The sequence below is a fragment of the Ornithorhynchus anatinus genome, chromosome 10 (assembly GCF_004115215.2).
Source record: "Ornithorhynchus anatinus isolate Pmale09 chromosome 10, mOrnAna1.pri.v4, whole genome shotgun sequence".
NCBI classification, from domain to species: Eukaryota; Metazoa; Chordata; class Mammalia; order Monotremata; family Ornithorhynchidae; genus Ornithorhynchus; species Ornithorhynchus anatinus.
This window is the reverse complement of record NC_041737.1, coordinates 11,780,154-11,851,766: the sequence shown is the minus strand read 5'-3', so window position 1 is coordinate 11,851,766 and position 71,613 is coordinate 11,780,154. Positions and strand designations below refer to the sequence as shown.

Below are 71,613 nucleotides of genomic sequence, written 5' to 3'. Positions count from 1 at the left end.
TGTGCTTCCCTATAGTTCATGCTGCTTCTCAGAGAGCAAAGACCTGAATTCAGAAACAAAGAACATGTGCATTCTGAAGCTCCCAGACAACTTTGGCAAGCACATTATAACACCATAGCATCTTTTATTCCTACAATGGTAGTAATTAGAACAAAAATAAAAAATAATGAAAGACCCTTTGAACCATGGCAATACTGACTAAATCCTCTGGGACTGGATGGGGCAAGTCTATGAATGGTTCCAAATCTTAGGTCATCCACTTGGCTGGCAGCTGCAAGATGGCGGTCTGCAAGCGCCTCGTGGGCGGGGGATTGTGTCTACGAATCCTACTGCAGGGTACTCTCCTAAGTGCTTAGTACAGTGCTCTGCCCCCAGCAAGCGCTCAGTAAATATCATCGATGGATTGTCTGGCAGCCGGTTGAGGGAGCAGAAGGAGGGAGAGACAGAACAGTAACGAAGGCTTTCTGCCTTGAAAGCAGAGCCCTGTGGGGTGACGGAGCCGAGAGGATGACGAAGAGGCCCGTGGGGTTGGGAAAACCACAAAGGAGGATTCTGGGTATTGAGCAGAAAAATAGCTGAACAGGCACAGGAAACTGAGAAACAATATTTAATACACATATCTTTAGACTCGGTCGCTTCTCCCAATTGTAACTGATTTTAAATCCTGTCTCTCGGCCACCCCTGGATTGTAAACTCCTCAGCGGCAGAGATCGTATCTACTTTGTCTAACTCTTCTCTCCCTAGAGTTCAGTGCGGTGCTCCGCACGCAGTAAACACTAAATAAATACATTAGATCAACTGACTGATCCAACTGAGAAGGGTGAAAGACTCGAGAGTAGAGACGAGATGACTGGGAGTCCTTTCGCAGTTCTCTGCTCATTTCCACTACCCTAATGCGGAGTTCAGTTTGGGGAATTGAAAAATTAGACCTGTGGCCTTAGTATCGAGTGACGGGAGGGAGGATCAGGGAGGAGGCTGTGAGGGAATTACGGCGGGGGGTTTGGCCAGAGACAGACAATCAACCAATCAATCATCAATCACCCTGTGGTATTTCTTGCGCGCTTACTGTGTCCTATACAAAAGCGTTGGTAGACATGTTCCCTGTCCACAAGGCGCATGTGGTATTTAACGTGTACTTACTATGTAGAGGGCCCTGTACTAAGTGCCAGAGAATGGGTCTGTTACAATGTTGTATTGTACTCTGTGCCTCAGTTACCTCATCTGTAAAATGGGGATTAAGACTGCGAGCCCCACGTGGGACAACCTGACTCCCCTGTGTCTACCCCAGCGCTTAGAACAGTGCTCTGCACATAGTAAGCGCTCGTGGCTCTGTGGAAAGAGCAGGGGCTTTGGAGTCAGAGGTCGTGGGTTCAAATCCCGGCTCGGCCACTTGTCAGCTGTGTGGCTTTGGGCAAGTCACTAAACTTCTCGGTGCCTCAGTTCCCTCATCTGTAAAATGGGGATGAAGACTGTGAGCCCCACGTGGGACAACATGATTCCCCCGTGTCTACCCCAGGGCTTAGAACGGTGCTCGGCACATAGTAAGCGCTTAACAAATACCAACATTATTATCATTATTAACAAATACCGACATTATTATTATTATTATTACTCTCCCAGGCGCTTAGTACAGTGCTCTGCACACAGTGCAAGATCAGTAAATACATTTGACTGACTCAAGGAATTAACATATATGTTCCCTGCCCGAAATGAATTTACGGTCCAGAGAGGGAGAGAGACATTAAAATAAATTTTGGCTATAATCAGTCAACTGTACATAAAGCATTATTTTATGGGGGCCTAGACGCAGAGGGGAAGAATTATTTATATTAATGTCTGTCTCCCCCTCTAGACTGTAAGCTAGTTGTGAGCAGGGAATACGTCCGCTAATTCTGCTGTATTTTTACAAAATAGTACTCCTCCAAGCGCTTAGTACAGTGCTCCGCACGTAGTAACCGCTCAATAAACATCACTGATATAGTCTTAGCTGCCATTCTATTATACACTACTCGAGGGCAAGGGTTGCACTTTTTACTTCTATTATATGTTCATACCCTCTAGCGCAGTGCTCTGCACAAAGCAGGTGGTCAACACTGTGCTCTGTAAACAGTGGATATTCAACCAATATTGCTGATGATGATGATGATCGTGAGTTTGTTGTGGACAGGAGTGTGTCTCTTTGTTGCTATATTGCACTCTCCCAAGTGCTTAGTACGGTGCTTTGCACACAGTATGTGCTCAATAAATACGATTGATCGATTAATCCAACGGGTTCTGGCCCCGTTGAGAGGTTGTCTGGCACGTAGTCTGGCACTTGTCTGCTGCGGGAACTTGGGCAAGTCACTCGGCTTCTTTGTGCCTCAGTTACCTGATCTGTAAAATGGAGATTAAATCTTCCTCACTGGGCACCCCATGTGGGTCAGGGACTGTGTCCAAAGTGATTTTCTTGTATCTAGATGGGCACTTGGTACAGCGTCTAGCCTATAGTAAGTGCTTAACAAGTGCCATTCAGAAAAAAAAAACTCAGAACACGCTCCTCTTCCAAATTCTCCCTAGTGCTAAAACCCAAGGTTCGAGTCTCGGGACAAAGCGAGGCCTAGAGAAGTCAAGGAGCCGGGCCAGACCAGGGTTTGGAAGCCAGGCATGAGCCGAGCTGAACCCCGGGCTGGCTTGACCATTTCTCTGCTTGTAGAGCTGGGCTCCGGGCTGTCGATACACAAAAGCCCTGGCACCGTTGAACCGACAGCGCCTGACTTCCTTTCCAAGCTGGAGACATAAACCCGGCCCTTTCCCAGCATCACTGCAAAAAGGGCTCTCTCTGCCGCCTCAGTAAGTCACCCTGCAAATCTGAGGGGCCTTGGAAAATGTGCAAACCGATTCCGGAGAAGTGACTCAGCGTGGGATGGGAAGAAAGAGAGGAGGGAGAACCCTCCTCCCTCAGCCTCCGCCTCCGATGACCCTGACGAGCGGCAGGGATGGGGGTCAGTTCCAGTCGGTTCATGCTTTCTCAGGCTCAGTTATTGGGCAACCTGCTCACATGACCCACCCCTAGGCCCTCTGCCACCGGCCGGCTTGGAGGATTCTGCAAAATCCCTAAAGAATTTGGTGGGAGTTTGGCATTTTAAACAACCATGGGAAGATGCACTTATCATTCCCCAAGCCTGAGAGGTGAAATTAAAAATTCGGTATGCACTTTGGTTCTGTGAGAAATGGAAAGGTATTTCAACGAAAGAGAACATGCCCTAACCCCCTTTGAAAGAGATACATCAGGCAGCCTGCTGGTTTCCTCTGCCTTTTTCCAAAGAAACACTCTGCTTGGGGATGCATTTCCTTAGAGGTTTGCAGAGCAGATTGGAATGCGTATTTCAGACCGTCTTGAAGTGGCAGGAAAGAATCTAATTGATGTTATTTGTTGGTTCAGACGTGTTCTAACCCGTTTACTCCCAAGTTAGGCATTTGAAAATGCATTTTTTTCAGTGGTTTTGGAGACATAGGACCATTAACGAAAGAACATTAGATTGTTCTGTAAACAAACACGTCAATTTAAGGGAGTGGGGTGCCTATTTGTATAGGTCTTAATTAACCAGAAGAGTCACGTGTGAGAAACTATTAACTAATATTGCCCTGTGGGTAGGACACTAACTAGTTGCATCTCTATATCTAGCAACCTATACGTGAAACTTCTTTCAACCCCTTTAACCTCTAGACTTCAAGCTTGTTGTGGACAGGGAATGTCTATGGTATTATTGCATTTTATTCTCCCAAGCACTTAGTACAGTGTTCTCCGTACAGTAAGTACTCAACAAATATGATTAATTAATTGATTGATTCATATCATTGGAAATATTTGGACATTTTAAGAGACCCCCCCCCCCAGTCTGCTCTTGTCCCTGAAATTTAACCAAGAGCATATGCTTCATTTTAGTCCTTTCATGTAGGGGCACATTCTAGCAAGTCAATTTAAGACTAAATTCGAAGTTTCTATTCCAAATCCACTCATTTCCTATGGTCTACTAATACATATTTTGGGGTTCTCTTTGTGCTTGAACTGAGCACAGGTCAATCAAATCTATAAAACACATTTCAGCTCTAACCCTTGGGTCTGGGGAGAAGTACTTTTCTTCTCGGGTTTGAACTAACATTTTCTCACAGAACACAGGTGAAATTTACTAATTTAGCGCTCAGTAAGTAGGTGCTCAATAAATACGGTTGAATGAATAAATGAATGGAGTCAAGCGATTCCAGTAGTACCTTGGGATCACGCTGATAACTCTGGTAGTCAGAGGACCAGGGTTCTTATACCGGCTCTTCTACTTACCTGCTATCTGACCTTGGGCAAGTCACTTAACCTCTCTGCGCCTCAGTTTCCTCAACTGCAAAAAGTGGGGATTCCATATCTGTTCTCCTTCTTACGTAGACTGTGAGGCCCATGTATCCAGTCTGATTAAATTGTATCTACCCCCAGTGCTTAGAACAGTGCTTGACACCACACAGAGGGGTGGGGCAGAATGTCAACTGCATTTAAAGGAGAAAAATTCCTGCCTTCCAGGAAAGACAATAATAATAATAATAATAATTGTGGTATCTGTTAAGCACTTACTAAATGCCAGGCATGTACTAAGTGCTGGAGTAGATACAAGACAATCATGTCCCACATGAAGCTCGCAGTCTAAGTAGGAGGAAGAACAGGTATTGAATCCCCATTTTGCAGATGAGGGAACTGAGGCGCAGAGAAGTTAAATGACTCTTCCAAGTTCACACAGCAGACAGGGTGAAGGAAGGGGTATTGTACTGGTATTGGTATTAAGTGGTATTTAGGGAAGCAGCGTGGCTCAGTGGAAAGAGCCTGGGCTTCGGAGTCAGAGGTCATGGGTTCGACTCCCGGCTCTGCCGCTTGTCAGCTGTGTGGCTGTGGGCGAGTCACTTCACTTCTCTGTGCCTCAGTTACCTCATCTGTAAAATGGGGATTAACTGAGAGCCTCACGTGGGACAACCTGATTATCCTATATCTACCCTAGCGCTTAGAACAGTGCTCTGCACATAGTAAGCGCTTAACAGATACCAACATCATTATTATTATTATTATTATTGGAACCCGAGTCTTCTAACTTCCAGGCCCATGCTCTTTCCACTAGACCACGTTCCTTCTTCCAAAACTCCCTGCCTCCCACGTATCAGTACATTCCACATCCCAGAATCGTTGTGATATTTTTCCTGACAATCTAATACTTGTTTTGGTCAATATTTCTCTCCTTTTTCAGTATAAATTTTTAAAGCTTCAAGTAAGGGAACCCCGTCGCAGGACCGCACCTGGAGAGTTTCCAGTATTCTCCCGGCCTCGACTACGGGAGGCCTACCCATTCTATTCCTAGCTTGGCCAGTGGCTAGCAAGTGGAAGACCATCTGCTACGAGTCAAAACTCATCTGTGCTGGGCAGCAGCAGCATGGGAGAGAGAGTAGAGGGCGGAGACTCAAGTTTACTGCACGGAAGAAGGCGATGGTAAGCCACTTCTGTATTTTTACCAAGAAAACTCTATGGATACACCACCAGAACGATTGTAGACGGAGGTGGGGCCTTCTGGGAGAGATGGGTTGAAGGAGTCGCTATGGGTCAGAGACGACTCAACAGCAAAAGACAAGACAAGCAAGGGAAATGTCATGATAAGCACTGCACAGTCATCGGTCAACTATTTTCACATTTGAATCGGTGAAGAAACAGCTTAAATAAATAATCAAAAAATCCCTAAGGAAAATAACAAATTTCCAATTTAAATCTTTTTTTTTTTCCATTCTTTCCCAACTTCACATAAGCTTGCCAGAACTGAACAAAGAACATGTTTGAATTAAGCATTCTTTGTTGTGCTAATAGCTACAAATGGTACAAATCCACAACACAACCAAGTCCGGAATTTTTAGTCCTGATTTAACCTTTATATAACTATATATTTTGTAAACATACACGAACAATCTTTAAATAAATACAAATCCCTCAATTAATTTTGCTAAATTGAGTCCTGAGAAATATCAGATTTACTCTGACGGATACTAAATATGATATTCCCTACAAATTGCACTTTTTATACAACCCACTTCCCATGACCCCAACATTGGAGTGCTATTATTAGAGAAGCAAAATGGAAAAAACATTAGTGTCTAATACAACAGAGTTGGTAGACATAAGGTTGGTATTTGTTAAGCGCTTACTCTGTGCAGAGCACTGTTCTAAGCACTGGGGGAGATAGAGCATCATCAGGTGTCCCACGTGAGGCTCATAGTTAATCCCCATTTTACAGATGAGGTAACTGAGGCACAGAGAAGTGAAGTGACTTGCCCAGAGTCACACAGCTGACGAGTGTCAGAGTCGGGATTCGAACCCATGACGTCTGACTCCCAAGCCCGGGTTCTTGCCACTGAGCCCCGCTGCTTCTCCACGAGAAGCTCACAGTCTAGAGGCAGTCAATCAGTGGTATTTACCGAGCATTTACTCTGTGGAGGCCAGTCTACTAAGCGCTCGGGACAGTGCTTTATTCTCAACATCTAGCAAGCACTCAATAAGTATCATAGATTGACTAATCCTTTTCAATATATTGGAACTGGGATTAGAACCCACGACCTCTGGCTCCCAAGCCGGTGCTCTTTCCACTAAACCATGCTGCTTCTTCACTCTGTTCCAGTTTTTTCTCACCAAATCCTTCCTCAGACCAGGGAGGCTGAGGACCTGGGTCCTCATACAGGCTCCGCCACTTGTCTGCTGTGTGACCTTGAGCAAATCTCGTAATTTCTCTCCGTCTCAGTTACCTCATCTTAAAAATGGGGATGAAGACTTTGAGCCCACTGTGGGACAGGGACTCCATCCGACCCGATTATCTTGAATCTACCCCACTGCTTAGTATAGTGCCTGGCACATAGTAAGCACTTAACAAATACCATAATTATTATTATGATTAAGTAATTTCAACCATCTAGAAATACGTTATTCGTGAATTCATAAGTTTATTTACCAGCTTAAAAGAACAACGGACTGAAGGGAATTTAGGGGTATTTCTTCTGCAAAAGGATCAAATTTCTTGCTCCAATATATTGAAAACGATCAATTAATCTATAGGCATGGATCATGTCTACTTCCTAATGCATCGTAATCTCCCAAGCGCTTACTACAGTGCTAAGCACACAGTAAGCGCTCAATAAATATCCTGGGTTGACTGGTTGATTGACTACATCATCATCACATCATCACCTGCAGTTGCAGCAGAAACAGCAGAAAAATGAGTCGCGTTTATTGAGTGCATGGCACTAGACACCATCACTGTGCAGAGGACTGTACTAAGAGCTTGGGAGGGTACACTATAAGAGAATTAAAAAATAAAAAAATAAACTGTGGATCTGTTAAGCGCTTACTATGTGCAAAACACTGTTCTAAGCGCTGGGTGATACAAGGTGATCAGGCTGTCCCACGTGCGGCTCACAGTTTTAATCCCCATTTGACAGATGAGGCAACAGGCACAGAGAAGTTAAGTGACTTGTCCAAGGTCACACAGCTGACTAGTGGCGGAGCAGATTAGCAGATACGTTCCCTGTCCGTCTTAATGCTCCAGGAGAAGAGGATCCCGGATGTGGCAAGGAGAAGATTCTAATGATAATAATAATAATAATAGCATTCGTTAAGCACTTACTGCATGCCAGGCACTGAGCTATGGTAGATACAAGCAAATCGGATTGGACATAGTCCCCGTCCCGCTTGGGGCTCACAATCTTAATCCTCTTGTCTGTCCGTCTCCCCCGATTAGACCGTAAGCCCGTCAGAGGGCAGGGACCGTCTCTCTCTGTTGCCGATTTGTCCATTCCAAGCGCTTAGTACAGTGCTCTGCACATAGTAAGCGCTCAATAAATACTATTGAATGAATGAATCCCCATTTCACATGCGAGATAGCTGAGGCCCAGAGAAATTAAATAACTTACCCCGGGTCACACAGCAGAGGAGCGGCAGAGCCGGAATTAGAACCCAGGTCCTTCTGATTCCCAGGCCGGTGCTCCATCCAGTAGGCCTCACTGCTTCTCCGGGGACCGGGGAAGAGGTCGATCTGGTTTGGATTTTTTGATATTTTGGATTTTTTTTCTCTTCCCGAGAAGGGAGTGAAGAAGTGGAAGTAGCCAGAACTGCAGGCCTGTCAGCAGCTGCTCTGATCCGCTTGCAGTAGGAGAGAAACCTGCTCTTCTTCGGGATGGTGGTTGCCAAGCCAAAGTGAAGGGACGTTCTCCCTGTAGGATCCTGGTGCTTTATATATCAATCAATCAATCAATCAATCAGTGTATTTAGTGGGTGCTTACTAGGTACAGAGAGTACTAAGCCCTTGGGCGAGTACAACAGAGTTGGCAGACACGTTCTCTGCCTAAAACGAACTTATAGTCTGGGGGGAGACAGACATTACTATAAATAAATAATTTGTAATATATAATTTAAAGATTTGTACATAAGAGCTGGGGGGTTGAGTACGGATCCAAGCGCAGAGCCGACGTAGAAGGGAGAGGGAGCTGGGGTAAAGAGGGCTTTAATTGAGGAATAGCTATGCTGCTTAAACAAAAAATGAATTTTCCTGGGGTTTGGTCTTTAAAGTTTTTAAAAGTGTACTGGCAAACTTTTCTTCCAATTGGCCACATGCCTTCAGCCGGCTCTGACATATGTTCACACACCTCCAGCTGGACCAGACGTGTTCACATGCCTCCCAATGGCCCAGACATATGTCCACCTGCCTCCAGCTGGCCCAGACATGTGTCTACACGCCTCCGGACGGCTCAGACATGCATCCGCCTGCCCAAAGCTACTTCGTTGCTGCTCAGGGAACTAGCTGAGAATCAGCGTGGCTTAGTGGAAAGGCCCCGGGCTTGGGAGGCACACGTTGTGGGTTCTAATCCCGGCTTTGCCGCTTCTCAGCTGTGTGACTTTAGGTAAGTCATTTTACTTTTCTGTGCCTCCATTACCTCATCTGTAAAATGGGGATTAAGACTGTGAGCCCCACGCGGGACAACCTGATTACTCTGTATCTATACCAGTGCTTAGAACAGTACCTGGCATATACTAAGGGCTTAATAAATACCCTCCTTATTATTATTACCTCCTTCTGCTTCCTTTTAAAATTGGTGGAATGGATCTTTTGTCCTCCATCCTCATTTATTAGAAGGGTTGGAAAGTGAAAGTTGTCCTTCCTTTTTTTCGGAGCACCGGGTCGTCTGTGTGTTAATGTGAGCGGGAGCCCTCCTGACCAGAAATCCCCCCCCCCCGGGTCAGCGTCACACTAGTTGTTTAACGAAAACCTTGGTGAAGTCGTTATTCAGAGATGCGGGGTTGCTTTCCGCAGCAATATAAAAACGTAAAAAGTAGCTCATTCAACTTTATTAGTACAGAAGTGGACCGTTATAAGCCTAGTGCCGGCCACAGATCAATTTTGATCAAGTCAGTGAGAGTGCTGACGACTCACAGAACCATTCTTGACAGCTGCGGGGTACAGTCAAGTGGTCCTGAAGGCACCCCACTCGATCAAACGCGTCGTTATGGGCAGGAAATATGCCTGTTACTTTCCAAAGCACCTAGTACAGTTCTAACAATAATGATAATTGCGATTTTAGTTCGTTGCTTACTATGTGCCAGGCATTCTACTAAGCGCCGATGCAGATACAAGCAAATTGGGTTGGACACGGTCTCTGTCCCACAAGGGGCTCACAGCCTCAAACCCCATCTTTACAGATGAGGTAACTGAGTCACAGAGAAGTGAAGTGACTTGCCCAGGCCACGTAGCGGATGATGGCGGAGGCGACATTAGAACCCATGACCTTCTGACTCCCAAGCCCGTGCTCTATCTACTACGCCATGCTAAGCGCTCAATAAATACGATCGTCTGACTGACTGAGCGTTTTATTCCTGCCAGGAAGACCAGATAGCTAATCTACTCTTTTTATACACCTCCTCCATTTATTCATTTTTATTTGATTTTGTTTGCCTCAGTTGTATTTTCATTTTCACTCTTATTCCCGCCTGAACCCAATCTGCGTCTGCCTGCCTCCCAGAGTAGATAGTAAGTTACCTAAGAGCAGGCCATGTATCTTTTAATTCTAGTGCAGTGCTCTGTTTACAGCAACCCTTGGTTTGATACCCTGCACGTAAAACACCTACTCAGGCCAGGATAGTGCACACAGAAGGTGTTCAGTACAGTGTTCGGCACACAGAGTAGGTATTTGCTGGGGTGAAATTTTCATCGGAATTCAGAAGTGTCAAAATAATCATTGACAGCTTTTTAGCATATTGGGGGGGGGGGGGTCATGGCTTTTACTGAAAGAATTGAACAAAATGATTAACATCTGCTTTGACTTGCTTCAGAAGGGAAAACATCAAGATCAAGAAGGTTTGATGGTTGTCCCCTTCGTCGATGCTTTCGGGATTCTCACTCTGAAACTGCTCCTGAGCCATCCTCTATTTTCTTTTAAAAAAGTCCCACAGATCCTCCATTCTGAATAGAATTGATTCAACTTCATGTGAAATCAGCAGGCGACCGGATGTTCCATTCGTGCCAGAGAATTTCCCAGGAAGCAAGAGAAGTGGTTCAGATTTATTTCCTGAGAATAAAAATAATAAAAAGACTAACCAAATTAAAAGTGTTTCTCATTTGTCTGGTATTCAAAGGGCAAACCGAGCAAACTCAAAGTTCAGAGAATAAAGCTCACTTCTGGAAATATTCCCACAGAAAGGTTTGCCTTGCCCGATCCAAGTCCGACGCTTGATTCTGAAATCCTCCGAGACTGTCCCCAACCCACTAGGAAAGAACTGTGGCGTGTTTGCTTTTTATTTTCCTTTCCACTTCTCTTCAGAGTCTTTTAGGGCTGTTCTGGATTGCCGTCCAGTCTCAATTATCCTGGTCTGTTTCGCCTGTTTATCCGGGCCATTTTCTTGCTCATTTCTCTCCTGCCGCTGCTTATCTCCTGGCAACTTCCCTGTTCATTTAGCTTCTCTAATTGAGGACGAGCAGTCACGGGGAAAGTGGGGAATAATAATTGTGGTATCTGTTAAGCACTTACTGTGTACCAGGCACCGTGCTAAATGCTGGGGTGGTTTTGTGGAAATTGGGTCGGACGTAATCCAAAGTGAAGGATTTTGTTCCTGATTACCCTCTCTGATCAGGGTTGGGGAGGTGTGGGAAAGGTGCACAGTGGAAAGTGTGTGGCTTAATGGAAAGAACACAGGCTTAGGAGTCAGGGGATCTGGGTTCTAATCCTGCATCTGCCTCTTACCTGCTCTGTGACCATAGTCACTTAACTTCTCTGTGCCTCAGTTTCCTCATTTGTAAAATGGGGAATGGCATAGTGGACAGAGCCCAGGCCTGGGAGTCAGAAGGTGATGGGTTCTATTCCCAGTTCCGCCCCTTGTCTGCTGTGAGGACTTGGGCAAGTCGCTTCCCTTCTCTGGGCCTCAGTTACCTCATCTGTAAAATGGGGATTAAGACTGTGAGCCCTCTGCGGTACAGGGACACTGTCCAATCTGACTTGCTTGAATCCACCCCAGCGCTTAGTACGGTGCTTGGCACGTGGTAGGCGCTTAATAAGTACCACTTTTTTAAAAAGGCCAGTCTTTTTGTGTGCTCAATGGGGTTAGGTGTCTGGGGCCTGCTTTTCGGTCATGCACTGTCCGCACCATCTATTTTGAACACGAACCCCACTTACTTGTGTGCTCCACTCTGAGCTAGGTCCTTCTTCCGGGAAGCTCATAGTGATTTGCAGGATCAGTTCTCTTTACCCTGTGAGGATGGTGAAGGGAAAACATGTCCCTCACCAACTGGACCCTCAGTTGGGGGAGACCGTGTTTCCTGTGCTGGGTAGGAGAAGAGGAGGGTGTCTGCTCTCGGATTCCTCCCAGGCTACCCTTCTCCACGGATCTCTGTGCCTCAGTTACCTCATCTGTAAAATGGGGATTAAGACCGTGAGCCCCAAGTGGGCCAACCTGATTCCCCGTGCCCACCCCAGCGCTTAGAACAGTGCTCTGCACATAGTAAGCACTTAACAAATACCAACATTATTATTATTATTATAATAACCCAGGGAGCCTGGCAGAGCTGGAGTCTGGCTGCTATAGAACTATCTCCCCAGAAAGATGATGGGTGCCATCAAGGTCTAAATACGTGTTCTCCTCTCCCCTTACACTGTGAGTCCCATGTGGGTCAGGGTCTGACCTAATAATAATAACTGTGGTATTTGTCAAGCGCTTACTCTGTGCCAAACACTGTACTGAGCGGTAGAAGCAGCGTGGCTCAGTGGAAAGAGCCTGGGCTTCGGAGTCAGAGGTCATGAGTTCGACTCCAGGCTCTGCCGCTCGTCAGCTGTGTGACTGTGGGCGAGTCACTTCACTTCTCGGGGCCTCGGTTACCTCATCTGTAAAATGGGGATGAACTGTGAGCCTCAAATGGGACGACCCCTGTATCTCCCCCAGAGCTTAGAACAGTGCTCTGCACATAGTAAGCGCTTAACAAATACCAACATTATTACTAAGCACTAGGGTAGATGCAAGGTAATCGGGTCCCATGTGGGGCTCACATTCTAAGTAGGAGGGAGCACAGGGATTGAATCCCCATTTTAGAGATGAGGGACCCGAGGCACCGAGAAGTTAAGTGACTTGCCTAAGATCACTCAGCAGACATATGGAGGAGCTGGGATTAGAACCCAGGTCCCCTGACTCCCAGGCCCATGCTCTTTCCACTAGGCCATGCAGCTTCTCGTAACTTACGTCTATCTTACTGCTTCTATTGTTATTTTTATTACTTCTCCCCCTCGAGACTAAGCTCACTGTGGGCACATGTCTATCCACTGTTTTATTGTACCCTCCCAAGCGCTTAGTACAGTGCTCTGCCCACACAATCAATGCCACTGATTGATATTAGTATTATTATTATTGTTATCTGCTCTGCCGTCCTTAGGCTCTGATGCTCCTGCTGAGAAGACTTAATTCAGTTTCTCTCTTTGTACCTCTGTTCTCTTCCTGTAGAGCAGGTTTGAAATAACAGCTCTGTTTCCTGTTTTTCCCTTTCAGTGAGACTGAGGAAATTTTTCTCCCAAATACTTTCAGACACGATGCTCTCTGCTTCCAGCTCAGGAAGCCCTGTGGCTTGGGTAATCCACGTCCCCATTTAGAGTCAGAACTTGGCCAGTAGGTTCTGAATTCAAGACCCATTTTCCGTGACTCAGCCTTGCAACTTTGCCCTAGTGGGGCAGTGTGGACCCGTAGACAAAGCTTAGGTAATTGTGGTAACTCCCTTCTGGGACCGGTTTGGGTGGGAGTGGGAGTCTTTTACAGTCACGAGGTCTGCAGTGGGCAGGCCGTGCTCCAACTCGGGGATTGGGCTGTGGAGTGGGAGCCGATTACGCTCCCTACCTTCGAAGCCTTACTGAAGGACGGATTGCCTAAGGACGGCAGAGCAGATAACAATAATAATAATACTATCAATCAATGACATTGATTGTGTGTGCAGATTAGACCGTAAGCCCGTCAAACGGCAGGGACTGTCTCTGTCTGTTGCCGACTTGTTCATTCCAAGGGCTCAGTACAGTGCTCTGCACATAGTAAGCGCTCAATAAATACTATTGAATGAAAGTTAAATCTCCTCCGAGAGGCCTTCCCTGATTGAGCCTTCATTTCCTCTTCTTCCTCTCCCTTCTGCGTTGCCCTGCCTTTCTCCCTTTCATTCATTCAATCGTATTTATTGAGTGCTTACTGTGTGCAGAGCACTGTACTAAGTGCTTTGAAAGTACAATTCAGCAATAAAGAGAGACAATCCCTTGTCTACCCCAGCGCTTAGAACAGTGCTCTGCACATAGTAAGGGCTTAACAAATACCAACATTATTATTATTATCCCCGCCCACGACGGGCTTACAGTCTAAAACAGGGGAGACAGACATCAAAACAAGTAAACGTGTATCGATAGCATCGACATAAATAAATAGAATTATAGACATATATACAGCAAAACAAGTAAACAGGCATTAATACGAATAAACAGGCATTAATATAGATATACACAAGTGCAGTGGGGAGGGGAAGGGGGTAGAGTAAAGGGAGCAAGTTGGGGAGGTGGGGAGGGGGAACTGAGGGAAAGGGGGTTATGCGTTCCCACCTCCCAGACCCACAGCACTTATGTTGATTTTGGTACTGTGATTTATTTATATTAATATCTGTCTCCCCCTCTAGTCTGCAAGCTCGCTGAGGGCGGGGAATGCGTCCGTTTACTGTTACATTGTACTCTCCCAAACGCTTAGTACAGTACTCCGCACACAGCTGTGGGCTGGGAATATGTCTGCTATTGTTACATCGTACTCTCCCAACTGCTCAGTACGGTGCTCTGCACACAGTAAGTGCTCGACGATTACAATTGAATGATGAAAGCACAACACAACCTCCACCATCTCTGTTATACTGTTCTAGTGTATTCTCCCAACTGTACACTAATTCCAGTACTCTGCCCACCGTAAGTGCTCAATAAACACTATTACTCCTGAATCGGCTAGATGCCCGCAAAATGGTGGTCTTTGAAAATTTTTAATTGGTATTTGTTAAGCGCTTACTATGTGCCAAGCACTATACTAAGCACTGGGTTAGAAATGAGCTAATCAGGTTGGACACAGCCCCTGACTCACATGGGGCTCACTGCCTTCAATCCCATTTTACAGATGAGGCAACTGAGGCACAGTTGTCGATATCATCGTGTCGCGCTGCAAGCTGATGATCCGTGGGTGACTTTCTGAACATTTTGGTATCTTGGTGGTTTGGGTTTTTTGTGAGCGTTGGTAACCGGTCACCAACTTTAAAATCGACACATTCCTCCAGGGCCATGTGCTGGAAGAATCCGCTGAGCTGAGATTTTTCTCCTTTCGGTAAACTTGTTAGCTGATATCTTGGCTGAACTTCTCGAGTCTTCTTGGGAAAACACCACTGGGCAGACTCTCAGACTGGGGCAGAGGATGATGGGACACTTGGAAAAGCGGCAGTTCAGGGAAACTCAGATAACTCACCTTCTCCAGTGACCTGAGGAGCCCAGAGAGAGAGGGAAGTCAAGTTTGGTAAAACTTCGGTGAAGTAGATCGCGTGGAGAGGGCGAAGCCCTGACAAGTTAGGGCTTTAGCAATCATTTCTACGCCATTCATTTATTCATTCAATCGTATTTATTTAGCGCTTACTGTTTGCAAAGCACTGTACTAAGCACTTGGGAGACTACAACATAGCAACAAACAGACAGACACATTCCCTGCCCACAGCAAGCTCACAGGCTAGAGTTAGCTCAAAGCACTGCACCGGATAAACACCATTACTACCGCGTTACTCATCCCGATTTTGGCTAGTCAAAATCAATCTAGTCAATGAAACAATGCTGGTCAATTCATCAATCAATAAGACTTATTGGTATTTGATTTACTTAGTGCAGGCTCCAGTCGTTAAGCCACACCGAATTAAGCCGGGCTGTTTAGAACGGGATATTCCTCACTTACATCGGATTAATGGAGGAACACTGACCCAGGAGGCTCGAAATTGTGTAAACTACTGAAAGACGGATCATGCTGGATCATCATCTGGAAATGATTCCATTTCAAGCCCTCCCTGCCGGGAGGGTCTGGTCAGCCAGGGCTGAGGCTGGCCGGAATCTTACCAGTTGCCGCAGCTGGAGTTGGCAACCTTTCCTGGATTTGCAGAAACCTCTTTATTCCCCGCTCAGGTCCAGAATTCTGGGATCTTTTCATACAGGATGCAGGCCAGATCTTTCTCGGGGAAATCACTGGGATATTCCAAGTCCCTTGGGATGGGGTTAACCTCTTCCATTCATCTGAGGGGTCTGAAACTAAACTGTGATGTTATTTGGAGAAGCAGCATAGCCTAGTGGATAGAATACAGGCCTGGGACTCAGAAGGACCTGAGTTCTAATTTCGGCTCTGCCACTCATCTGATGTGAGGACTTCGTCAAGTCACTTCACTTCTTTGTGCCTCAGCGGCGCGATCTGTAAAATAGGGATTAGGATTGTGAGCCCTACCTGGGACAGGGACTGTGTCCAACCTGATTATCTTGTATCTACCCCAGCGCTCAGTACAGTGCCTGGCAGATAGTAAGTGTTTAACAAATACTATTTTAAAAAAAGGTGTTCATCCATCTCCTTTAAACTCATTTTTCCTCCTTGCCCCTCCTCAGCCAATAGAACTGCCTTCCTTCCATCTAACCAAATTCCATCATGCTTCAATTCAAGCCCATTTCCTCTCATTCTCATGGAAAAGAAGAGGAAGTCCAAGCGGCTAGCCTCCTTCCAGGTAACTCTTCTCAGACTTCACTCTGGCAGGTCACATGGTCTCAGTTTCTTTACTTGCCCTGAGTCACCTCTGCATCCTCCTCATTTATTCATTCAATTGTATTTTTTGAGTGCTTATTGTGTGCAGAGCGCTTGGAAGAGTATACTATAACAATATAACAGAAACATTCCCTGCCCACAGTGAGCTAATAGTCTAGAGGGGGAGATAGACTGTTATTATTTATTTACCTGCTCAAGTTATCTACCCAATTGTTTATTTACCTACCCAATTATTTATTTACCAAAGTTCTCTGCAGCCTCCTTTAACTGCAAACCTCTCAGCAGGGAGGTAATAAGATAGACAGAAGGTATCTTGTATCTCGGAGGTAGATACAAGGTAATCAAGTTGGACAGAGTCCATATCCGTCAGGGGCTCACAATCTTGATACCCATTTTACAGGTGAGGGAACCGAGACACAGAGAAGTTAAGTGGCTTGCCCAAGGTCACACTGCAGACACGTGGCAGAGCTGGGATTAGAACCCACGACCTCTGACTCCCAGGCCCGTTTTCTTTCCACTAGGCCCTGAGGCTTCCGTCCCAGTTGGTGGTCTGTGCCTCCAGGGGTGGCCTAGTGGATAGAGCAGCGGCCTGGGAGTCAGAAGGTTGTGGGTTCCAAAGCTGGCTCTGCCACTTGTCTGCTTGGGTGACCTTGGGCAAGTCATTTCACTTCGGTGGGCCTCAGTGACCTCATCAGTAAAGTGGGGATCAAGACCATGAGCCCCATGTGGGACAGGGACTGTGTCCAACCCAATTTTCTTGTATCTACCCCAGCTCTTGATACAGCACCTCACGCTTACTATGTAAGTGCTTAACAAATACCACAATTATTATTATCGTTATTACTATGAAGACACAAGAGAAACATTCCTGAGGGCAGGCAGGTATATCCCATCCTCGTTTACCTGGATGTAGGACTTTCCAACTGCTAATCTGTTAGATACCGGAAACGCCAGTCATGTCTGAAAATGACAATGGGGGGAAGTAGCTCAATAGCAGGATTAGTTTCCTGGCCAGTGTAGGGAAACAAGGGCCTGATGAACTGAACCGCGTCCAGGAACTGACAGCATTTGAAGGAAGGCAGAGAGAGGTGCAGCTAAAGGCCATAAGTGGTGGCCGATAGAGAGGCATCTGATGACTTCCTGGAATTAGGCCAAAATGTTTAAAGTTGAAAGTGTAACTAATACCTGCTTGATTTCTCTAGTCTGTACGTTCCCCCTCTGGACTGTAAACGCCTTGTTGGCAGGGAATGTGACTTCCAACTCTGTTATACTGTCCTCTGCCAAGCTCTTAGTACAGCGCTCTGAACACAGTAAGTGCTCTATAAATAAAACGGATCGAATGATTGGTCAAGAGACCCGGCCTAGCCTTCCTCTGCGGAGCGAAGCGTGGATAGTCTTTTACCGCCAGGACTTGTATGGAGGGAAGGATGTCAAACTCACCTCCCATGGGCACAATCAAGGCCCAGGCAATAAAGCAAACTGAACTGGGAAAGAGCAAGGCCTAGTGGAAAGAGCACTGGCCTGGGAGTCAAAAAGACCTGGGTTCTAATCCCAGCTCTGCCACTTGTCTGCTGTGTGACCTTAGGCAAGTCACTGTGCCTCAGTTACCTCGTCTGTAAAATGGGGATTAAGACCGTGAGCTCCATTTGGGACATGGAATGTGTCCAAACTGATCAGCCGGTAGCTACCCCAGCACTTAGAACAGTGACTGGCACAGAGTAAGTGCTTAACAAATACCAGTTTAAAAAAACCCAAACAAACCAAAAAAACCCCATTTTCTGAGCAGGTTGATGATGCCGCATTTGTCATCATTTTTCCAAGTGGTCACTGCTGAAGACCGCCCCGTCCGAGCTCTGAGCGTACACTCAACGGAACCAAATACCTCTGTGCTAAAATGGGGATTTATTGAGAGTTGAGAGTTTCGCTTAATAAATACAGACGTTCATCACCGCATGGCTTTCGGGAGACACCCCGCTCTTCCGAACGACGACCATCGCTGTGCCGCTATACTCAGGTGTTTCTGGGCTGCCCTGGAGGAGGCCCCCGGCTAATCGTCGTCGTCTCTCCTCCTGGTGGAGTTGTCTGTGTCTCTGGCGGCGGCGGTGACTCCTTTCTGGCTGGGGATGGCAGGAAGCACCCGGCTGGGCCTCAGAGGTTCCCCCGGTAGAACTGGAAGGAGAGAAGGCAGTCGATAACCGGACGCTGGGCCGGAGAGAGCGTCTTGGTTAGCCACGGCGGCGGAGGCGATGGAAATCTCCCCCTCCCTTCCTGCAGAGCACGGGCCTGGGAGTCAGAAGGACCTGGGTTTGCTACATGTCTGCTGTGCGGCTGTGGGCTAATCACTTCTCTGGGGACAGGGACTGTGTCCAAACTAACTCTCTTCCCCTCTTCGAAGTCCTACTGAGAGCTCACCTCCTCCAGGAGGCCTTCCCAGTCTGGGCCCTCCCTTTCCCTCTGCTCCCCCTTCCCTCCTCATTGCCCCGACTCCCTCCCTCTGCTCTACCCCCTTCCCCTCCCCACAGCACTTGGGTATATTTGTACACATTTATTGCTCTATTGATTAATGATGTGCATTCATCTACGGTTCTATTTATCTATTTCGACGGTAGTGATGCCTGTCTACTTGCTTTAGCTTGTTGTCTATCAGTCCCTTCTAGATCGTGAGCCTGTGGTTGGGTAGGGATTGTTTCTATCTGTTGCCGAATTGTACTATCCAAGCACTTAGTACAGTGCTCTGCACACAGTAAGTGCTCAATAAATATGATTGATTGAGTAAATGAATGAACGCCGTTTGCTTGTATCCACCTGAGCGCTTCTTAGCACAGCAGTGGCACAGCACATAGTAAGCGCTTCACAAATACCACAGTTATCATTATTATTATTAAGTTGATAACTGTTTTCCCTTGCTGTTAGACTGTGAGCACAGACTGGGTCTGCCCTGATTTACCTTGTATCTCCGCCAGTGCTTAATACAGTGGAAAGAGCCCGGGCTTGGGAGTCAGAGGTCATGAGTTCGAATCCCGGCTCTGCCGCTCGTCAGCCGTGTGACTGTGGGCAAGTCACTTAACTTCTCTGTGCCTCAGTTACCTCATCTGTAAAATGGGGATTAACTGTGAGCCTCATGTGGGACAACCTGATTACTCTGTATCTACCCCAGCGCTTAGAACACTGCTTGGCACATAGTAAGCGCTTAACAAATACCAACATTATTATACAGTGCTTGGCGCATAGTAAATGCTTAACAAATAGCACAATTATCATTTAAGTATTATTACTGGAAAGAGCATGGGGCCCTGTAGCACCTCTCTGCCAGTAGGGTGAAAAATCCTCCCAGGAAGAGGAGGAAGTGGGGGTGGGGGGTGGGGAGAGGGTGTGCGTGCATGTATAATAATGATGGTATTTGTTAAGCGGTTACTATGCGCAAAGCACCGTTCTAAACACTGGGGCTGATACAAGGTAATCAGGTTGTCCCACCTGGGGCTTACAGCCTTAAACCCCATTTTACAGATGAGGTAACTGAGGCACAGAGAAGTAAAATGACTTGCCCCAAATCACAGAGCTAAGTGGCAGAGCAAGGATTAGAACCCATGACCTCTGACTCCCAAGCCCCTGCTCTTTCCACTAAGCCATGCTTTGTAGATATGTACATATGTATGTAAGTATATATGTATGTGGGAGATAGGCCTCAGATGGGAGCTTTTGATCCTGGCCCTGAGAGGCCCAGGGCTTAATTCACTGTACGGCGGTTAGTACTTTCTTTCTCTCCAAGCTACCCATACGGGATAAACAGGGTTAACTGTGTTATAAGCGTCTTTGATGAATAATTTCCGTTTAAGCTTCTTGTGGGCTGAGAATGTTTCACTTCTTGATTCTGGACTTCCCAAGCTCCCAGTACAGGGCACCACACCTAGAGCATGGGCGCTCAATAAATGCTGCTCCTACCATCGATTGGCATGGAAGCAGTGTGGCCTAGTGGAAGTAACATGGGCCTGGGAGTCAGAGGACGTGGCTTCTGATCCTCATTGCCCAACTTGTCTGCTGTGTGAACCTGGGCAAGTCACTTTGATAGGATTGATGCCTGACTACTTGTTTTGTTTTGCTGTCTGTCTCCCTCTTTTAGACTGTGAGCCCGTTGTTGGGCAGTGATTGTCTCTATCTGTCGTCGAATTGTATATTCCAAGCGCTTAGTACAGTGCTCTGCACACAGTAAGCACTCAATAAATACGATTATTGATTGAATGAATGAATGAATGAATGAACTTTATTTCTCTGTGCTTCAGTTACCTCACCTGTAGAATGGGGATTCAATACCTGATCTCCCTCCCACCTAGTCTGTGAGCCCCATGTGGGACCCGATTATCTTCTATCTTGTGTCTGTTATATTGTACTCTCCAAGCGCGTAGTAGAGTGCTCTGCACACATTAAGCACTCAATAAATATGACTGACTGATTGATTGATTGGTTGAGAACTCTGACTCTTTCCTCCTGAACATAATCCTCTTCCTAACTTTCAACTCATGACTGACAACTCTGACATCTTCTCTATCTTCATTGCTCATAACTTCGGTGTCACCTCTCTTTTTTCTGTGGGTTCATCTGCCATAGGCCAGGCCACCTCTAGTGCCGGTTTTTCCTCCAGGATATCTTTCAGATCCACCCCTTACTCTCCAGCCTCATGGCCACCTCCGTGACAGGGCTTTGCATCAGTCTTCTTACTAGTCTCTGCTTCAAGTCTCTCACTTTTTCAATTTATCCTTTGACCGGCTGTGTGTCTCACCTTCTTAAAATGCCTTTAGAGTATGGAGAACTCCCCTCCTCGAAAACCTCCAATGGTTACCCATTTCTCTCCACATTAAATTGGAACTTGTGACAATTGATTTCAGTGTTCTCAGCCAGCTGTCTACATTTTATCTTTCCATTCTCCTTTCCAGATACATCCCAACTTGCCATCTTCACTCCTCCAGTGCTGACCTTCTAACTGTACTGCATTCACAACCCTTTCCCTCCAGGCATAGAGATCCTTCCCCCGCCCCTCCTCAAATCTGCCAAACTCCACCTCTCCGTACTTTCAAGGCCTTCCTTCAAAGCCCCCTCTTCCAGGAGACAACACCCAATTAATCCCCGTCTTCCTACTCGTTCCACCTTATCAGCCACTTTGGCACTTCAGTGGATAACTGTTCATTTATTATTCATTTCATTCTTCAATTGCTTTTAGCATTTGAATCTTGATTCTTAGCCTTGTTCCTTTTGTATATCTGGCAATTTGTGTTCAGCCTACTGAACAGTAACCACCCCAAGAGGAGAAAGGACCAGGACTTTTGTCTTTATTTTATTTCCCCCTCCTTTTTTTACCCCACTGATCTCTTACCACAATCCAGCCCACATTCTTCGCTCTTCTAATTGCCGACCAACTCAATGTACCTCGATCCCATCTATCTCACCGCTAATCTCTCACCCATATCCTCCCTCTGGCCCGGAACCCCCTTCCCCCCTCAACCTTCATATATGATAGACCACCACTCTCCTTGCCTTCAAAGCTTTGTTAAAATCCCATCTCCTCCTAGAGGCCTTCCGTGAGTAAGCCCTCATTTCTCCTACTCTCTTTCCCTCCTGTGTCACTCTTACACACTTGGATCTGTCTCCTTGAAGCACTTGACATTCACTCCATCCCCCCAGCCCCACAGCATTATTTTAATGTCTGTGCTCCTTCAAGGCTATAAACTCCATATGGGCAGGGAATCTTATCTACCAACTCTGTTTTATTGTGTTTTCCCAAGTGCTTTTCCCTCTACTCCTCCCCCTCTCCCTTCCCCTCCCCTCAGCACTGTGCTCCTCTGCTCATTTGTATATATTTTTATTACCCTGTTTATTTTGTTAATGAGATGTACATCCCCTTGGTTCTATTTATTGCTGTTGTTTTTGTCTGTCTCCTCCAATTAGACTATAAGCCCATCAGTGGGCAGGGATTGTCTCTATCTGTTGCCAAATTGCACATTCCAAGCGCTTAGTACAGTGCTCTGCACATAGTAAGCGCTCAATAAATACTATTGAATGAATGAATGCTGTGCACACAATGAGTGCTCGATAAATTCCATTGATTGACTGGTTGACTGAAGTGTCTGGGCACCTGGGACAGTGCTCAGCAGACCATGAGGTCAAGCAAAAGACAGAAACAAGTCCTCCCATCTTCCAAGTTCACTCAAGGAAGACTTGCCTTGCTTTGAACCTTTTTGGAATAGTTTCCTTCCTTCCTTCCTTCCTTCCTTCCTTCCTTCCTTCCTTCCCTTCCCTTCCCTTCCCTTCCTTCCCTTCCCTTCCCTTCCCTTCCCTTCCCTTCCCTTCCCTTCTTTCCCTCCCTCCCTCCTTCCCTCCTTCCCTCCTTCCCTCCTTCCCTCCTTCCCTCCTTCCCTCCTTCCCTCCCTCCCTCCCTCCCTCCCTCCCTCCCTCCCTCCCTCCCTCCCTCCCTCCCTCCTTCCCTCCCTCCTTCCCTCCTTCCCTCCCTCCTTCCCTCCCTCCCTCCCTCCTTCCCTCCTTCCCTCCCTCCTTCCCCTCCTTCCCTCCCTCCCTCCTCCCTCCCTCCCTCCCTCCCTCCCTCCCTCCTTCCCTCCCTCCTTCCCTCCTCCTTCCCTCCTTCCCTCCTTCCTTCCCTCCTTCCTTCCTTTTTACTGAACACTGTACTAATCGCTTAGGAGAGTACAATATAACAACAAACAGGCACATTCCCTGCCCACAACAAACTTACACTTTTGAAATTCCTAGCTCATGGATCATCCCAATCCTCCAAGGATCCCAGAATCCACCATGTTTCTCAGGTCTGCCCTCCCTTCAGCCCCAGTGCCGGACTTGAGCCCGTCATTGGGCAGGGATTGTCTCTATCTGTTGCCGAATTGTACATTCCAAGCGCTTAGTACAGTGCTCTGCACATAGTAAGCGCTCAATAAATACTATTGAATGAATGAATGAACTTCCCCAGAAACAGCATTAACTGGGGATAAGGACCCTCAGCAAAATAAAATAAGTGAGAAGCAGCGTGGTCTAGTGGATAGAGTCAGAAGGACCCGGGTTCGAGTCCCAGCTCTGCCGGTCTGCTACGTGACCTTGGGTAAGTCACCTCACTTCTCCGTCTCTCAGTTTCCTCGTCTATAAAATGGGGATTAAGACTGGGAGCCCCATGTGGAACATGGACTGTGTCCAACCTGATTAAGTTGCATCTACCCCAGGGCTTACAACAGTGCCTGGCCCATAGTAGGCATGCATCAAATACCATTTAAAAAAAAAAAAAAGTCAGCCAAGGGTTCGACAGACACCTTGCACGCCTCATTAAGAAATAGCAACAGTGACGATACAGTGCGTGTGGCTTTTCGACTCAGAGCACAACAATTCTCCAAAACTGTCTCTAATCCGATCCTCTTTTAACCGCCCCCAAATTCAGTACCCTGCTTGGCCACTTAACCAATACCACGATTCTTGTTATTTGTGGCGGCTTGACCATTTCATTTTAGTATCAGCTCGGGGTGGCGTCGGATTCTATCCCCGAGATGGTTGGGGTGCTCAAATTCCCCGGCCTGTCCCAGGAGCTCTCCAGTCTACTCCTACCATCCCTACTCTCTTACTGCAACCTACTCCAACCCAGCTCGCACAATTCACTCTTCTAATGCTAACTCTCTCACTGTGCCTCCAACTCGTCTGTCTCGCCGCCGACCCCTCGCCCGCGTCCTGCCTCTGGCCCTCCCTCCTCAAATCCGACAATTACTCTTCCCCCCTTCAAAGCCTTATCTAAGGCCCATCTCCTCCAAGAGGCCTTCCCTGACTAAGCCCTCCTTTCCTCTTCTCCCACTCCTTTCTGCGTCGCCCCTTTTATTCATCCCCCTTCCCAGCCCCACAGCACTTATGTACATATCTGTAATTTATCTATTTTATAATGTCTGTCTTTCCCTCTAGACTGTAAGCTCACTGTGAGGAGGGAATATGTCTCATTGCTTTACTGTACTCTCCCAAGTGCTTAGTACTGTGCTCTCCACACAGTAAGCGCTCAATAAATGTGATTGAACAATACCCCGGCAGTTTCCCCAGTATTCTCATGAGAAAAGTGTCTTCATCCAGCCTAGTCCTAATAGCCAAAATAGCAACTGTGGTATTTATGAGGCGCCAAGCACTGAGGTAAGGGCTAAGGTAGATACACTGCAATCAGGTGGGACTCAGAGGCTGCTGGATGGAGGCTGGGAGCACTTACATTTCTGAGCACAGAGGTCTGGTAGAGGGGAGAGGCTTTTCCGGGCTAAAGGAATCTCCTTTCCTTGGGGCCTGTCCAGGTAGATGTGCTGACTGCTGTGTCCTAGGGTAAAAAAAAACAAAGATATTTAGACCTGGAAAATAATTGGACACTGGGCCAGATTTCCCCGGCCATGGGAGTATGGGGGAGAAAGAGAGAGAGAGAGAGAGATTGTACGTGTGTGTATGTGTGAGTGTTGGCAGCAGAGGAAGGTGGCTGGCTTCCTTCCCATTAGAGAGTCTGATTCTGGGCTCCTGAACAGGATTTCACACCCACGGGGCTCTGCTCCAGGGGAGGCGACTGTCCAGGCCCGCTGAAGAGTGGCCCGGAGGCGGGACTCTGGGCCAGACTCGGAGATCCAAGGCGGCCAACTGGCCGGTTCCAACGCCCACCCAGCTTTTTACTGGCCGATGGGACAGGGAGGGGAAATGCGGGGCCCAAACCCTGCGGTTCGGTTAGGAGAGACAGGATTATTTTTAGTCGAACGCGCTGCCCAGAAGTGGGATTCCTGCATCCTGGCAGATATAGGAACTCACAGGGGTAACGGTATGAGGAGACTCAGTTGGGCCAAATCGGGGAAGGTCAAAAGATGCCATTTCAGCCCCCTCGGGTAACTGGTGACATATCACCGTTTTCAGTCACTTAATAATTAGCTTTTGCTCCTTTTAGCCTTTTTTAAAAAATAAAAATGGTATTAAGCACTTACTACGTGCCAGGCACAGTACTAAATGCTAGAGTAGCTACGAACTAATCAGTTTGATGATGACGATGACTGCGGTATTTGTTAAGCACTTACTATGTGTCAGGCGCTGCACTAAGCGCTGGGTGAATACAAGCAGATCGGGTCAGGCGCAGTCCCTGTCCCACATGGGGCTCGCAGTCTTAAACCCCCTTTTACAGATGAGATAACTGAGTCTCACAGAAGTGAAGTGACTTGCCCGAGGTCACACAGCGGGCAAGCGGCGAAGCCGGGATTAGAACCCAAATCCCTCTGACTCCCAGCCCCGTACTCTATCCACTAGACCACGAACCCGTGTCCTTCTGATTCCCAGGCCCCTATTCTGTCCATTACCTCACTCTCCCCGACTCCCAGGGCTCCCAAACAATTCCATAAAGGAAAGTGCATTAGGCAGAGATCCCGCAGAGGCACCGAGTACTCCGCTGGAAGCTTCTGGAGGTGAGGAACCAGATGAGCGTTTGATAAACGTCATGCAGCCCATTGTTAACCACAACAGTTAGAGGCTTCCCCAGGCTGAAATCTGCAAATGGAGGGAAAACAAATGTCCTCTGGATGAATTTTCCTGAATCGATCAAGTCATCGAATCGATCGGCCTATCAATTCATCAATGGCATTTACTGAGCTCCTACTGAGTGCCTTGGAGAAAACAACAGAAGTGGGAGATGTGAAAGGAAAGCAGCATGGCTCAGTGGAAGAGCACCGGCCTGGAAGTCGGAAGGACCTGGGATTAAACCTGTGAGCCTCACGTGGGACAACCCGATCACCTTGTATCCTCCCCAGTGCTTAGAACAGTGCTTTGCACCTAGTAAGCGCTGAACAAATACCATCCTTATTGATCCCGATTCCCCCGTTTGTCTGCTGTGTGACCTTGAGCAAATCACTTCGCTTCTCTGTGCCTCAGTTATCTCAGATGTAACAAGGGGATTAGGAGGGTGAGCCCCAGGTGGGACAGGGACTGAGTTCCTAATCAAGAACTACAAGTTAGACTCAGGCTGCTGGGGTTCGCCCAATCCAGTGAAAAAATAAATAAAACAACAATCGCACTTGTTAGCGCCAAGCACTATCCTAAGTAGTGGGATCGAAACAAGTTAATCGGGTTGAATAAAGATCCTGAACCCACACAGGACTCGCAGTTTTAAGCCCCATTTCATAGATGAGGTCCCTGAGGTCACACACAGCAGACAAGCGGCAGAGCCGCGATTAGAACGCGGGGCCTTCTGATTCTCGGGCCCGTGCGCTATCCACCAGGCCGCAGTGCTTCTCCAGTAGCTGCCAGCAATTCGTGCGGCTATTCTGCCGGCCTGCGTCGACAGAGTTAACGGTATCTATTCCACCCCACGAAAGACATGGACGCCGTCCAAGAAAGTGTGGTTACAGCAGGACACGACTAGCGGTGTAAGCGGCATTTCTCGCAGCATCCTATGGTCTGTCCATCCCAGAACCGGTCTTCGCCGATCTTAGTCAGACTGCTGGCTAACTTCTCACTCGCAGAAGTACTACCGAAACCCCAGAGAAACCCACCAGGGTCCCTTACGGATGACTCAGTAACCTCGATATAGAAATATCTCTCTAGGGTTAAACCCCCGCACCGCTAAACCTCTGGAAGCTCCGGGTTAGCGGAGAAAAAGAACCCGGGCAAACCGACTGCCAAAATTTCGCAGAAAGCCAGCTGGCACAGACTGGTTGCCCCAGAGAACTAGACGTCTCTCCAGTGCATCTTCCCTGGAGAAGGGTCTCATTATCATTTAACTATCATACTCCCCCTCTAGTCTGAAAGGTCGTCACGTGTCTGCTAATTCTGTTGCTCTCTCCCGAGCATTTAGTACACTGTTATATTGTACTCTCCCAAGCGCTTAATTGATGATAATAATGTTGGTATTTGTTAAGCGCTTACTATGTGCAGACCGTAAGCCCGTCAAACGGCAGGGACCGCCTCTACCTGTTGCCGACTTGTTCATTGCAAGCGCTTAGTACAGTGCTCTGCACATAGTAAGCGCTCAATAAATACTATTGAATGAAAGAGCACTGTTCTAAGCGCTGGGGGACATACAGGGTGATCAGGCTGTCCCACGTGAGGCTCACGGTTAATCCCCATTTTACAGATGAGGTAACTGAGGCCCAGAGAAGTGAAGTGACTCGCCCACAGTCACACAGCTGACAAGGGGCAGAGCCGGGAATCGAACTCGTGACCTCTGACTGCGAAGCCCAGGCTCTTTCCACTGAGCCACGCTGCATACAGTAAGCGCTCAGTAAATATGATGGGTTGATTTTGAACGGTCCTTGTTAAGTGTTGTTCTGTGCCAAGCGCCGTACTAAGCACCGGGATAGATAGAAGATAATCCCCGTCCCATACGGGGTTCACACCCTAAGTAGGAGTGAGTAGGACTGAATTGTCATTTTACAGATGAGGAAACAGGCACAGAGAAGTGAAAGGAGCTGGGATTAGAACCAGGTCTTCTGAGTCGCAGGCCCATGCTCTTAGATGACCCTGCTTCTAACCCCTCAATTCTTGATTAGTTTACCGACTCTATTATACCGTACTTTCCCAAGAGCTTAGTACAGCCCTCTGCACACAGTAAGTACTCAATAAATACCATCAACTCACTGATTAAGTACTGTTTTAACCTCCCCATGGGCTTCTTCCTCCTTCTGCTTTCCTTTTCAGTTTACTCTCCACTCACCAGCCTGGATCACCTTCCTAAAACGGTATCCGGCTCACGTCTCTAGTACTTAAACAAGTCCTTATTCACTTATCCTTCTTCTCGGTGATTTTCCTTTTCTAATCGTATATCATTCTGCGCCCGTCTCCGCGACCCCGATCCTGTCTCCCGTTTTGCCTCCTCGTTTCTCTTTCCGCGCAGAGTTTTTGCTCGGAGAGAGCCACTCCCTTCAGGATGGCAGTGTGCCACGCAGGTCTGTTCACTGATCAATCGATCCATCATATTTAAGGAGTGCTTTCTGCGTGCAGGGCACTGTAGGAAGTGCTCGGGAGAGGACAACCCGACAATATATCAGACACTTTCACTATCATCAGCAACTGACGCTCAGTTTTCAACTGCGAAACGGCACTGTCTGGGGTTCTTTTACCGTATCCTTAAAATGTTTCCTTCTGCTGCTTTCAGTTTCCCTATTTCAGCTCTCCGGACGGCAGCCGTCTGGGAATCCTGCTGTCACGCATTCTTCTCACATAGCTCACCCATTTTAAAGCAAGATAGCCTACATTCTAGAACATCACTGTTCGGGGCCTTATAATAATGGCATTTAAGCGCTTACTCTGTGCCTGACACTGTACTAAACGCTGGAGTGGATACAAGCAAATCAGGTTGCGCACGGTCCCTGTCGCCCTCAATCCCCATTTTCCAGACGAGGTAACTGAGGCCCAGAGAAATGAAGTGACTTGCCCAAGGTCACACAACAGGCAAGTGGCAGAGCCGGGATTAGAACTCATGTCCTCCCGAGTGCCAGGCCCGTGCTCCGTCCACTGGGCCACTCCGCTTCTCTTGCCTGTGTTACTGGTGGAACTACTCAAGGGGCCAGAAGTGGTACTTGTGAGTGGTCCAGATCTCACGGTAGAAGAGATGCCTCCTGTGGGTAATCGATAAGAAGCGGCGTGGCTCGGTGGCAAGATCCCGGGCCTGGGAGTCAGAAGCCATGGGTTCGAATCCCGGCTCTGCCACTTGTCATCTGTGTGACTGTGGGAAAGTCACTTCGCTTCTCTGGTCCTCATTTCCCTCATCTGTACAAGGGGCATTAAGCCTGTGAGCCTCACGTGGGACAACCCGATGACCCTGTATCTCCCCCAGCGCTTAGAACAGCGCTCTGCACATAGTGAGCGCTTAACAAATACCAACATGATTAATAAGTGCTACTAACGGATTGATTGATTGGCAGGGGTTCCCTCTCTCCTGGCTGCAGGGAGGCGCTCCCCCTCCCCCCACCCACCACCCACTCTCCATCTCCTGTCCCTTTCTGACTTCTGGCACTTTACCCTTTCAGCACTTCCTGTGCCGGGGGCCCGCCAGCACATTACCGGGAGGAGGACCGGGCAGGCGCGGCAGGTGGGGAGGGCCGAGGCGGTCCCTGGGTCCGGGCCTGACCTCCGGGCAGCCCCCTGGCTCTCCGTCGGCGGGATTCGCCGTCCAGGAGAAGATCCGGGGCGCCGCAGAGCTCCCGGGCTTCCCTAGCACCGGGGGACGGGTGGTCCCGGGATCCGGGAAATGCCGTTCTCCGCTCTTGCCCTTTGGAATTCTGAGTGGAGCGGCGTCCGCCGCTGGGCCCCGGCCCGGCCTGGCGGCCGGGGCAGGTGGGGAGGCCGGGCCCAGAGAGATGGGCGGGAGGCCTTGGGCTCTGAGGGGCGGGAGCCGGCCGCCGTCCGGCCGTGGCTTTTCCGTCGGCGGCGGCGGCGGCAGGTACTTGTGGGTTTCCGGGGGCCGCGGCCCCACGGCCGCTGCGGCCCCACGTTCGAGGGGAGGCTCGCCGCAGCCGGGGTCCATGATGCAGTCGAACGTCGTGATGATGTCGTCGACCCCCGACGTGTCCCGGGGCTTGCGCCGGCTGCGGGCGTCTCCGCGGCTCCTCTGCTCCCCTTTCTTCCTCTTGCAGAAGATGTGGTTGAGCACGCTGAACCGCCCTTCTCTTCTCAAGACTCCTGGGCTGGCAGGAGGAAGGGGACGGGCCGGTTCGGGCCTAGCAGAAACAAAAGGACAAACCGGTGAGCACAGACGGGGGTGGAGGCAGCCCCGGGTGCTCTGAATCCCCAGACTGGCTCTGCTCTTTCCCTCAGATGGTCTTGGGCTGGGATAGTCCTGCCAGTTAAATCCCCAATCATCTATCTATCTATCTATCTATCTATCTATCTATCTATCTATCTATCTATCTATCTATCTATCTATCATCTATCTATCTATCTATCTAATCTATCTATCTCTCTCTCTCTCTATCCCTCTCTCTCTATCCATCCATCCATCCACCCATCCATCCACCCATCCATCCACCCATCCATCCATCCATCCATCCATCCATCCATCCATCCATCCATCCATCCATCCATCCATCCATCCATCCCTCCATCCATCCATCCCTCCATGCCGCAGCCGAGCTGGCCTGGATATGACCTATTGGAAAGAACGTGGGCCTGGGAGGCAGCGGACCTGAATTCTAATTCCGGCTCTACCGCTCGCTTGCTGGGTGATCTTGGACAAGGCACTTCACTACTCTGTACCTCAGTTTCCTCAACTGTGAGAAGGAGGTTAACGACCCTTTTTTTAACGTTACTTGTTATTGCATTTTTTAAAAAAATGGCATTTCATTCGTCCGATCATATTTACTGAGCATTTACTGTGCGCAAACGACTGTACTTAGTGCTCGGGAGAGTACAATATAATAAACGGAAATATTCCCTGCACACGGTGAATTTATTTAATGAGCACTCTCTAGGTGCCGGGCACCGAACTAAGAGCCGGGGTAGATGCAAGTTAATCGGGTTGGATATAGTCCCTGTCCCGTCTGGGGCTCGCGGTCTTAGTCACTGTTTTACATGTGAGGTAACTGAGGCCCAGAGAAGTTAAGTGACTTGCCCGAGGTCACGGAGAAGTGGAAGAGCTGGGATTGGAACCCAGGTCCTTCTGACTCCGAGGCCCGTGCTCTATCCACTAGGCTATGCTGCTTCTCGTCTATTCTCCCTCCACCTTGACCTGTGAGTCCCATGTGGACTAGGGAGGGTGTGTGATTCGGTTATCTTGTATCCACCCCAGGGTTTAATACAGCGCTTGGCGCATAGTCAGCGCTTAACAAATATCGTAGCTATTATCAGTCCTGCCTGTCAAACCTCCAGTCGCTAACCCATCCGTCCAGCCGATGGCTGAGCAGGGCTGAGCAGCGCGGCTCGGTGGAAGAAGCGCGGGCTTGGGAGTCAGAGGTCACGGGTTCTAATCCCGGCTCCGCCGCCCGTCAGCTGTGTGACCTTGGGCAGGTCACTTAACTTCTCTGTGCCTCAGTTACCTCATCTGTCAAATGGGGATTAAAACTGTGAGCCTCACGTGGGACAACCTGATCACCTTGTGACCTCCGGCGCTTAGAACGGTGCTCTGCACATAGTCAGCGCTTAACAAATACCACAATTTATTTTTTTTTTATTTAATCCTGCCTGTCAAACCCCCGGTCATCCGTCCAGTGGGAGAGCTAGGCTAGGTCTGCCAGTCCAACCCCACGTGATCCATCTCATGGCAGAGTGGCCAGAGCCCGGGCCTGGCGGTCAGAAGGTCGTAGGTTCTAATCCCGGCTCCGCCGCTTGTCTGCTGTGTGACCTAGGGCAGCTCACTTCACTTCTCCGTGCCTCCGTTACCTCATATATAAAATGGGGATTAAAAGTGTAAGGCCCGGTTGGGGCAGGGACTGTGTCTAACCTGATTTTCTTGAATCCAACCCTGAGCTTAGTACAGTGCCTGGCACACGGTAAGCGCTTAACAAATACCATAAGTATTACCAGGGGAAGCAGCGTGGCTCGGTGGAAAGAGCCCGGGCTTGGGAGTCACAGGTCATGGGTTCTAATCCTGGCTCCGCCGCTTGTCAGCTGTGTGACTTTGGGCAAGTCACATAACCTCTCTGTGCCTCAGTTCCCTCATCTGTAAAATGGGAATTAAGACTGGGAACCCCATGTGGAACAACCCGATCACCTTGTGGCTCAGTGGAAAGAGCCCGGGCTTGGGAATCAGAGGTCATGGGTATGAATCCTGGCTCTGCCACTTGTCAGCTGTGTGACTGTGGGCAAGTCACTTCACCTCTCTGTGCCTCAGTTCCCTCATCTGTAAAATGGGGACAAAGACTGTGAGCCTCATGTGGGGCGACCTGATGACCCTGTATCTGCCCCAGCTCTTAGAACAGTGCTCTGCACATAGTAAGCGCTTAACAAATACCAACATTATTATTATTATCGTAACCCCCCAGCGCTTAGAACGGTGCTTTGCACATAGGAAGCGCTTAACAAATACCATCGTTATTATTATTATTATTATTATTATCTATCCATCTATCCAATGGGAGAGCAGCCTGTTAAACCTCGAAACACTAGCTCCCCCTAGGGTAAAACAGAATAATAATAAATAATAATAATAATAACAACATTAATCATGGTATTTGTTAAGGGCTTACTATGTGCCAGGCATCTGTTAAGCACTGGTGGATACAAGTAAATCAGGTTGGACACAATCCCTGTCTCAAGTGGGTCTCACGGTCTCAATCCCCACTTTACAGTTGAGGTAACTGCGGCTCAGAGAAAGGAAGTGACTTCCCCAAGGTCACACAGCAGACAAGTGGCGGAGGCGGGATTAGAACCCGTGCTCTAGCCACTAGGCCGCGGCTGCTGCCCAGCACAGCAGCACAGTGAGGGCCTGGAATCGAAGTGAGTATTTGGAAAACATCCACTAAAGGGATTAACCTAACATTTTACTGGCTCAGTTCATCCCCCCCTGCCCCTTGGGTGAGTGATGTGGATGTGTCTGGGTGGGTAGAGCTGGGTGTGCGTATGTGGGGGAAGGGGCATGACTCTAGGTGTCTAGGGGAGAGTCTGGTGTGTGTGTATGGGTCTGTGACTAGAGAGGAGTATATGTGGTTTCGGAGGGTGTGTCTGGCGGAAAGCGTGTGAGCGTACATTCAAGGCTCCGTATCTGGACACGGGGAGGGAGGAATGGAGGAGGGAGAGTGCTAGGTACAAATGGGTCATTTCCTGTGAAGAGCCCTAAGATATGACAGTTCAGTAAACAGAATGAAAGGCACTGGGTGTGCAGACTGTCCAGATCATTCAGTCTCAGGGGCGGGCCACTAAGAGCACTTCAAGAAGCTGAGGAGGGAGGCCCTCGTCAGTGGTGTCTACCGCATGAAGAGCTATCGACGTCACCTCACCTTCTCACTTCTCACGATTCCCACTTCTCGGCAGTCCGTCAGCTACCTCGGTCCCAGGATCCTGTCTCGCCGCAGACCCCCGGCCCCCGGCCCGCCTCTGGCCTGGAACGCCCTCCCTCCTCAAATCCGACAATGCCTCTCCCCTGCTTCAAAGCCTCACCGAAGGCCCGTCTCCTCCAAGAGGCCTTCCCAGACCAAACCCCACATCTCCCACTCCCTTCTTCGTCGCTCTGACTTCCTCCCTTTGCTCTTCCCCCGTCCCGGTCCCACGACACTTACGTACCTATCTGCCATCTTATTTATTTGTACTGATGTCTGTCTCCCCCAGCCTGTTGTGGGCGGGGAATGTGACTGTTTATTGCTGTATTGTACTCTCCCAAGCGCTTAGCACAGTGCTCTGTAAACGGTAAGCGCTCAATAAATACGATCGAATGGATGAATGTGCGGAGACGGTGTCAGAACGCGTGCCAGTTTGGCAGGACCCCGTGACAGGCGGACAGAGCTCCGCTGGGTTCCGGGGCAGGTCCTTGTCGAATGGAATAAGGGGCGGATCCTGGACCAGGATCCTAAAGCTACAGGTGCGTCTTTCCGGGGTCCAGGACGCTTTGGGAGCCAGATTCTGGGCTGCTGCTGCCGCTTGGCTCTTGCTGGGGGAAGGGGAGCACGGGCCTGGGATTCATTCATTCATTCGTTCGATCGTATTTATTGAGCACTTACTATGTGCAGAGCACCGTACTAAGCGCTTCTGAGGATACAATATGACGACAGACACGTTCCCTGCCCACAGTGAGCTCACAGTCTAGAGGGGGAGACGGACATTAAAATACATAAATAAATAGATGACGGGTATATATAGATACATCTGTGCTGTGGGGATGGGAGGGAGGAGGAATGAAGGAGCAAGTGGGGGTGACGTAGAAGGAGGCGGGAGAAGAGGAGAGGACGGCTCAATCAGTGCCGGGTTGGCCACAGTCCCTGTCCCACGAGGCGCTCACAGTCTCAATTCCCATTTTACAGACGAGGTAGCTGAGGCACCGAGAATAACAATAACATTAATGATGGCATTTGTTAAGTGCTTACTCTGTGCCACGCATCGTTCTAAGCGCTGGGATAGATACAAGGTTATCGGTTTGTCCCATGGGGGGCTCACAGTCTTAATCCCCATTTTCCAGATGAGGTAACTGAGGCACAGAGAAGTTAAATGACTTGCCCAAAGTCACACAGCTGACAAGTGGCGGAGCCGGGAGTAGAAGCCACAGCCTCTGACTCTCGAGCCTGGGCTCTTTCCGCTAAGCCTCGCTGCTTTCCCAAGCCAGTGGCCCATTAGGCAACGACCGGATCCAGCAACCAGCTGAAAGATCCCGCTCTCTCTCGGCTCTCAGCGGCTTTTGGGGTTCGGGGCCAAGGCGGCAACCGCGCTCAGCAGGCCGAGGAGACCCCGAGCTGCCCGAGGAACGTTCCCAGCCTCTTCCTCCCCGGGGCGGATCGCGCGATCGACTGTGCCCGGCCGATGCCCGGCCCCGAGCGAGCTGGTACCCGCTCTCCCGGGAGAGCAGTCTGACGCAGGCCGTGTGTCCGCAGAACAGCGCGTAGGCCAGGGGGGTGTTTTCGCTTGTGTCACGGGGGCTACTGTCCACGCCCAACTGCAGTAAGGTCTGGACACAGTCAGCCCGGCCCGCGGCTGCTGCCCAGTGCAGAGGGGTCCTGCAGGAGGAAAAAATGAAAACTAGAGTCAGGACGGGGCGGGGGACCCGCAACCCGGCCCGCATTCTTTGTTCCTCTAGTGTTCACCTTCTCGCTGTGCCTCCATCTCGCCTGTCTGGCCTACATCCTGCCTCGGGCCCGGAACGCCCTCCTTCCTCAAATCCGACAGACAACTGCTCTCCCCACCTCCAAAACCTTACTGAAGGCCCATCTCCTCCAAGAGGCCTTCCCGGACTAAGCCCCACTTTCCCCCATCTCCCACTGCCTTCTGTGTCACCCCGACTTGTCCCTTTGCTCTTCCCCCACCTCCCAGCCCCACACCACTTAAGTATTTATCCGTAATTCTATTATATTGGTTCATTCGATAGTATTTATTTGTATCGATGTCCGTTTCCCCCTTCTAGACTGTGAGATCACGGAGGGCAGGGAACGTCACTGTTTACCGTTTAGAGAAGCAGTGTGGTTTAGTGGAAAGAGCACGGGGCTTGGGAGTCAGAGGTCGTGGGTTCTAATCCCGGCTCCGCCACTCGTCTGCTGTGTGACCTTGGGCAAGTCACTTAACTTCTCTGTGCCTCAGTGACCTCATCTGTAAAAATGGCGATTAAAAAATGAGAGCCCCGCGTGGGACAATCTGATTACTCTGTATCTACCCCAGTGCTTAGTACAGTGCTCAGCACACAGTAAGCGCTTAACAAATACCATAACTGGTAAATAGCATGGCTCAGTGGAAAGAGCACGGGCTTGGGAGTCACAGAGGTTGTGGGGATTAAGCCCAGCTCGCCACCTATCGGCTGTGTGACTTCGGGCAAGTCACTTAACTTCTCTGTGCCTCAGTTACCGCATCTGCAAAACGGGGACTAAGACCGTGAGCCCAGCCGGCCCGTTATTCCCGGCAAGACGCAGACAGGGATCTGAAACCAGAAGCCCCATGAAAGGTGGTAATTCGTTCATTCATTCAACAGTATTTATTGAGCGCTCACTATGTGCAGAGCGCTGTACTAAGCGCTTGCAACGTACAAATCGGCAACAGATAGAGACGGTCCCTGCCCTGTGACGGGCTCACGGTCTAATCGGGGGAGACGGGCAGACGGGAACGATGGCGATAGATAGAGTCGAGGGGGAAGAACATCTCATAAAAACAATGGCAGATAAATAGAATCAGGGCGATGTACATCTCATTAGACAAAATAAATAGGGTAACTGCGAGACGCTGCGGCTGGTTGCGTGGACCGACCCGCCTCTATCTTCCAGGATGGAGCTGGCAGGCTTTTAGGAACTGGAGTCTCCCTCATCCAACAATCCCACCTCCATTCCTTCCCTGGGATTCTTTCACAGATCTGAGCTGTCCTGGCTAAGGGGAGCAGGAGAAGAAAAAACTGCACCTGCGCGGACCGGGGCACCGACCAAGCGACTATCTTCCCATCTGCTTTTTTATGATATTTGGTAAGTGCTTACTATGTGCCGGGCCCTGTACCGTGCGCTGGGGTATATAGACGCTTAAACAGGTTGGACACAGTACCTGTTTGTTTGTTTTTTTATGGCATCCGTGAAGCTCTTACTGTGTGTCGAGCACTGTTCTGAGTGCTGGGGCGGATACCGGTCAAACAGAGTTCCCGTCCACATTAATCATCCAGCGACTCGATCGTATTTATTGAGCGCTTACTGTGTCTAGAGCACTGTACTAAGCGCTTGGGAGAGTACAATAGGAATATATAACAGATACATTCCCTGCCCACACGGAGCCAACGCGGGCACAGACGTGGCCCCCGGGAAGCTCCAAATTTAGAAAAAATTTGGTTTCCAGCAGCCTTCTTCCTCCTTCTCTGCCTCGTTCTTTTTTTGTGTGCGGTATTTATTAAGCACTTACCATGTGCCAGATACTGTACTAACCGCTGGGGTAATACTTGCTAATCAGATAGGACACAGTCCCTGTTCCAAATGGGGCTCACAGTCCTAATGACCATTTTACAGATGAGGTAAGTGAGGCCCAGACAAGTGAAGTGACTTGCCCTAGACCACAGAGCAGACAGGTGCAGGAGCCGGGATTAGAACCCAGGTCCTTCTGACTCCCGGCCTCATGCTTTATCCACTAGTCCACGCCGCTTCTTGCTGACGCGCCACGGAGAGATGTCCTCCATTTCGTCTGCGTCACGGAGAATAACTTCCACTTGGCCAAGTGCATGGATGGGAGCGGAAGGGCAAGGCCCGCATGGGTCAAGTGCTTACGTACCCCTCCCCTATCAAGCTTTAATGAACAATCGGGTGTTTTCTGATTCGACGGAATCCATTAACTGCGTAAGCAAGTGACTGCAGGAAACACCCGGGGAATGCTAAAAGGGTTTCCATTCTCTGGTTAGGAAAGAATGGAAAATCTGACATGATCCCCCGAATCCAGACCGTTTGACCCTGAGATCCCTCTTTTCTCCTGCCCTGGCAGTTGCTGAAATGCGTCATTTTTGACTGTTGGAGACGTTTTCCTGGCCCTAAAGCTGGTTTAAATTTGAAGATTCCCCAGGACCCCTTCCCCAGTTAAGCCCTCTTTCCCCCGACTCCCTCTCCCTTCTGCAGTCTATGCTCTTGGATCTGTAGCTTTTGTATGCTTGATATTCACCTCGTCCTCAGCCCCACAAAACATACGTAAATATCTGTTACTCATTCCTTTATATGAATGTCTGTATCCCCCTCCGGACTGTAAGCTCCTTCAGGGCAGGCATGGGAGTCAGGAGGACCTGAGTTCTAATCCCAGCTCCTCCCCATGTCCGCTCTGTGACCCTGGGAAAGTCGCTTAACTTCTCTGGGCCTCAGTTACCTCACCTCTGTTGTAAAATGTAAAATGGGGGTTAAGAGTGTGAGCCTATGTGGGACGGGGACTGTGTCCAACCCGATCAACTTCTATCTCAGCGCCTGGCGCATAGTAAACTCTTAACAAGTACCATTATTCTTAATCTTATGTTTGCCAACTCCGTTTCACTGTACTCTCACAAGAGCTTAGTACAGTGCTTTGCACGCAATAAGCGTTCAATAAATACAACTGATTGATAGATGATAGTCATTCCACGTAGGCCCGGGACGACTCGGCCCGGGATCTAATAATGGTAATAATGTTGGCATTTGTTAAGCGCTGACTAGGTGCCGAGCACTGTTCTAAGCGCTGGGGTAGATACAGGGTCATCAGGTTGTCCCACGTGAGGCTCACGGTTAATCCCCATTTTACAGATGAGGTAACGGAGGCCCAGAGAAGTGAAGTGACTTGCCCACAGCCACACAGCCGACAAGTGGCAGAGCCGGGAGTCGAACCCATGACCCCCGCCTCCGAAGCCCAGGCTCTTCCCACTGAGCCACGAGCCGGTCATTCTGAGGTTTCCACGCTACCTGTCATCCACGTCCAGGGCCTGTGCGTTGCACTGGGGGACTCTGGCCAGTTCTGCAATGATGTCGCTGTAACCGCCTGCAGCCGCGATGTGCATGCACGTCTTCCCGTTCTCGTCATCGGAGTTTATTATGGATGGACTCCGGGCGTGGCCCAAGAGGATGGAGCACAGAATTCTATTTCCGCTCTGGAAAGACAGTCCCGGAAAGTCCATTAACGTGGCCGTTCCCGCCTTTTGCAAATCCCGGCAGTCAGACCGGGGAGAGTTGCGGCATTTGTTAAGAGCTTACTGTGTGCTAAGCCCTGGGGTAGATCTCTAATCCCAGCTCCGTCACTTGTCTGCTGTGTGACCTTAGGCAGGTCACTTCACTTCTCTCTGCATCAGTTACCGCATCTGTAAAACGGGGATGGACGCCGTGAAGCCCACGTGGGACCGGGACTGCGATTTGCTCGGATCCACCCCAGAGCTCAGTACAGTGCCTGACACACAGTAAGCGCTTAAAAGATACCACAATTATTATTAGTGCCATCGAGTCAGACACAGACTTCGACCCACATGAGGCTAACAAGCCGAGGAGGAAGATCGGGTGTTTCAATTCCATCTTACAGATGAGGAGAGCGAGGCACGGGGAAGTTAAGTGTCATGCGTACAGCAGACGTCCGGTGGATGCCGGGATTAGAACCGGGGACCTTTTGGCCCCCAGGTCTGGGCCCTTTCCCACTAGGCCATGCCGCTTCCCGTGTAAACAAGCCACCGTGAGACCTGAAATCCCAGCGGTCCGTCGGTCTCCCGCCGCCGGGCACTTTCCGACTGCTTCATTTGGAAAGTGCGGGTGGGAAGCAGGGGCCGTTGAGCTCATGGAAGCAGAGAGTCCGAGGCCCGAGGGCAGGCGGCTCTAGAGACGCAGCTCATGGGAATCGGTCCATCGATCGTACTTACTAAGCGCTTATTGTGTACAGAATACTGAACCAAGCGCTCGGGAGAGTATGAAACAACAATCGACACGCACATTCCCTGCTCCAAACGAGCTGACAATCTAGAGTCGGGAGACCCGGAGTCTGATCCGGTCCTGCCACTCGTCTGCTGTGTGTGACCTTGGGCGAGTCACTGAACTTATCCGTGCTTCGGTTTCCTCGTCCGTAAAATGGGGATGCCATTTCCGCTTCCCCTCCTTCCTAGATGTGGACCCCATGTGTTTTGCTTTGTTCTGTTCTGTTTTGCTTTGCTGTCCGTCTCCCCCTTTTAGACGGTGAGCCCATTGTTGGGTAGGAATTGTCTCTATCTGTTGCTGAACTGTACATTCCAAGCGCTTAGTACAGTGCTCTGCACGTAGTAAGTGCTCAATAAATGTTATTAAATCACCGAATGAATGAACAGGGGACTGTGTCTGGTCTGGTTGTGTTGCATCCCCCCCAGGGTGTATCACAGTACCTGGCCCGTTGCGAGCGCCTCACAAAACACCACACTAATTGGCCTCCTCGCTCACTGATGCCTCCCTGGCCCTCTCTAAGAGGGCAGGGTGACCACTGGATTGAGGGAGAGAGAAGAGGGACAGTCATCCTCCCTACCTCTGTCACACGTTACTGTAGTAACAGGGAAGTAACAGGGAAGCGGCGTGGCTCAGTGGAAAGAGCCCGGGCTTCGGAGTCAGAGGTCATGAGTTCCACCCCCGGCTCTGCCACTCGTCAGCTGTGCGACTGTGGGCGAGTCACTTCACTTCTCTGTGCCTCAGTTACCTCATCTGTAAAATGGGGATTAAGACTGGGAGCCTCACGTGGGACGACCTGATGACCCTGTATCCAACCCAGCGCTTAGAACAGTATATAACTGTATATATTTTCATTACCCTATTTATTTTGTTAATGAATCGTACATCGCCTCGATTCTATTTAGTTGCCATTGTTTTTACGAGACGTTCTTCCCCTCGACTCTATTTATCGCCATCGTTCTCGTCCGTCCGTCTCCCCCGATTAGACCGGGAGCCCGTCAGACGGCGGGGACCGTCTCTATCTGTTGCCGACTTGTTCATCCCAAGCGCTTAGTACAGTGCTCTGCACATAGTAAGCGCTCAATAAATACTATTGAATGAATGAATGAACAGTCCTCTGCACATAGTAAGCGCTTAACAAATACCAACATTATTAGTAGCCGCCTCCCAGCTGGGAACAGGGATAAGGTGGCCAGGAAGGAGGACCAGATTTGCTCAGTGTTGGCCTTGGCCTGACTGGCAACATCTGGATCTTTTTTGAGGTACAGTACCAGTCCTAATAATAATAATAATAATACTGGTATTTGTTAAGTGTTTACTATATGCCAGACACTGTACTAAGCACTGGGGTGGATAATAATAATGAAAACGACGGTATTTATTAAGCGCTTACTATGTGCCAGGGCACTGTACAAAGCGCCGGGGTGGATGCAAGCAAATAGGTTGGACACGGTCTGCTGTCCCGTGTGGGGCTCACAGTCTCAATCTTCATTTTTCAGATGAGGTAACTGAGGCACAGAGAAGTGAAGTGACTTACCCAAGGTCACACAGCAGACAAGTGCAGAGCTGGGATTAGAACCCATGATCTTCTGACTCCCAGGCCTGTGCTCTATCCATTATGCCACGCTGCTTCTAATGTCTGGTCTAGTCTGTCCTCCCTGAGAGGGGCTCACTCTTCACTCTTCTGCACCCCGCGGGCCGATCAGAAACGTGATCCTCTAGACTGTAAGCTCGTTGCGGGCAAGGAAAGTATCTGTCAGTTCTGTTGTATTGTTCTCTCCCAAGCATTCAGTGCGGTGTTCTGCCCATAGTAAGCGCTCAATAAATACCATCGATGATGATGATGTTCCTGAAGTGCCCAGAGATACCATCACACAAAAGCAGAAAACAGACCAGAACAAGCAGAACCGAAAACAGGGAAGTGAATCTACATTGTTTCCATTTTAGAGGATGGGGGAGGTATGAGTTTTGGGCAGTGGCCCGTGTCTGTGTAATCAGTCAGTCACTCGATCGTATTTAGTGAGGGCTTACTGTGTGCGGAGCGCTGTACTGAATGCTTGAGAGAATACAACAATAAACAGACACATTCCCCGCCCACGGGGAGCTTACGGTCTAGAGACAGACATTAATAGGAATAAATAAATAAATAATAATACTAATGTTGGTATTTGTCAAGTGCTTACTATGTGCAGAGCACTGTTCTAAGCGCTGGGGTAGACACAGGGGAATCGGGTTGTCCCACGTGAGGCTCACAGTTAATCCCCATTTCACAGATGAGGTAACTGAGGCACAGAGAAGTGAAATGACTTGCCCACAGTCACACAGCTGACAAGGGGCAGAGCTGGGATTCGAACCCGTGACCTCTGACTCCAAAGCCCGTGCTCTTTCCACTGAGCCACGCTGTTTCTCTATTATTATTATTATCAGTCCCATTAGGGCTATGGACATAAATGGGAGGGAAGATGAACAAGGGGAGCAAGTCAGGGAGACGGAGAAGGGAGTGGGAGAAGAGGAAAGGAGGGCTTGGTCCGGGAAGGCCTCTTGGAGGAGATGGGCCTTCAGTAAGGCTTTGAAGGGCGGGAGGGTAATTGTCTGTGGGATTTGAGGAGGGAGGGCGTTCCAGGCCAGAGGCAGGATGTGGCCCAGGCGTCGACAGCAAAACAGGTGAGATCGGGGAACAGTGAGAAGGTTAGCACTGGAAGGTTACCCCGTTGGCCTCCACAGACTATTAGGACCAGGGGTTTTTACTGAGCCCTGACGACTCACTGCAAGGCGCTGCTCTAAAATGCTTGGGAAGTACCACAGACGCTCGAGGTCCATTCCCTGTCCACAAGGAGCTTCCACTCTAACGAGGGAGACGGACATCGAATCAGTCAGAAGCAGTGGAATCAAAGGATACTCTGAAACCAATCAAACGAGCAGTGGTATCTATTGATCACTTACTGCGGGCAAAGCACTCTTGGGAGAGTATCGTACAACACAGTTGGTAGACACGGGCCCCACCTACGATGAGCTTACAGTCTAGAGGGGGAGGAAATGGATACCCTACCATCCGGGGCCCTTCTGCAGCTTACCCGGCCCTGGTTATTTCATCTTTTTTCCCTCATCTCTTCTCCGCCTGACCTCCACCAACCTGCGCTTGGAAAGTTCCATTTCTAGGTCTCCCCTTTACGGGAGGACGTTTCGAGGCAAAGACGAAGGGAAAGAGAGATTTGGTGGGTGAATGTGGGTGGGTGGAGTGTGTGGAGGTATGAGGGTATGAATGTGAACATGTGTCTGGGGGAGTGAGAGAGGGGGAGAAGGGGCTGGTGAAGAGGGTGACCTGCTCTGTCGCTACTTTTCAATTCAGAAGAGTCCAATATGGGGGTGGTTTTATACCAGATTTGACTTTTTATTGATATGAATGTTTGTCTACCCCTCTCGACTACAAGCTCGCTGTGGGCAGGGACTGTGAGCCCGTCGTTGGGCAGGGATTGTCTCTATCTGTCGCCTGTGCAGAACAAAGTGCCGAACGAATTAAATAAACTCAATCGTCAAGCTCCGGATAGGTAAAGTTCAGCGATGAGCTAAAGAGAAAGTCGGTGTGTGTGCTGGCTAGCCCTGTCCTCAGTCCACCTACGTGGCTGGGCTCTACCATTGAACAGCCCAACAGATCAGCTGGTCGAGGAGACTCAGACCCAGAGAAGCTGCCCTGAACGTTGTGAAGTTAACGCGCAGAGGATAAAACACCAATAATGATGACGATGATGAAAATAATAATGGTATTTGTTAAGTTCTTACTACGTGTCCAACACTGCACTAAGCACCGGGGTAAGATACAAGATGATCCGACTGGACACGGACCCTGTCGTTGTGGCCACGGAACGTGTCTGTTCGTTGTTCTATTGTACTCTCCCAAGGGCTTAGTACGGGGCTCTGCACACAGTCGGCACTCAATAAATACGACTGGCTGAGTGACTGATGGGCCCCATCGTCCACGGGGGGAGAACGGTAATCCGATCCCCATTTTACAAATAAAGAACCTGAGGCACAGAGAAGTGACTTGCCCAAGACCACACAGCAGGCAAGTGGGATTGGAAGTCCGGTCCTCTTATTCCCAAGCCCCGGCTCTCTCGCCCCATCACCCCACGACCCTCCTACGAAGTTACGGACTCCTGTCCGCGCAGACCCAGGCAGGAAGCTGACCACGGAAGTGTCAGCGTCAGAGAGTTTTATCATACTGAGCGTTGGAAGAGAATGACAGCGAGACTTGGTGTTAAAACCAGCGGAGAGAAAGATGCACCGAGATGGAAGGATCGCTCTCATTCTCCTTCGACACGATCTCTCGTGGGCTGAAAGGAAGAAGAGGTGTTGGGCTGGGGAAATTTTCAGGTAAATTCCCTCCAGCCCCACAGCACTTATGTACATATCGTTATACGCTACCATTTTCCCCAGCTGTACTTTTTTTAACGTCTGACTCCCCCCTTTAAACTGTAGGCTCGTTGTGGGCAGAGACAGTTTCTACCGACTCTGTTGTATTATAATAATAAGAACGATGGTATTTGTTAAGCGCTTAGTATGTGCCAAGCACTGGGGTAGATACAAGGTTATGAGGTTGTCCCGCTTGGGACTCACAGTCTTAATTCCCATTTTACAGTTGAGGTAACCGAGGCACGGAGAAGTTAAGTGACTTGCCCAAAGTCACAGAGCTGACAAGTGGCGAAGCTGGGATTAAAACCCATGACCTCTGACTCCCAAGCAGCTGCTCTTTCCATTAAGCTACTCTGCTTCCCCAGGTGCTTAGTACAGTGCTCCGCACACCGTAAGCCCTCTAAAAAATACCACCGATTGAAATCCCAATGCAACGAACACACTGTTAAATCAATAGCAACATGACAATTATGTAGGATGTTACGCTGGAGAGACTCTGGGGCGGCCATTAGTTTTGTGGAAGAGAAGGGTGTTTTAAAGAGCCTCCCTGTTGCACCCCTTCCAAAAAACTGTTCAGAAGCCCCAGCTTCTTCCCAGTCAGTCAATCCATCATATTTATTAATCACTTACTGTATGCAGAGCTCTGTACTGAGCGTTTGGGAGAGGATTATGTGACGATAAAGACACATTCCCTGCCAACCGTGAGCTTACAGCCTCGATGGGGAGACAGACATTAATAGAAATAAATTAGAGTCGCCCTCCCACCACCCGGCCAGCCCAGCTTCACAACTCCAGAAGTCGCCAGCTTCAAACTGCCAATACTGTATTAACCCCCAAATTTACCACAGTGCTTGCTAAATTATTATTTTTATTAGTATCCTCTAGACTGTAAGCTCACTGTGGACAGGGAATGTGCCAAACGATTCTGTTATATTGTATTCTCCCAAGCGCTTAGTGCAGTGTTCTGCATGCAACAAGAGCTCAGGGAATATGATGGGTTGATTATTATTATTATTATCAGTAGTAGTTATACTATTTTTCAGGATTATTCTGAGAAGGAGTGTGACTTAGTCGAAAGAGCACGGGTCTGAGAATCAGAGGACCTGGGTTCTGCCATGTACCTGCTGTGTGACCTTGGGCAAGTCACTTAGCCGCTCCATGCCTCAGTGACCTACCTGTAAAATGGGGATTCTATCCTACTCCCTCCTACTTAGATCTCGAGTCCCGTGTGGGACGGAGATTGTGTCCAACCTGATTTTTTTACCAAGAATTAATTTACCAAGTATTTTTTTTACCAAGAATCTGTATTTTTACCAAGAAAACGTTACGGAGGTGGGGCGTCCTGGGAGAGACGTGTCCACGGAATCGCTAAGGGTCGGAGACGACTCGACGGCATAAGATAAGAAAAGTAGGGTTCGGCCCGTTACCTGCACTGCCCAGTGGAGAGCGGTCTTGAAGTCCTTGTCCAGGAGGGTTGGGTCAGCCCCTTTCCGGAGCAGGGTCTGGGCATGCCGGGGTCTGCTGTGGAAAGCAGCCCAGTGAAGCGACGTCATCCCCTGGGAAGGCCAATCCAGAACCGCCGCAGGTTACGGGTGACATTCGTTCATTCGTTCGATCGTATTTATTGAACGCTTACTGTGTGCAGAGCACTATACTAAGCACTTGGGAGAGTACAACATAACAATGAACAGACATGTTCCCGGCCCAAGGCGCGCTTACAGTCTAGAGGGCGAGACGGGCAACGATATCAATAAATTAATTAGAGCCACGACATCCTTGGGGAGCTTGGAACTGGCGGCGGCTCAGCTGCAGGGAAGGCTCAGTCCAAGGTCATTCGGCTAGTAGCCCTCCGGCCCTCCCTCCTCTCGCCTTCATTATAATAATAATAATTATAATAATAATAATGTCGGTATTTGTTAAGCGCTTACTATGTGCAGAGCACTGTTCTAAGCTCTGGGGGAGATACAGGGCAATCGGGTTGTCCCACGTGAGGCTCACAGTTAATCCCCATTTTACAGATGAGGTAACGGAGGCCCAGAGAAGTTAAGTGACTTGCCCCAAGTCACACAGCTGACAAGTGGCAGAGCTGGGATTCGAATCCATGACCTTAAATGCTTATTTTGTGCCGGGGTAGATACAAGCTAATTACATTGGACACAATCCATGTCCCACATGAGCCTCACTTTTTATCTCCACTTTATCTCCACTTTACAGATGAGGGAACAGAGGCTCGGAGAAGTGAAGTGACTTGCCCAAGTTCACACAGCACACAACTGGTGGAGCAGGAATTAGACCCCGGGTCCTTCTGACTCCCAGGCCCTTGCTCTATCCACTAGACCATGCTGCTTCTCTAAGCAGTGTGATCGACTGATTGATTGATCTGAATAAGGCTAAGTGGAGAGAGAGACGTAGCCACCAGTAAAAATGGGGCAGGAGCTCTGGCCCTCCTCTCCAAAACCGGAAGGGGACAAGGTCCAACGTCTACTAAGCCTTGATTTATTTTAAATTCAGCCAGGATTAGAAGTCAGTCGCTCTCAATTGTGGGTTGAAACCAATCAGACAATTAATCAGTGGTATTTATTGGGCACTTACTACGTGCAGAGCACTGTATTAAACATCTGGGAGAACGAAATGGTTGTTCGATGCAATCTTCACTCTCAAAGGGCTCAGGCTCTAGCGGAAGAAGCGTGGCCTAGTAGATAGAGCACAGATCGGGGAGCCAGAGGGATTCGGCTTCTACTCTCAGCCCCGCCGCACGTATGTCCCGTGACTTTGGGCAGATCACTTCACTTCTCTCTGCCTCAGTTCCATCACCTGCCTAACGGACGTGCGATATCTGTTCTCCCTCCTACTTGGAAGCTGAGCCCCAAGTGGGACCCGATTATCCTGTATCTACACCAGGGCTTAATACAGCGCTTGGCACATTGTAGGTGCTTAACAAATACCACTCTTTAGGCTTCCTGTTTGGTGGAGAAACGTTGCTGCGTTCAACTTCTGAGACCTGGGCCAAGCAGCGTGACCTAGTGAGAAGCAGCATGGCCTAGTGGAAAGAACACGGGTCTGGGAGTCAGAGGAGCTGGGTTCATTCATTTATTCGTTCAGTCGTATTTACCGAGCACTTGCTGTGTGCAGAGCACTGTACTAAGCGCTTGGAAAGTACAATTCGGCAACAGATAGAGATAATCCCTACCCACCAAAGGGCTCACAGTCTAGAAGGGGGAGAAAGAAAACAAAACAAAACAACTAGATAGATATCAGATAGACAACTAGGGAGAAAGTTGGGTTCTAATCCCAACTTGGTCCTTTGTTGTGGAACTTTGGGCAAGTCCTTCCTTTCTCTGTGCCTCTGTTATCTCCTCAGTAAAATGTGGATCAAGACGGTGAGCCTCACGGAGAACATGGACTGGGTTTGCACACAGTAAGTGCTCGATATGTACCCTTAATTGATTGACCGGGAGTTGTTATATCGCCCCAGGTGAACAGGTTGCTATCCTAACGTAAGGCTTCTCCGAAACCGGAGTTCAGTTCACCCCTCAACCAGCTGGACAGGGCAGGGCTCACCTCGTTGTCCTGGTGATTAATTTCGCTGAGACTTGACTGTTGTAGAAGCACAGTTAAGAGCCTGTGAGGAAAAACAGGACAGAACACTCAATACACTGATGAGAGAAGATAGTCAACGCACTGCTGGCAGACCGGAAAATGAAAGTGAACTAAAAAACCATTGAAGTTCAAGATGGAGTCAAATTTAGAAAATATTCACCGCTAAACTGGGTTTCAAGATGTCTCAATATTTCACAAAGTGTGCCTTTAAATATACACCCTGATATGCTTGTAACACATGATCGAAGAATGTTTAATTGAAAAAGAAAACAGTCCTAAGCACTTCAAATTAAAATAGTTCATTGTCCATTCATTCTTTTTTGGGGGGGTATTTGTTTAGTGCTTACTATGTGTCAAGTACTGGTCTAGGCGCTGGAGTAGATACAAATTAAACCAGTCAGACACAGCCCCTGTCTCACAGGGGGAGCTCAGTCTAAGTAGAAGGGAGAACAGGTATTAGATTCCCATTTTACAGATGAGGAAACTGAGGCACAGAGAAGAGAAGTGACATGCCCAAGGTCACACAACAGGCAATGGCGGAGCCAGGCAGGATTAGAACATAGGTCCTCTGATTCCGAGGCCTGTGCTCTCTTTTCTAAACCATGTGGCTTCCCTCATGGAACATTTCAACATGTTTAAGCATTTGTTCTATTGGCAGAGAGGAGGTAGATAGGAGGCAGTGTGGCCTAGTGGAAAGAGTATGGGCCTGGGAGCCAGAAGACCTGCATTCTAATCCCGGTTCCGCCACTTGACCGCTGTGCCTCAGTGATCTCGTCTGTAAAATGGGGATTAAGTCTGTGAGTTCCATGTGGCACCCGGACTGTGTCTCACCTGATTATCTCGTATCTGCCCCATTCATTCGTTCAATCATATTTCTTGAGTGCTTACTGTGTGCAAAGCACTGTACTAAGCACTTGGGAGAGTACGCTATAACAGCAGACACATTCCCTGCCCAAAACGTACCCCAGCACTTTTAAGACAGGGCTTGGTGCATAGTAAGCACTTAAGAAATACCATTAAAGGGGTGTGCGACTGGCTGCCTCCTAACATTAAGCGGCAATTCTCAGGGTGTGACAGTGCGCCGGTTGAGCTGCTGGGTGACCTGGGGCAAGTAATTAACTTCTCTGTACCTTAGTCTCCTCACCTGGAAAATAGGAATCAAATACCCATTCTTTATTAGCCCACTCTGAGACAGGAACGGTGTCTGATCCGACTACCTTGTATATATCAGAGTGCTTAGCTCAGTGCTGGCCACCTAGTAAGCCCTTAACAAATACCAGTATTATTAATATTTTGATTACGATTGGCAGGCCTTGCAGGGTGTGTTCAACAGGTCACGCAGCAAACGGCTAGGCGTCCGCTGATCTGATCAGCAAAATAATCCTTCTCTATGGTCTCCTTTCCCCACTAATGCCTGTTCTTCCCATTAACATATTTTTTGCAGGGAATTTATTCCTAACTGCGTTTCTCTTGTTGGTTCTACGTGTGAGTGTATAAAATTGCAGCAGTACAAGCCCTGTCTCTTAGTTAACCGGAATGCTCGCCTAATGGCCATACCGGCCAACCAAAATTTACCGGGAGATGTTCCCTTCCATTCCCATAAAATTGGAAAGCCTGTGTGTGTTTGTGTGTGTCCTTGTGTATGTAGTAACTCACAGTGGATGCTCAAATAGCAACAGACACAGCAAGAACTAAGGAGGCAAGAACTAAGGAGGGTCTGTCTAAAGAGCCACCCTGCTGACTTCTAGGCCCGCGCTTCCACCACTAGGCCACGCTGCTTCTCCAAGGGGTTAGTCGGGGCTTGCGCCTGCCCTGGGCGGGCAGCCCGCGGATGACGTTATTCATGGGTCTGTGGTCTTGGGCGTCCGGGGGAAGGCCCGGGCCCAGGGAAGGCCCGGACGCACCTCAGACCTACCTGACATCGGGCTCGGCCGTGGCGGCGTGGACAGGCAGCCGTCCGTTCTTGTCGGGGATGTTCTGCTTGGCTCCGTTCCTCAGCAGACTCACACAGCCTTCCAGCCAGCCCTGGAATTTCATTCGATCGTATTTACTGAGCGCTTACTGTGTGCAAGGCACTGTACTAAAGGCTTGGAATCCCCTGGAATGGAGGGGATTCCAAATCACAATGCATCTGCAAATGCATCAACAAATGGTATTTGTTAAGCGCTGACTATATGCCACCCGCTTACCGAGCGCTAGGGGAGATACAAGTTAATCAGGTTGGATGCAGTCCGTGTCGTACAGAGGGCTCACAGTCTTAATTCCCATTTTACAGATGAGGTCACTGTGGCCCGGGAAAGTGAAGTGACTTGCCTAGGGTCACACAGCAGACAAGTGGCAGAACTAGGATTCGAACCCAGGCCCTTCTGACTCCCAGGCCCGTGCTCTATCCGCTAGGCCGTGGCTGCTTCTCAGCCTTTTTCCTCTTTTTCTTCCTCCGCCCTGCCCTCCTTCCCCAACCTTAATCCTACTACTTGAGGTATCTGTTAATCATTTACTCTGTGCCAAGCACTGTGTAGAACACTGGGGCAGATCCAGTGATCTACACCCTTAGATGGGTAATCTGATTAGTATTAATGAATAATGAGCACTGGCTACAGAGCTCATCTCTAGACTGTAAATTCGTTGTGGACAGGGAACACGTCTACCAACTCTGTTGTATCGGACTCTCCGAAGTGTTTAATGAATGCACAGGAGGCGCTCAATAGATACCACCGATTGATTGATCGGCGGTCCCTGTCTCACATGGGGCTAAGGGGAAGGGAGGACGGATATCTAATCCCCATTTTACAGATGAAGACAGAGGCGGATAGCAGTTTAGTGATTTCCTCTCTTTCTCCCCTCAGGTGGCTCAGAGGCGAGACTCTCCCAGAAGACCGTGAGGGGCAGTTTGAATAGAACTAGGAGTTTGGCGGATCCAGGCCGCAACCCAGGCCCCAGACTCTGCTGAGAGAATTGGCCTCAAAACAGGGTCGCTGTCCGAGGCCGTCAGTCTAGCAGGTTCCCAGCATCCAGAAATCCGATGGCAGGACCCTCGGACACTAATCTGTCCCAGAGAGACTGCTAAATCTCTCAACAGATTTTTCTGCGATCTGATTTCCAGAGGTCCTCAATGCCAGAATATTCACTCCCACCTGCCACAGGGCAGGCTCTACCCTCCTGCTAGGCCTCGGTCTACACTACACTCTCATTCTAGGACTTGGTCTACACTGGGGAAAAGACAAGTAGCACAGCGGTTTGACCTTTTCCAGTCAGGGCAGTGGGGCTAGGGAGGCAGGGATGAAAAGGGCACTGGGGCAGGGCGTTAAAGGAGAAGCAGTGAGGGGATGAGCTTAGAGATGGATTGGCAGAAAAACAGGAGAAGAGGGGGGAAAACAGGGAAGCTAGAAGGTGGGGAAGGGAGGAAGGGAGGAGGAGGAGAGAAGGAAATGGAAGGAGGAGGGGGGGAAAGGACAGGAAGTCAAGACTCCTATCGCGACCGTGGTATTAACCCCCAAATTTACCACAGTGCTTGGTAAATTATTATTTTTATTAGTATCCTCTAGACTGTAAGCTCATTGTGGACGGGGAATGTGCCTAACAATTCTGTTACATTGTATTCTCCCAAGGGTTTAGTACAGTGCTCTGCATGCAACAAGAGCTCAGTGAATATGATGGGTTGATTATTATTATCATTAGTAGTAGTAGTAGTAGTGATACTATCTTTCAGGATTATTCTGAGAAGGAGTGTAACTTGGTTGAAAGAGCATGGGCCTGAGAATCAGAGGACCTGGGTTCCTGGTTCCTGAAGGAGAAGGAGAGAAGGAAATGGAAGGAGGAGGGGGGAAAAGGACAGGAAGTCAAGACTCCTATCGTGACCGTGGTGGCTTTCCTAACCCCCAGCAGGCCGTGGAGCCTGGGGCGGATGAGCTACCCAGTCAGTCTGTGCCCCCACTGGGGTTGGTTGCCTTGGGAACCGGAATACCAAGGCCTCGGCCACGGCCCAAATCCCGCGGGGCTGCATCTCCGCGCCTCTTGACACCAGCAGACCTGGAGCAGAAGTGGAGCCGGGGCCGCTGTGGATTGTACGGAGGCCTTATGGGCACCGGGCTAAGGAATGCGCACCCTGAAGCTTCAGCCCCACGGGCCTGGGTCTAGCACAGCAGCTCTGGGCCCCGGATGTCCTTTCCCTCACCCGAGCTGTCTGGGAAGGCCAGGTGGCTATGAGGTGGACCGACTGCTGGCCCCCAGCGCCTTGGGGGTGAGAGGAACGTCATTCACGAGAACCACACTCACCCCTGGCTCTAAAACTGCCCAAAGAGTAGGAAAGGGGAGAGCGCCGGCATCCCCGTCTGTCTTCTGCTGCTAGCAGAGGGCGAGAGGGAGAGTCAGTACCGACGGCCCCGCTCAGTCCCCTCCAGCTCCAACGGGTGGAGGAGGCCGGCTGCCGCCGTCCGCTCTACCTCCAGAGTTCACGCCGCCGCCTCCCTCCGTGCCAAGCTCATAGGGGTCATCGTCCCCTCTCCCTCCACAGAGCCGATGCCCCCGGCTTGTACCAGTCTAAAGAAAATAATCTGTCTCTTCTTGCTCCCCCCGCGAGGTGCCTGGAAATCTGAGCACCTAAGGACAAAAATAATAATAATAATGTTGGTATTTGTTAAGCGCCTACTATGTGCCGAGCACCGTTCTAAGCATCGGTATTTGTTAAGTTCTTACTGCGTGCCGAGCACTGTTCTAAGCCCCGGGGTAGATGCAGGGTAATCAGGTTGTCCCACGTGAGGCTCACAGTCTTAATCCCCATTTTCCAGATGAGGTCACTGAGGCATAGAGAAGTTAAGCTTCTTGCCCACAGTCACACAGCTGATGAGTGGCAGAGCCAGGATTCGAACCCATGACCTCCAAATCCCAAGCCTATGCTCTTTCCAATGAGCCACGCCGCTTCCCGAGGCAGGATGAGGATTGGGAGGGTGTTTATTTTATTTTTTATTGCTATCTGTTAAGCGCTTACTATATGTCAGGCACTGCATTAAGCACTGGGGTAGACATAAGATAATCAGGTTGAACCCAGCCTCTGTCCTCCATAGCGCTCACAGTCTTAATCCCCATTTTACAAAGGGGGTACGGAGAAGTGAAGTGACTCCCCTGAGGTCACACAGCAGGACAGTGGACGAAGCGGGATTGGAACCCAGATTTCCCGTCTCTCAGGTCCTTGCTAGTTCAACTAAACTTGGTAGAAATTAAAGAACAGGAAAGCCGTGACACACCTGCCTAGTAGTAGTATTGCACAGTGGACAGAGCACTGGCCCGGGAGTCGGAAGGTCTTGGGTTCTAATCCCGGCTCCGCCACTTGTCTGCTGTGTGACCTCGGGCAAGTCACTTCACTCCTCTGGGCCTGTTACCGCATCAGCAAAATGGGGATTGAGATTGTGAGCCCCACGTGGGACGGGAACCGAGTTCAACCCAATTTGCTTGTATCTCCCCCAGCACTTAGTACAGTGGCTGGCACATAGTAAGCGCTTAACAAATACCATAATTATTAGTAATAGTAATAGTGGCAGCAACAGCAGTTATTGAGCACTTACTGGATGTGATACACTGTACTAAGCACTTGGGAAAGTACGTAACAAAGGAGTGACCCACTTCCTGCCTACGGGAGCTTCCACGCATGTTGAGTCTTTCCAATTACCAGATAGGTGGCCAGAGACAAGCTGGTGCGTCCAAAGGCATCCTGCGTGTTGATATTGGCCCCCATCTTCAACAGCAACTTCACGGTATCAACTTGGCGTCCAGAGACCGCATGCATCAGAGGGGTACAACCTGGGAAAAAAACATTTATTTGTTCCTTAAACGACCGGATGGGTTAAAAATCGCACAAAGAGGTCACTTCCCGGTTCATTACCCTCCCCGTTGGCCATTGGACAGCAAGGAGAAAACCTCAGCGGCTCAGCATCCGCATGGGACTTTAGGGAGATTTAGACAAGAGACTCTAATTCCTCCTACTTGAGGTACGTCGTTCCCACTCCTCTCGACTGAATTGATGTCCAATCATTTTTGTAAATGGTATCCGTTAAGCACTCACTATGTGCCAGGCACCGTACTATGCGCTGGGGTAGATACAAGATAATCGGGTTGGACACGGTCCATGTCCCATGTGGGGCTCACAGTCTTAATCCCCATTTTATAGATGAGGTAATTGAGGCACAGAGCAATGAGGTGACTCGCCCAGGTCACACAGCAGATAAGTGGTGGAACCGGGATTAGAACCCAGATCCTTTGACTCCCAGGCCCATACTCTTTCACTCAGGCCATGATGTTTCTCGTTCAGAAATGAAAGCACGGAGCCAGAAGCCCCTGACTGGAAACCCTGAGACGACCACCTAAGGGGCAGCCGGAGGATTTATTTCTATTATTTGAACAAATACGACTCTGTCACTTGGGAGCGAGCCTTAGACCAAGAAGATCAGAGTCTGCTTCTTGGCCTATTTGCTTCAACCCAGGACTCATATAAGGCTAATCAGAGTCAGATGACCAGTCTCTACTTCCCTAATCAATTAATCAATCAACAGTATTTATTGAGCATTTACTGTATGCAAATACTGTGCTACATGCTTGGGAGAGTCCAATGCAATAGATCCGGCAGACGTATTCCCTGTCCACAACAAGCTTACAGTCTAATCATCGGATGGTTAGTGAAAATATGAGCTTTGGCTCATCTGAGTGGCCTGATTGGTTGGTTTTTAAGATTCAAAAGGATTGGATTTCTTACCAACAGCATGGAAAACCACGGGATTAGAGGAAATCTGTCACGGCTGGAAAACCGGCTAAGATCGGAGAGTCGGGGTCGGGGTAAGCAACCACTTTACGGTTGGGAGACATGTAAATCGGAGGTCCCCGAGGATCCAGCCTAAGACCTGTTTTGTTTAATATCTTCATAAAGGATCGAAGAAAAGGGAGCGTGCAACGAAACCCCCAGCTCTGCAGCTGACACTAAGCTCTTCCAGGTGGTGAAATTTCATGCAGATGGGGATAAGCAGCAAGAAAATCACATAAAGTCTGAGGCAGAAAATTGTGGGGTTGAACTTCAATGTGAGAAAGTGCAAAGAAATGAATGATTTGCTGGAAAAAATCATCCAAATCCTAGTGACACGATGACAGGCTTGGAGTATTCGGTGACAGCCCAAGAGAGAGATCTCAGAACTGTTAGTGGCAGTACTTTTAAATCATCGGTCCAAAGAAACTGGGCTGGAAAAGCAGCAAGGCCTAGTGGCTAGAGCACGGGCCTTGGAGTCAGAAGGACCTGGATTCTAACCCCGGATCCTCCACGTGTCTGCTGTGTGACCTTGGGTGAGCCACTTCAATTCTCTGTGGCTCAGATACCTCATCTGTAAAATGGGGGTTAAGACTATGAACCTCATGGGGTCGTGGCCTGGGGTCCGATCTGATAGCTTGTATCGACTCCAGTGCTTAGTACAGTGCCTGCCTTAACAAATACCCTAAAAAAGAGAGAAAAACGGAAAACCCAGCAAAAGGCAGAGTTCCGCCGCTGTGCAAAAACCTGATCCATAATAATTGTGGTATTTGACAGACATTTATTCTGTGCTGATCACTGTTCTAAGCATTGGCTCAGTGGAAAGAGCCCGGGCTTGGGAGTCAAAGGTTGTGGGTTCGCATCCCGCCTCTGCCACTTGTCAGCTGTGTGACCGTGGGCAAGTCACTTCACTTCTCTGGGCCTCAGTTACCTCATCTGTAAAATGGGGAGAAACTGTGAGCCTCACGTGGGACAACCTGATGACCCTGTATCTACCCCAGCGCTTAGAACAGTGCTCTGCACATAGTAAGCGCTTAACAAATACCAACATTATTAAATACAAGACAATCAGATCGGACACGGTCGCTGTCCCTCATGGGCCTCGTGGTCTAACGGAGGAGAACAGCTATCCTATCTCCATTTTTCAGATGAGGATACTGAGGCCCAGAGAAGTAAAGGGACTTGTCCAGGGTCATTCAGTAGGCAAGTAGCACAGCGGGGATTAATAATAATGAATAATTGGGGTATTTTTTAAGAGTTTAGTATGTGTCAGGCACTGTACTGAGCGCTGGGGTAGATACAAGCTGATCAGGTTGGACACAGTCCCTCTTCCACATGGGGCTCACGGTGTTAATCCCCATTTTACAGATGAGGGAACTGAGGCCCAGAGGAGTAAAGTGATTTGCCCAAAGTCATTCAACAGGTACGTGGCAAAACGGGGATTAGAACACAAGTCTTCAGACTCCCAGGTCTGTGCTTTTTCCACCAGGCCAAGCTGCTTCAACTCTGCTCTGCCTTCCTTTCCCGGGCCAGATATGGTTCTGATGGATTTCAGATGGGCCAAACCCCGGAGAAGTCCAGCTGTGGTCATCCCAGCTTGCCCATCCCTTGGAGTTACCACCCACAGACCCTATGGGGCCCTGCCCTGGGCTAAGCATGGGCCCGCAAGTCAGAAGGACCTGGGTTCTAATTCCGTCTCCACCCCTTTGCTGTGTGACCTCGGGCAAGTCACTTCACTTCTCTGGGCCTCCGTGAGCTCATCTGTAAAATGGGGATTATTCATTCATTCAAGAGTATGTATTGAGCACTTATTATGTGCACAGCACTGTCCTAAGTGCTTGGAATGTATAATTCGGCATTAGAGACAATCCCTGCTCAAAAATGGGGTCACAGTCTAAGCGATTAAGAGAGTGAGCCTCGTGGGGGACAGGGACTGTGTCCAACTTGACTAACTCATACCTCCCCCAGTGTTTAGAACAGTGCTTGGCACATAGTACATGCTTAACAAGTACCATAATCATAATTATTAACCTTTCACCTTCGCTGTCGCAGCACTCCAGGATGGAGGGGTCTTCCCGAATCACGGCCGTCAGCGTGTTGACGTCCCCATTGGCGGCAGCCTGATACACCAGCGTCAAGTCAATTTCTTCCACTGAGTCACCTGGGTGAAACAAACACGGATCCAGACTCAGATGACAACGGGGCAGCGGGTGGGGGGGATGACTGCCCAGGAAACAACCCGACAGTCAGTCAGTCGATCGTATTTACTGAGTGCCTACGGTGTGCCCAGCGCTGTACTGCTTGGGAAAACAGAACGATAACAACAGACACATTCCCCGTCCACAACGAGCTTACAGACTCAACGAGGACAGGTTTACAGGAGACTCCTCAGAGTGGCCCAGCGCGTCCGCGGAGTTGGACCTAGCCTGGCCGGAGGACAGCACGATCCTCAGAGGGCCTAACCGAGGACACCTTAGAGCCTGGCCTCTGGACCAGACCCGATCTGCAGCCCCATCCCAGCGCTTAGAACAGTGCCTGGCACATGGTAGGCGCTTAACAGATGCCATTACCATCATCATCATCAACCCCGGCACGACACCGCCTCGCTCAGCTCAAGACCCCCTCATTCGCCTGCAGAATCTGCACTTTGCCTGCCACTCGCTGCTCCTTCAGAAGCAGTGTGGTCTGCACATAGTAAGCGCTCAATAAATACTATTGAATAGTGGAAAGCGAAAGGCTTCAGGGGATCTGACCCCTTTCTCTTAGTGCTTAAGTACTAGTGCTTGGACTAAGTGTTGTACATCCCCTCTCCTTAAGGAACTTACACTCTCATACCTTGTACCTTTCGCCCAGGTTCCTTACAGTGCTCGGGGGCAAACTCGGCACTTGACAAATGTTGAGAGATTCATATTATCAAACTGAAAATGATAATAATGATAAAGGAGTCTCACTGCAGTCTCCCCTATTCTCCTATTTCAGCAGGGAGAAGAGAGGAGGCTGGAAATTGGAAATCTGGCAGGGAGCCCTCTGGGGTACCTAGCGTGTGCAGATGCTCTTTTTTATCTCCAAACAAAAAATAGCAAGTAGTCCAAACCATAAATGTGTAAAGCAAACCCCAGCCCCACGGGCCACCTGAAACATTAACGTCTTTGATCGGGTGTGACTCCCAGAGGAAGCTCAGGGAAACCAACCTCAACCCGAGGGTAAGGTTGGGCACCAAAGTAGAAGCAACAACAAAATGCAAAAGTTAAAGTTATCTCCCTTCCATATCGGGGCCTCCCCATGCTTCCTCTCCAGGGCCTCATCTTCTCCCTTCAGCTTTCTCCGATTGCTTTCAGAAAGCATCTGGCCGCCGTGTGACGGTATGGCTTTCCAACGTCCAGCTCCTGTTTCTGTCCAAACCTCCCGAATGGACTGGCGGCCTGGTGGAGAGAGCACGGGCCTGACGGTCAGGAGGACCTGGGTTCTAATCCCGGCTCTGCCACTTGAGTGCTGGTAGACCTCGGGCAAGTCGTTTAACTTCTCTGTACCTCAGTTTCCTCATCCGCAAAATGGGGATTAAGATTGTGAGCCCTATGCCGGACATGCCTAGCTTGTATCTACCCCAGTGTTTAGTACGGCAGCTGATACATAGCGCTTAACAAATAGCATAAAAACGCACTGTACCAAGTGCTGGGGTAGGTATTAGGTAATTGGGTCTCACATGTGGCTCCCAGGCAAAGTAGTACTAAACGTTTAGCACAGTGCTTTGCACACAGTAAGAGCTCAATAAATACGACTGAATGAACCAACAGGAGGGAGAACAGGCATTGAACCTCCATTGTGCAGATGAGGGAACTCGCATAAGGTCACACAGCAGGCAAGTGGAGGAGTTGAAAATAATAATAATGTTGGTATTTGTCAAGTGCTTACTACGTGCCGAGCACTGTTCTCAACGCTGGGGGAGATACAGGGGAATCGGGTCGTCCCACGTGGGGCTCACAGTCTTAATCCCCATTTTCCAGATGAGGTCACTGAGGCCCAGAGAAGTGAAGTGACTCGCCCACAGTCACACAGCTGACAGGTGGCAGAGCCGGGAGTCGACCCCAGGTCCTCTGACTCCCAGGCTCGTGTTCTGACCAATGAGAATCACTGCTTTGAATCACTGCCTTTTTTATGGCATTTGTTAAGCGTTTACTATGTGCCAGGCACTCTACTAAGTGCTGGGGTACTTACAAGCTAATCATGGGGCTCACAGGCTTAATCCCCACTTTCCAGATAAGGGAACTGGAGGCCTAGAGAAGTGAAGTGACTTGCTCCAGGTCACACAGCAGACCGAGGGCGGAGCCAGAACTAGAACCCGGGTCCTTGTGACTCCCAGTCCCCTGCCCTATCCACTAGGCCACATTGCTTCTCTACAGTGTCTTCTACAGTGCTCTTCACTCGTATCGTCACCCAAACTGATACCTCCCACTTTTCAACTTTGCTTTCTCAGTAAGGCTGATCGGCTCTCAAACGATCCCATCTGGCTGCAGATCAGGCACTCCCAGCCGGCACACCTGCGCTTGGGAGCCCGGAAGCCTGGGACTAGTCAATGGGTTGATTGTGCCCCGGGAATGAGTGGGTTCATTGTCACGGGGCTGCAAGGATCTCCCCGGAATAACTTTCCCTTCTTCTTCGGAAAGACAGGTGGCTGGCCTGCGAAGATAGAGATCCTGACGAGACAGCTTTCCCGAACTGGGAACGAGAGTCCTCCCCGCACGGGAAAGTGAAAATGTCTCCCTGGCTGGCGTGGGGGGGGATCCTGGAGTCATTCATTTTTTCAGTTGTACTTACTGAGCACCTACTGTGTGCAGGGCACTGTACTAAGCACTTGGGAGAGTGCAATATAACGGTAAACGGACACATTTCCTGCCCACAGTGAGAGAAGGAGCCCAGCTTCTCTGAGGCAGGAAGCGGCTCCTTGTCGACCCACAGGCTCGGTGGGACCACCAGTGTCAGCGTGGCCTAGTGGACGGAGCACGGACCTGGGAGTCAGGAGGTCATGGGTTCTAATCCCTACTCCGCCACTTGTCTGTTGTGTGACCTTGGGCAAGCGACTCACTTCTCTGGGCCTCAGTTACCTCATCCATAAAAAGGGGGTTAAGACTGTGAGCCCCATGTGGGACAGGGACTGTGTCCAACCTGATTTGGGCTTACAACAGTGCCTGGAACATAGTAAGTGCTTAACGAACACCATAATTATTATGTGGAACAGGGACTGTGTCTGACCAGATCATCTTGTATCTACCCCTCGCTTAGTACAGTGCTTGGCACATGGAACGCACTTCACAAATACCATAATTATTATCACGCGGCCCGGGTGCAACCTTGTACCTATCCCAGCGCTCAGTACGTTGCCTGGCACACACCTTTAAAGAAAAAAAAACCTCTCCCGGCTGTCCAGTGGCAAGAGCAGTGGTAAGGGCAGCTGCGGTCACCTGGCTAGGTCCAAGGTCAAGTGCTTAGTACAGTGCTCCGCACACAGTAAGCGCTCGATAAATACGATCGAACGAAAGGGCTGCAGCACCACTAAGGGGTAAGGGGCAATTAGTAAGATTGCTTCTCGAAAAGGTTGGACTCGGCCCATGTCCCACGTGGGGCTCATAGTCTTCATCCCCATTTTACAGATGAGGCCACTGAGGCCCAGAGAGGTGAAGTGACTTGCCCAAGGTCACACAGCAGACAGGTGGAGGAGCCGCAATTAGAATCCAGGTCCTTCCGAGTCCCACGCTTCATCCGCTAGGCCACACTACACTGTAAACTCGTTGTGGGCGGGGAGTGTGTTTCTGATTCATTGTGCTCTCCCAAGCGCTTAGTATAGTGCTCTGTCCACAGTAAATGTTCAGTAAATACTACCGAATGAATGCTTGAATCCTGAAAACCCGGCCCTTTGAGATCCAGACTCCGGACAGTAAGGCCGCTCTCCATTATCTACTATTTACTGAACGAAAATCCCCCCACCCCACTTCAGGCGGAGAAGGATGCAAAAGGACAGTTCCTTGTACCCGGAGATGGGGAGGAAAAAAACCATGAAAATAAAGGCAACGGATCCCGGCCCTCGGCACAACTCAAATGCATCTCTATTTCCATGGCAACCCATTCATGTGGAAAATTCTCCCCACCCTGCGGCTTATGTGTAGGTAATTGCTACTCTATCATAACAACAGCACAGAATGGTCCCACAGACAGGAGATCAACAGGCACGCCGGGGGCTGTTTTCCTGCTCGCCCAGACGCAGGAAATCATTTCCATCTGTTCAGGGAGGAAGCCCGGACAGCTCTGGAAGGCAGCTTCGGTGTAGCAGAATTTAGATCCATATTAGCCCTGCGTTCATCCCTTCTGCCAATTTCCAGTCTAGACTTCCAAATGTCATTAAGACGGGGCTAGGCTCCCTATTTTCTTCCCCCTTCCCAGCACTTCTGTGACCGTGGGCAAGTCACTTCCCGTCTCTGGGCCTCAGTGACCTCATCTGTAAAATGGGGATGAAGACTGTGAGCCCCAGGTGGGACAACCTGATTCCCCTGTGTCTACCCCAGCGCTTAGAACAGTGCTCCGCACATAGTAAGCGCTTAACAGATACCGACATTATTATTTATTTGTGTGCAAAGCACTGTAAGAGTAGTAACGGTGATGATGGTGGTATGTGTTAAGCGCTTACTATGTGCCAGGCACTGTACTACTGGGGTGGATACAAGCAAATCGGGATGGACACGGTCCCCGTCCCGCATGGGGCTCACAGTCTTAACCCCCCATTTTACAGAGGAGGGAACTGAGGCACGGAGAAGCGAAGCGATTTGCTCGAGGCCACACAGCAGACGCGGGTGGTGGGACTGGAATTAGAACCCGTGACCTTCTTCCTCCCAGGCCCGTGCCCTACCCATTACGCCAAGCTGCTTCTGGAAGCGCGCAGCGCAAAATGAGCGCTGTGGGCAAAGCACTGTACTAAGCGCCTGGACTGAGCTCTAACTGTGTGCTAAGCCCTGGACTGAGCGCTTGGGAGAGTACAATGTAACAGCAGACACATTACCTGCCCACAAGGAGCTCACAATCTAGAGAGACATATCTGTAAGCTTGTAGTGGGCAGGAAATGTGTCTACTTATCTCCCGAGCGCTTAGCCCAGTGCTCTGCACACAATCAGCGCTCAATAAATTCATCCACCCATTCATTCATTCAATCATATTTATTGAGCGCTTACCGTATGCAGAGCACTGTACGAAGCGCTTGGACAGTACAATTCAGCAACAGATAGAGTCAATCCCTACCCAACAACGGGCTCCCAGTCTAGAAGGGAGGAGGCAGACAACCGGACGAGCGTCAACAGCATCATCGCGGATAAAGAGAATTACGGCTATCCGCGCATCATTAATAAAATAAATATGTTAATAAATATGCACATATATACACAAGCGCCGATTTCTAGAGCGACGCTTTTTTTTTTTTAGCCGCCTGCAGGATCCATTCTTAAAGTCGAGGCAGAGGTGTGGACGCTCAAAGCTTGAAGGGGCGTTCGATGAGCCATTCGCTTTCCCAAGAGATCTCTTCTCCAATCCGAGACAAGGGTGGACACACACACACACCCCACCCCACCCCCCAAAACATACCCACCTCTAATTTTACAATCCCAGCTCCCCTGGATTTGAAATCGATCCCAAAGTGGCTCACCCTTGCGCTGCCCAAACACAGACGAAGTGCTGAAATCCATGGTCCCGGATTTCACCACCGACCCTCCGGCCGTCCAGAGAGCATCTCCCAGGTTTCCAGAACAACAACAGCGGCGGCAACGGTAATGACAACGACAACCGCGACAACGCCAAAAATCCCCCGGAGAGCCAAATGGGAACTGGAGCAGCTCCTCTGGAACGCGCTTTTGCGCTACAGGCTTGCACCGGGAGCAAAAGAGCTTTGTCTCCCAGATGACGTCCGGATCCGCGGAGGGAAGAGGGAAATGGGATAAATCTCCTGCGGGGTCAGCATCTCAGGCTCCGCAAAAGCGGGGTTGGAGCTTGGTCCTCCCGCTTTCGATGTGGGATCAAAGAAGGCATCGGCAGGCAGGAGGCCGCTAAACTCCCCCCAGATCTCAGTGGGTGAATGAGGATGCCCAATGCCTCACCACGCATGTGCGCAAAACCCAATGCAGTTTGCCTCCTGCTGCCCATTCTCGACTACCTCGGGCTGCTTTTTATTTTTTGATGGGATGTGTTGACTAGCCAGTCGTATTTATCGAACGCTTATTGTGTGCACAACACTGTAATAATAATAACGGTCGTGGTATCTGTTCGTGGCTTACGCTGTGCCAGGCACCGCACTTAGCGCTGGGGAGGCTACAAAGCAAATTGGGTTGGACACAGTCCTTGTCCCAGATGGGGCTGGCAACAGCGCTTAGAACAGTGCTGGGCACATAGTAAGCGCTTAATAATAATAATGATGTTGGTATTTGTTAAGCGCTTATTATGTGCCGAGCACTGTTCTAAGCGCTGGAGTAGATACAGGGTAATCAGGTTTTCCCACGTGAGGCTCACAGTTAATCCCCATTTTACAGATGAGGGAACTGAGGCACAGAGGAAGTGAAGTGACTTGCCCACAGTCACACAGCTGGCAAGTGGCAGAGCCGGGATTCAAACCCATGACCTCTGACTCCCAAGCCCGGGCTCTTTCCACTGAGCCACACTGCTTCTCTGGCTTAACACATACCATAATTATTATTATTATTATTATCTCAATCCCCATTTCACAGATGAGGTATTTGTTAAGCGCTTACTACGTGCCAAGCACTGCTCTAAACCCTGGGGAGGATGCAGGGTGATCAGGTTGTCCCACATGGGCTCACGGTCTCAATCCCCATTCTACAGATGAGGTAACTGAGGCACAGAGAAGTGAAGTGACTTGCCCGAAGTCACACAGCTGACAAGCGGCTGAGCCGGGATCTGAGCCCAAAGTGAGGTGACTTGCCCAAAGTCACACAGCTGACAAGCGGTGGAGCCGAGATTAGAACTCACGACCTCTGACTCCCGAGCCCGGGCTCTTTCCACTGAGCCACGCTGCTTTTAACCGAGGTCCAGAGAAGTGAAGCCATTTGGCCGAGGCCACACAGCAGATGAGCGGAAGGGCCGGGATTAGACTCCACTTAGGACAATAAAACACTAAACAGACACATTCCCAGCCCACAAGGACCTTCCATTCTAGAGTTTGCTATGTGTCAGGCACTGTACTAAGCACTGGGGTAGATACAAGTTGATCAGGTTGGACACGGTCCCTGTCCCACCTGGTGCTCACGGTCTCCTTCCCCATTTTAATAATGTTAATAATAATGTTGGTATTTGTTAAGCGCTTACTATGTGCCGAGCACTGTTCTAAGCGCTGGGGTAGACATAGGAGAATCAGGTCGTCCCACGTGGGGCTCACCGTCTTCATCCCCATTTTACAGATGAGGGAACTGAGGCCCAGAGAAGTGAAGCGACTCGCCCACGGTCACACAGCCGACAAGTGGCAGAGCTGGGATTCGAACTCATGAGCCCTGGCTCCAAAGCCCGTGCTCTTTCCACTGAGCCACGCTGCTTCTCCAGCCACGCTGCTGGGGCAGCACAGAGAAGTGAAGTGACTTGCCCAAAGTCACACAGCAGGAAAGTGGCAGAGCCGGGATTAGGACGCAAGTCCTTCTGACTCCCAGGCCTGTGCTCTATCCACGAGGCCGTGCTGCTTCTTTTGGGTACAGACTATGCTCTTAATCAATCAATCAATCAATCAATCAATGGTATTTAGTACTTGGGAGAGAAGCAGCATGGTGTGGTGGGTAGAGCACAGGTCTAGGAGTCAGCAGGGCCTGGGTTCCAATCTTCACTCTGCCACTTGTCCGCTGTGTGACCCTGGACAAGTCACTTCACTTTTCTGCACCTCAGCTACCTCATTTGCAAAATAATGTTGGTATTTGTATTTGTTAAGCGCCTACTATGTGCCGAGCACTGTTCTAAGCGCTGGGGTAGATACGGGGGAATCAGGTTGTCCCATGCGGGGCTCACAGTCTTAACCCCCATTTTTCAGATGAGGGAACTGAGGCTCAGAGAAGTCAAGTGACTCGCCCAAAGTCACACAGCTGACAAGCGGCGGATCCGGCATTAGAACCCGTGACCTCTGACTCCTAAGCCCAGGCTCCTTCCACTGAGCCACGCTGTTTCTCTCGGGGATTGAGACTGTGTTCAACCCGATACGCCTGCATCCACCCCAGTGAAGCAGCGTGGCTCAGTGGAAAGAGCCTGGGCTTTGGAGTCAGAGGTCATGAGTTTGAATGCCGGCTCCACCACTTGTCAGCTGTGTGACTGCGGGCAAGTCACTTAACTTCTCTTTGCCTCAGTTCCCTCATCAGTAAAATGGGGATGAAGACTGTGAACCCCACGTGGGACAAGCTGATTTCCTTGTGTCTACCCCAGCGCTTAGAACAGTGCTTGGCACATAGTAAGCGCTTAATAAATACCAACATTATTATTATTATTATTACAGTGCCTGACACACAGTAAGCGCTTAACAAATACCATTATTATTATTATTATTATTATTATCCCAATGCAAGAGCTAGCAGACACATTCCCTGCCTACGGTGAGTTTACAGTCTAGAAAGGGAGAGGGACATTAATATGAATAAGTAATTTAGAGTAGGCAGGTGGAGGGGGTAGAGGGGTGGGTCTCCTCTACCCCGAATGAGTACTTTACCTCTTAGTCCGGCCTTCCGGGGAGGAGTTGTAGCTGAGATCTCAAAATTCAGGCAGGGGCCAAGGGTTCCGAATTCAAATGCCCCCAAAAGGCGCAGGCCATCGATTTGCCCACTCAGTTCCGGATTATCTGGCTGCTCAAGCTCAGCTGTTGTCTGTTGTCAGTCAGCCACTGAACCCACCGGTCAGTCTGGCTATCAATCAGTCAATTCCTTCTACCTATTGGGTAATTACCGTGTGCGGGGCACTGTACTAAGCGCTTGGGAGAGAACAGTGAGAAGCAGCGTGGCGTAGTGGATAGAACACGAGCCCGGGAGTCAGAAGGTCACGGGTCCTAACCCCTGACTCTGCCACTTGTCTGTTCTGTGACCTTGAGCAGGTCTATTCACTTCTCTGGGCCTCAGTGACCTCATCTGTAAAACGGGGATGGAGACCGTGAGCCCCATGTGGGACAGGGACCGTGTCCAGCCCAATTTACGTATCCACCCCAGTGCTTAGAACGGTGCCTGGCGCATAGTAGGCGCTTACCAAATACCATCATCATTATTATTAACAATACCATATAGTTCATTCGTTCGATAATATTTATTGAGTGCTTCTGGTGTGCAAAGCACTGTGCTAAGCCCTCAAGAGAGTATAATATGTCAATAAACAGACATTCATTCAATCATCCAATCATATTTATTGAGCACTTGCTGCGGGCAGAGCACCGCATTAAGTGGTTGGGAGAGTACAGCGTAACAGTAAACAGGCAGCATTCCCTGCCCTCGGTGAGCTCACACTCTAGAGGGGAAGACAGACATTAGTATTTACAAATAAATCCCGGGTAAGAATCCCGGGAAGCGGCTTGCCTTAGCGAAAAGAGCACGGGCTTGGGAGTCCGAGGTTGTGGGTTCTAATTCCGGCCCGCTCACTTGCCAACTGTGTGACTTTGGGTAGCTCATTAAACTTCTCTGTGCCTCAGTTACCTCATCCGTACTCTCCCAAGTGCTTAGTACAGTGCTCTGAGCACGGGAAGTTCTCAATAAATACGACTGACTGACTCCCTGACTGACTGGTGATTATCTTCTATCTGCCCCAGTGCTTGGCCCATTGTAGGTGTTTAACAGGCCCCCAAATTGTGATTCCTGTTGCTTCGTAGGGCAGGAAGAGGCTTGCACTGCAGGTGAGTCACTTAGAGCTTCTGGTTTCTGTCACTGGTCCCGTGTTCGTGTCTCTGGCTGGGAATTCACGTGTCTCTTCCGGACCTGGCGGAGCCCCGGAAGGTCTGACCTTTTCTGGCAGTCACTGGTTCAGCTTGCCGGTTTTCTCTCGCAGCCCGGAAGCTGCCAATCTCACCGGACTGACTCAATGTTCTCTGATCTCTGCCAAAGCAGCTCCCGCTTTGGGGAACTGTAGGAGTCCCTGGGTTCTAATCCCGCCTCTGCCACTTGTCCGCTGTGTGACCTTGGGTAGGTCACCCACGTTCTCTGTGCCTCAGTTACCTCATCCGTAAAATGGGGATTAAGACAGTGAGCCCCATGTGGGACTTGGACTGTGTCCATCCTGATTAGCTTTTATCTACCCCAGCACTTTGCACAGTGCCTGACACAGAGTGAGGGCTTAACAGATACCATAAAAAAAATCCCCAAAACAAAGCGTCATACTCCCCAGTGGAATTTGGAAATAGAGCACAGGCCCTGGCGTCAAAAGGGCCTGCGTTCTAATCCCGGCTCCCCCGCTTGTCTGCTCTGTGATCTTGGTCAAGTCGCTTAACTTTCTCTGAAGAAAACACGGAGAGTTTTGGGAGAAGAGGAAAGGGGGTCTTAGTCAGGGAAGTCTTCTCGGAGGAGATGTGCCTTCAATAAGGCTTTGAAGGTGGGGAGGGGAATTTTCTGTCAGATCTGATATCTGCCTGTTCAATTACTCATTCAGGTAGTTTATCCAGATGTATTTGTGCTTCTGTATCGTGCGACCTTGTGCTTTCTGCTGCAAATAAACTTTCAATACAACAGCAGTCAGTAGTGTTTACTTACTGTTTAGCTTACTGTTCGTAGAGCATCGTACTAAGCGCTTGGGAGAGTACAGTATAACAGAGTTGTTGGACACATTTTCCTGTCCAAAAGGTGCTTAGAGTCTAGAGGGGGAAACAGACAATAAAATAAATTACAGGTATGAACACGAGCGTTGTGAAAGTGAAGATGAAGGTGGAGTGAATAGCAAGTCCTCAAAGGGCCTAGTGCCTAGCAAGTCCTCAAAGAGCCTAGAAGGAGCTGGCTTCTAATCCTGGCTCCACCACTTGTCTGCCGTGTGACCTAGGGCAAGTCACTTCACTTCTCTGGGCCTCACTTACCTTATCTGAAAAATGGGGATTGAGACTGTGAGCCCCAGATGGGACAAGGACTGTGTCCAACCCGATTAGCTCGTATCCACCCCAGCGCTCAGTACGGTGCCCGGCACAAAGTAAGCACTTCACAAATACCCAAATCATTATTATTATTATTATTATTACAGATCCAATTGTGTAGGCAATGCAGGAGAGTGGGGGAGAAGGGGAAAAGAGGGCTTAGTCTGGGAAGGCCCCCTCGGAGGGGATGCGATTTGAGTGAGGCTTTGAAAGTGAGGAGAGTGGGGGTTCGCCAGAAATGAAGGGGAATGAAGGGGGAAGGAGGGAGTGGGTAAGGGGTCGGCGGCGAGGTAGACGAGCTCGAGGTACAGTGAGTAGGGTGGAGTTAGAAGAGCAAAGCGGGCAAGCTGGGTTGTCGTAGGACGGAAACCCCCATGAGGGCAGAAAGTGTGTGTTTTGCTGCTGTTGTACTTTTCCGGGTGCTTACGTTGTGAGCACTCTCGTAGTTTGTCCTTGTCTTATTCCCACTCATATATTCTTTCCCAGTACTTAAGACAGTGCTCTGCACACAGAAAGTACTTAATAAATAGTACTGCCACTACGACGAGTTCCGCGCTTCACACTCGGCAGATGTGGAGCAGAGACCAAAGTCCGTCTTTTTTTAATGGTATTTGTTAAGCACTTACTATGTGCAAGTACTAAACAATGTGAAGGGGTAGATACACAATAATCAGGGTGGACACAGTCCTTGTCCTTCATTCAGTGGCATCTGTTGAGTGTTTGCTGTATGCGGAGCATAGTTCTAAGTGCTTAGGAGAGTACAGTAAAATAATTAACGGACATATGTCCCGCCCACCGTGAGCACCACACAGGGCTCAGAGTTTTAATCCCTATTTTCCAGATGAAGTGAAGTGACTTGCCCGGGGTCATAGAGCAGACAAGTGGTGCAGCTGGGATTAGAGTCCAGGTCCTCCGAATCCCAGGCCCATGGCCTTTCCGCGTTGGCCATACTGCTCCTCAAATGGCAGGCAACTTCCAATCTGCTGGGGGATGATCCCGGGCTGGCTCTGTAGGAGGCCGGTTGTGTCGCAGATGGCCCGTGGGGAGGGGCGGACCGTGTGGCTGATGACGATGGCGTTTGTTAAGCGCTTACTACGCGTCAAATACCGTTTTGAGATAGAACGGTGGACACAAGCTAATCAAGTTAGACACGGTCCCTGTCCCACCCGGGGCTCAGTCTCGAGCCCCGTTTTCCAGATGAGGCAACCGAGGCACAGAGAAATCAAGTGGCTTGCCCGAGGTGACAGAGCAGAGAAGTGGTGGAGGTGGGATTAGAACCCAGGTCCTTCTGACTCCCAGGACTGGGCTCTCTACACTGGGCCACGCTGCTTCTCTGGGAAGACTGTGTGGACGGTCAAGGCCGTGTGGATGATGACGATGGTGTCTAAGGGCTTACTAAGTGCCCAGTGTCGTTCTAGATCCTGGGGTAGATACAAGCTAATCAAGTTGGACACGGTCCCCGTCTTACACGGGGCTCACGGTCTTAATCCTCATTTTACAGTGCTCTACACATAGTAAGCACTCGATAAATGCGATTGCATTTTACAAATGAAGTGAGGCCCAGAGAAATCGACGGTGGTGATCTACGTTGATGGTAGCGATGCCTTTCTACCCGTCCTGTTTCGTTGTCTGTCTCCCCCTTCTAGACCGTGAGCCCGTCGTCGGGTAGGGACGGTCCCTGTCTGTTGCCGAATCGTACTTTCCAGGCGCTTAGTGCGGTGCTCTGCCCGCAGCAAGCGCTCCATAAATATGACTGGGTGAATGAATGAATGAAAGTGACTTGCCCGAGGTCACAGAGCAGAGAAATGGTGGAGCCGGGATTTGAACCCAGGTCCTTAGGACTGGCAGGACTGGGGTCTCTCCCCTAGGCCACCCTACCTCTTTGGGAGGGCTGTGTGGATAATAATAATAATAATAACGTTGGTATTTGTTAAGCGCTTACTATGTGCCGAGCACCGTTCTAAGCGCTGGGGTAGACACAGGGGAGTCAGGTCGTCCCACGTGGGGCTCACGGTCTTAATCCCCATTTTACAGATGAGGTCACTGGGGCACCGAGAAGTGAAGTGACTTGCCCAAAGTCACACGGCTGACGAGTGGCCGAGCCGGGATTCGAACCCATGATCTCTGACTCCCAAGCCCGGGCTCTTTCCACTGAGCCATGGAGGGGACTGTGTGGATGGGGGGGGGGCGTGTGGAAGAGAAGCAGTTAGTGGAAAGAGCCCGGGCTTGGGAGTCAGAGGTCATGCGTTCTAATCCCGCCTCTGCCACTTGTCCACTGTGCGATCTTGGGCAAGTCACTTGACCTCTCCGTGCTTCATCTGTAAAATGGGGGTTAAAAGGGTGAGCCCCATGTGGGACAAAGGGATTACCCTGTATCTACCCCAGGGCTTAGAGCAGTGCTTGGCACATAGTAAGCGCTTACCAAATATTAAAATTAGGATTATTATGATTATTACGGCTGCCTCGGGGCGAGGTAGCCGGGATATTTCTGTGCGGCGCCTTCGGGCTCCAGCAGATGGGAGTGTGGTCTCAGATCTCCGCACCTCTGCCTACTTACTGGAGGCTCGAATCCAGAACCCAGGGACTCCTCACACCCAGCACCCACCCACAGCCCCCTGACCCAACAGGAGACGCGCTCACCCGAGAACCTGTAGGAGCACAGAGCGGGCCCTTCGATCTACCCCGGCGTGGCACACCGCAAGCCCTTAACGAAGGCGTCTCTTTACTGTTTTTGCTGTTTCTATTCGGTTTTTTTGGTGATTTGTTGCTATTTTGTATGTTGGGGTTTTTTCTTGTTATGGTTTATTGTTACCGCACTCCCCCAAGCGCTTAGTACAGTGGTTTGCCCACAGTAAACACTCAATAAATACGATTGAATAAATGAATGAAAACAATGATTATTTTATTACATATATAGTACGTTCATCTGGAGAACATATCATCACCATCATCGATGGTATTTTGGGAGCGCTGACCGTGTGTAGCGCCTGTACTGAGCACTTAGGAGATTACAATTCAACAGAGTAGGTACATTCATAAATTACCTTTTTTATGTTGTTTGTTAATTCATTCAACCGTATTTATCGAGCGGTTAATATGCGCAGAGCGCTGTACGTGAGCACTTAGAACGTACAATTCGGCAACAGATAGAGACGATCCCTGCCCAACTCTGCGCCAGGCACTGTGATGATAAAAATAATAATCATGTTGGTATTTGTTAAGCGCTTACTCTGTGCGGAGCACCGCTCTAAGCACTGGGGGAGATACAGGGTGATAGGGTTGTCCCACGTGAGGCTCCCAGTCTTAATCCCCATTTTACAGATGAGGTCACTGAGGCACAGAGAAGTGAAGCGACTTGCCCACAGTCACACAGCTGACAAATGGCAGGGCAGGCGTTCGAACCCATGACCTCTGACTCCCAAGCCCGGGTTCTTTCCACTGAGCCACACAGCTTCTCTACTAAGCGCGCTGGGGTAGATACAAACTAATCAGGTCGGACACAGTGTCGTCCCACGTGAAGCTCACAGTGAATACCTTCCGCCACCTCAGAAGGGGATCGATGATAATAATAATAATAATGATGATGTTGGTATTTGTTAAGCGCTACGTGCAGAGCACTGTTCTAAGCGCTGGGGTAGACACAGGAGAATCAGGTCGTCCCACGTGGGGCTCACCGTCTTAATCCCCATTTTACAGATGAGGGAACTGAGGCCCAGAGAAGTGAAGTGACTCGTCCACAGTCACACAGCCGACAAGTGGCAGAGCTGGGATTCGAACTCATGAGCTCTGACTCCGAAGCCCGGGCTCTTTCCACTGAGCCACGCTGCATATGAGCCTCACTTGGGCCAAAGAGCAGGTATTGCTGGCTCATACGAAGTAGCGTGGCCTAGTGGATAGAGCCCAGCCCTGGACATAAAAAGGTCCTGGGGTCTAATCCCGGCTCTGCCACTTATCTGCTGTGTGACCTTGGGTAAGTCACTTCACTTCTCTATGACTCAGTTACTTCATTTATAAAATGGAGATTAAGCCCCTGAGCCCCATGTGGGCCAGGGACTCTGTCCAACCCGCTTTGTTTGTATTCACCCCAGCCTTCTGAATGGTGCCTGACACACAGTAAGCGCTTAACAAATACCGCAGTTATTATTATTGTTATTATTATTACGGGCTCGAGTGAGACTATCTATACCACACAATAAGAGCTTAACAAATACCGCAATTATTATTATTGTTATTATTTTTATGGGCTTAAGTGAAAATGATCATGGTGAGGTCTGCCTTCCCTTTAATAATAATAATAATAATAATAATAACTGGGGTATTTGTTAAGCGTTTACTACGTGCTAGGCACTGTACTAAGCCCTGGGGT

The 71,613-nt window shown here is 49.6% G+C and overlaps 1 protein-coding gene across 1 annotated transcript; it reads right to left on the bottom strand.

Moving 5' to 3' along the window:
• Positions 1-18,249: 18,249 nt before the first annotated feature.
• Positions 18,250-62,314, bottom strand: ANKRD55 (ankyrin repeat domain 55). Its single transcript, XM_029073723.1, has 12 exons — positions 62,269-62,314; positions 61,821-62,132; positions 56,175-56,297; positions 53,015-53,145; positions 49,265-49,374; positions 47,311-47,371; positions 45,177-45,305; positions 38,353-38,537; positions 34,813-34,980; positions 29,408-30,063; positions 24,600-24,701; positions 18,250-18,535 (listed from the first exon to the last, which is right to left on the bottom strand). The coding sequence occupies exons 1-12, from the start codon at positions 62,312-62,314 to the stop codon at positions 18,414-18,416; spliced, it is 2,145 nt and encodes a 714-aa protein (XP_028929556.1). The 3' UTR covers positions 18,250-18,413.
• Positions 62,315-71,613: the final 9,299 nt, after the last annotated feature.

What these genes read in the sequence shown, in the direction of transcription:
- ANKRD55 (XM_029073723.1), bottom strand. Translation starts at nt 62,314, where the DNA reads ATGGGCAGCAGGAGGCAAACTGCATTGGGTTTTGCGCACATGCGTG. An exon ending in CTCTCCACTGGGCAGTGCAG is followed by an intron (nt 38,538 to 45,176) that starts GTAACGGGCCGA and finishes CTGTCTTTCCAG; the next exon opens with AGCGGAAATAGAATTCTGTG. An exon ending in CCTGCCCGGTCCTCCTCCCG is followed by an intron (nt 24,702 to 29,407) that starts GTAATGTGCTGG and finishes TTTTTACCCTAG; the next exon opens with GACACAGCAGTCAGCACATC.